We start from the raw sequence: 72,089 nt of genomic DNA on the forward strand, positions 1-72,089 counted from the left end.
ACAAGAAAGAAATAAGTGAAGCAGTAAATGACTACTAGAAGAAATCACGGTCAATATTCCCCAATATTTCAACCAATCTTTTCCTTAAAGCGATAACCATCAAACCACGGTAGTAAATCCAGCTTTCATAGTGTATGAGATGAATTCAAGCTATCAAACCAAATGGCATAGCAATATCCTTCATGCATTTGTCTAATTCTCACCAAATATACGTATAACAGTACCAATCAGGTAAAAGAAATGCCAATAAGCGTAACGACAAAGTGGAAATTACACAGGTAACAAATAGCAAATAAGGCAGTACATATGGACAGCGGTAACAGACTACGGAGAAGGCATATGAGTAATGACAACAATTAAGATAGAAGAACATAAATTTCACTATATAACATGGTAGAAGGCTTAGATGTATATATAGCAAACAAGAGGAAAAACATGATCTTTATGAGCTAAATAAATAGAACGCATGAATAACTAACATGATAGAAGGCTTAGATGTAAATATAACAAACAAGAGGGAAAGTATGATCTTTATAAGCTAAAGAAATAGAATGCATGAATAACTGACATGGTAGAAGGCTTATACGAAAGTGCAACAAATGAGAAGTGTCATAGATGTAGATACGACAAACAAGACGAAAGCATGATATTTACAAGTTAAACAAATAGAAGGCATGGATAATACAACAACGATTGAGGTAGAGGACAAAGACAGAACAACATTGACAAGTCACATAAAAAAACATAGTACAACAGTAATAGTTCAAGATAAATGCATGAATGTATACACAAGGAAAAGACATCACAATATAATGCATGTATCTCGTCCGCACCTGTATGGAAACACCCTATGTGCCACGAACACACGATAACATAAAGATAATGGCACAGCATCACCCTTCGTGTTTTTACTCTCATCCTCACATGGCACGATAACACTTTTCGTGCTTAACTCACATGCACGACATCACCCTTTGTGCTTTTACACTCTTCCTCTTATAATAATGTATATGAAATGGCACGGTATCACCCTTCGTGCTTTACACTCTTCCTTACCAAGCATATGTGCATCAATAACAAGCAAGGTAGCAAGCATGAAAAATATCAAGGAGAGTGTTTAAGCGTGTTAGATAGTCATATAGTTAATATGTAATTAGTCCGAGTCCCATATTGAGCAGGAGTAGGATCTGTATTATGTATAGATATAAATAGGGCTCATTATATTATAATTAATTGATCAATATATATTCATTTCCCATTTATTCTCACATGGTAACAGAGCATCACTGAGAAAAGACCGTTGTGTGCCATTCCAGCGACATCCAAGAAGAAAGAACTCATTCACCGTGCGGTTTTTCGGTGACCTAAGTGACTGTTTGCGTCAAAGTCACTAATTATCAGTGTTGTGCAAAATCCAACACCACCACAAGGTTCCCAAGAGAGAGGAGACCAAAACCCAGAAAGATTCTCCTGAAAAATCCCATTCATGCACCCCCACACGCCTGTCGGAGATCTGCCGCCGGTAGCGCGTCTGTCCCACGTGACGGTGCGTGAGGACTATTCTGGCCAGAATTTGAAAAGGTTTCTATTGGACAGTGTCATCGTCTTCCAATTTCAAGCCTACCCATCTAATTTAAACCAAATTCCGACCACTTTTATATTTTTTTGGCGTGAACATTGATTTCCAAAAAACAAAATTAATTTTTCTGGCATGAATAGTTATATCCAGAGGGTTTCCGATGTTTTCGGCATGAACAATATAATGTCATTCGTATCAGAAGCCTTTGACTCACAATTTGTTGGATCCAATGCATAATACAAATAGTTTCTTTATCAGATTATAGTGAGTTCCTTCAGTACAAAACATGTAAACAAACATCTTCAGAGATAGCTTACATTGTTCAAACAAGAAATAACATGACTTGTGTCTCCCAATCTTCAACCTCGGAGTCTTGGGTCATTGATTCAAGTGCATCTGATCACATTTCTGGTGATAAATCTCTTTTCACTACTATTTCATGTTCTCGATCTCTTCCAACAGTCACGATGGCCAATGGGTCTCAAACTGTGAAAACTGGAATAGGCCAAGAAAGTCCACTACCTTCCTTACCTTTAGATTCAGTTCTTTATGTTCCCGGTAGTACTTTTAATCTCATAGTCGTTAGTCACTTAGCCAAATCACTTAAATGATATGTTTTATTTCTTGATGACCTTGTTTTTATACAAGAACGTAGTATGGGACGGACCATTAGTACCAGACGCGAATCAGATGGACTTTACTACCTTATCCTTACAAAATCACATGGACTTACATTTTGTCTTCCTTCAACAACTTGTTCTGTTACTGATTCACCATATTGATTACATAAACGGTTAGGACATCCCAGTTTGTCAAAACTTTAGAAAGTGCCATCTGGTTTATCTCACTTGTCCACTCTAGAGTGTGAGTCATGTCAACTCGGTAAGCATACTCGCTCCTATTCCCATCGGTGTCTTGATAATCGAGCAAAGTCACATTTTACTTTAGTCCATTCAGATATTTGGGGTCCTAGTCGGGTCAGTTCTACCTTGATTTCGCTACTTTGTCAGTTTCATTGATGATTATTCGAGGTGCACTTGGATATTTTTGATGAAAAATCGATTTGAGTATTTTTCTATTTATAAACCTTCCACGCTGAAATTTAAAATCAATTTGGGGTTTCTATCCGCACATTTCATAGTGATAATGCCCTAGAGTATTTGTCTTCCCTATTTCAGCAGTTTATGAACTCTCATGGGATTATTTATCAGACATATTGTCTGTATACATATTAACAAAATGGGGTAGCTGAAAGAAAAAATAGATATCTTATTGAAACTGCTTGTACCCTACTCATATAATCTCATGTTCCTTTGCATTTTTGGGGGGCTGTAGTTCTTACATCTTGCTATTTTATTAATCGTATGCCATCTTCAGACATCCAAAATCAAGTTCCATTCTCTATCATATTTTCCCACTTACCTTTATTCTCTCTTCCGCTACGTGTCTTTGGGAGCACATGTTTTTTTCATAACCTTACTCTAGGAAAAGATAAGTTAGCTCCTCATGCTCTTAAGTGCATAATTTTGGGTTACTCAAGAACGCAAAAGGGATATCGATACTATTCTCCTAACCACCAATGGTATCTTATGTCTGCTTATGTTACCTTTTTTAAAACCCAATCATACTTTACAGGTCCAGATAATCACTTAGATATTTCTGAGGTGCTACCAGTTCCATCTTTTGGAGATTCAGTCACTAACTCCCATTCATCTTCCTCTATAACTCCAGCTTCACCATCTACAGCTCTAATTGCAACTCCACCACTTGTAGCTCCAGTTTCACCACCTAGTCTAGTTCAACCTTCTATAACTCTACCACTCTTGACTTATCATCATCGTCCGCGCCATGCATCAGGCTCAGCTGATTTACATCTTGCACCTGACCCTGCTAATACTGTGGACTTGTCTCCTCTTAGTCGACCGATTGCACTACGGAAATGTATATGGTCCACACTTAATCCTAATCCCCATTATGTCAGTTTAAGTTACCATCGCCTGTCATCACCCCCGTTGTGCATTTGTATCATCTTTGTCCTCTATTTTAATCTCTAAGTTTACAGGTGAATCATTGTCTCATCCAGGGTGGTGACAGGCTATGATTGACAAGATATATGCTTTACATATGAGTGGTAATTGGGATCTTGTTCCTCTTCTTTTGGGTAAATCGACTATTGGTTGTCGTTGGGTGTATGCAGTCAAAGTTGGTCCAGATGGCCAAGTTGATTGACTAAAGGCTCGTTTTGTTGCCAAAGGATATACTCAGATATTTGGGCTCGATTACAGTGATACTTTATCTCCCTGGCTAAAATAGCATCAGTCCGCCTTTTTTTATCCATGGTTGTTGTTCGCCATTGGCCTCTCTATCAGTTGGACATTAAGAATGCTTTTCTTCATGGTGACCTTGAGAATGAGGTTTATATGGAGAAACCACCTAGTTTTGTTGCTCGGGGGAAGTTTAGTGGCCTTGTATGTCGATTGTTCCAGTCCCTCTATGGTCTAAAGCAGTGTCCTCGAGCCTGGTTTGGTAAGTTCATCACAATTATTCAGGAGTTTGGCATGACTCGTAGTGAAGCTAATCACTCTGTGTTTTATCGACATTCTGCTTCAAATCTCAGTATTTATCTGGTGGTTTATGTTGATGATATTGTTATTACCGGCAATAATCAGGATGGTATTACTAAGTTGAAGCAACATCTCTTTCAACATTTTTAGACTAAGGATATGGGCAGATTAAAGTATTTTCTAGGTATTGAGGTCGCTCAGTCTAGCTCAGGTATTGTAATCTCACAATGGAAGTATGCCTTAGACATTCTTGAGGAGACAGGAATTGCCGCACCCCGTTTTCTTGCGAAAGTGGGTTTCGACATGTGACAACTCTTTTAAATGGGTATTAAAAGAGAAGAGTCGTCACCTAACGGTTTTTAAGGTGCGTTAGGGAACCTATTTACGAATAACTCTATTTGACAAGTCCGTATCACCAAAGATCGGGTAAGGGCTCAAATTACCTCAAAGAGAAGGTGTTAGGCACTCTTCGAGGTCCACAACTGTGGGTCCCGACCGAACTTTAAACTATGTGGATTATGTAATTAGACTAGGTGAGCAAATAAAAGGAAATTTAGAAGTCGGAAAGTCTTATTATAAGTCATGAGAATCGATACAAAATCTTAATGACTACAAGGATACAACTACATTGATCTATGTTAAATGACTAAGTGTAAATAATGAGTTCATAAAGAAAGGAGGGACGAGTCCTAAGTTTTTTAGCCTAAAGGATCACCCTGTGCAACATAAATAATACTTCGCAACTCCCTTGAGGTAGGGGTTGCTTATATTATTCAGCGGGCACAGACTATCATCTTCTGCTACCCGATTACTATGTTAAAGTTGTTTACCTAAAGGCGCTCTAATTCAATTCTAGGTCGTACCCAATGCGTGCACTACTCGTCCCATACCTATGGTCCAGGAGGCTTTGGACCTCTATTTGGGTGGTTCTAGACTTCACTTAGGATGCTCAAAATGATAAAACTAGCGCACATTCAAAAACACATAGGACTACACATAAGTATAATTAAAGGCTTAAATTAACCTCCACACATAAACAACAAATGCACGCGGGCAGTTAGGCAGTAGACAATTTCAGACGCAGTAGAGTCATTAAGTCCTATAGGCATAGTTTCTATGTGATTCTGATTTCCAGCGTTGTACAGGAAGTGTTGCAGCTTTAAACTAACAAATTTGCAGATTAAAGGCGTTGCAAGTCCTATAGGCATGATTTCTAATCGATGTTCAGAATTCTGAATTACCAGTGTTGATTTTATAGACATACTTCTTAGGCAGGTGACGGCATCCTATAGGAAGGATTTCTAGTAGTTAAGAAGTATTCTTGATTTTATAACACTTTACTCCTATAGGCATGTTATCTAGGCGGGGCTGTGTAATGAAAACAATAGAAGTAGTTGATTAAAAGATTAGGGTCCTATAGTCATGATGTCTAGATAGGCATTACACTAAAAGTAATAGAAGCAATAGACCAATATATTATTTGAAGTCCTATAGGCATGGTTTCTAGGTTGACAAAGCAAAACATGCATTATTGTATCCTATAGGCATGGTTTCTAGGTTGACAAAGCAAAACATGTGTTATTGTATCCTATAGGCATGCTATCTAAAGCGTTTAGTAGTACACATGGAAACAAGTGTAGCAATTACTTGAGCCAACATGTTTTGACAAGTTAAGTGAAGTGTGTGCGTGATTCTTATAGGCATGATTTCTATTAGTGTACAACGCACTAAACGAAATCATATAAGGCATGCTGAACGAAACAACAAATAGAACACATAGACCCTATAGGCATGTTTTCTACCTTTTTATGCAAACATTAGAATATACCCGTCTCCCCGACTTCATTAGCATCCTAATTATTTATTTACAAATTATTACAGGCCTAGATAATGAATATAAGTGTAAATATTATACAAGGAACAATAGCAGGCCCAACAGTAGGCCCAAAAGAAGATAACACAGTACTGCCTGGGCCTTCAACAAACTCATTCTTCGCACCATCAGCAAACTCGGACCCAGACTCAACTAAAGTATTAGAGTATGCCCATTACAAGCTTCAAACTCATATATAGACCCATACTAGGAAGAAGTGGAGGATTCACTCACCCAGTAGTGGTAGATGAACAACTTAGCCAAACAACTACTCATTGAATTAGTTAAGAAAACTATATGTCCACATACTCAGTTCTTAAGACTATAGCTATCAGTAGCTATAAGGCAAAGGCACATAGACAAGATAACATTAAATTGGAAGGCGTATGGGACATATATGAGGTAGGTTCATGTTTGTATTTCCAAAAATATTTGAAGTGACAATATTGAGCAACATGAGCTAGCAAGGCACTCCACATAGAGTTTCAAAGTAAAGCATGATTCAGGACCCACCTAAAGAACTTCAAATGAAAATCCAGCATAATTATAGGCAGGAAGAAAGTAGAGTACAAATTTCACATGAAGGTTTTAACATGATGGTCTAATAAGGATATGGTTACAAACAACATAACAACAGACTAGTGGCATAGTTTGCCCAACATATCATTTGGTTGAACATGAAACTTAACATGATGAGCATTGATCATAACACAAAGATTCCAAGAAACTTATAGTAGGTAAAAGAACAGATTAGTTATACATTAACAAGACAAATAGACATCAAGACTCCTGTCAGTCGATCACACATAAGAGGAGAGGTAGAATATTTATCCAAGAAGTCTTAGGCAATGCTAAAGACTACATGATTGACATGTTAAGGAATAAAATCATCAGAGTTACAGATAGTAGAGAAACATATTTAGGCTAGATATTAAGACAGTGTTGTAACATGGGATGGGCAGGGATTAATTGGCAAGGTAACCATAAATTACACATAAACAGTTCAGCAGAAAGAGACTTATTAAGGCAAATTTTAGGCAGGTATTAATTCCATAAGAGTTTCAGTACAAATGTTCAAAGTGAGGTATGAGAAAGGTTTCGACATTAAATGGTCAATGTAGGAATTTAAGTATACATAAACACGACAACATCAAACAAGCATAACAACCCAGACCTCTCCCAAATTGACTAAACATAAATGAACATATGAAAACTTATACAAGTTCTGATGAAGGATAGCAGAAGAAATTCAAAACAAGTTCGCCCCAGTATCATATTGGCTTAGAAAGGTCCACAAAACACAGATGTTTAGAAGCATTGAACACAAACAGGGAAGAAATATAGTTGCGAGGGTTTGAACACTTACCATTTTGCAAACTTAACAACAAATAGAGGAGAATCACCAAGTTCCAGCAACAAAGTAAGAACAACAGCAAAAACTCCAAACCCTAGTGCGTCAGAGTTCACAGGAGCTTCGAACGAGCCCCGAGCAGTGCTCGCACTAGGGAGGTAGATAGAGAGGATTCTTGTGGCCTTGGATTTTGCCGGCCAAGCGCCCAAGTTTCAAAATAATATAGAATAAGAGAGAGTGAGAATAACAGTGATTAAGGATCCTCCCAAGGGAATTAGGGGAGGGGGTTTATATAGTAGTTAAAATTGAACGAACAACATGGAAAATAGTCAATCAAGCACAAATAAGGAAAGAAAATATCACATGCAATCACTAATAGAACTAGTGAAGGAGAAATCGGAGTTTAAACCCTATTCGAAATCGGACTCAGGGCAAATTGTTTGCAGACCCTAATCATGTCGGAATCAACGGAGATATTCCCCAAACAAGAAGAAATTTACTCTTTATAAGTGTATGGAACCACAATCACATCCAGAACCATAGAATCGGAGCCAAATCTGTGAGAATCGAGATTGCCATAAGTATAAAAGTAACAAAAGTTACCATAAGTGAATAAAAATAGCAGAAAAGGTAAGTAGGATCCACGTCTAACGTGTATGAGAAGGGAAAAGGGGGTCTTTTGTATTAGTTAGGGTCTGGTTTCTGAAGGAGAAGAGAGCAGGTGATGGCGACTATGGAAACATAAGTGAGGGCTTAGGGTTTGGGTGAGTGTAATTAAAAATGGGGGAAGGGTTGTGGGTCGTTGATCATTTAAGTTCAACGGCAAGGATTAGAGGAGAAGCGGGGCAGGTCAAATAAATGGGTACCGACCGGGTTAAGATTAAAGGGTCATTTGGTTTGGGCTAAGGGATTGGGCCATGAATTTGGGTCTGTTTGGTCCGAAAATTAGCCCTTCATTGGGCTATAAAAAATTATATATACAAAATTTATAAAACAATAATTTATAAAAGTGATTAATAAAAAATAAAAAATACTATTTATGCAGTAAAATGCTAAAAAATAATAGCTTAAAATTATAAAAATATTATTCTAATATAAATAATATAATAAATATAATTATGTATAGAATTTAGGCTATTCTTGCAAAAATTGTGTAAATAGGTAAAATGCAAATGTAATCATATGCAATTAAGTAAAAATATTGTAAAATATATATGTGTGTGTAAATGATAAATTTGGATGATAAAATAATTTAAGGGGTAATTAATGCATATTCAAGTAATTAAAATGCAAGAAAACCGATTTTAAAGCTTTAAAAATTATAGAAAATACTTATATAACTCTTGTAAATTAAGTAATGATGCAAAATGATATTTTGAAAATACATATACTATTAAAAATAATATGAGGACAAAATTGGGTATCAACAGGAATGACAGGCTGTAGACGTGTTGACACCCCTATGGATCCGAATTCTAAACTTTTACCATGACGGGGGGAGCCTCTTAGCGATCCTACAAGATATAGGCGGTTGGTTGGTAAATTAAATTACCTCATAGTGACTAGACCTGACATTTCCTTTCCTGTGAGTGTGATATGTCAGTTCCTGGATTCTCCATGTAATAGTCATTGGGATGCAGTTGTCCGCATTCTTCGATATATAAAATCAGCTCCAGGCAAAGGATTATTGTTTGAAGATCGAGGTCATGAGCGGATTATTGGGTACTCAGATGCGGACTGGGGAAGATCACCTTTTGATAGACGTTCTACGTCTGGATATTGTATTTTAGTAGGAGGTAATTTGGTATCTTGGAAGTGCAAGAAACAAAATGTGGTTGCTCGGTCTAGTGCAGAAGCAGAATATCGAGCAATGACAGTGGCAACATATGAGCTAGTTTGGATCAAACATGTGCTTAATGAGTTGAAATTTGGTGATATTGGCAAGATGGAACTTATGTGTGATAATCAAGTTTCCCTTCATATTGCATCAAATCCGGTGTTCCATGAGAGAACTAAACACATTGAGATTGACTGTCATTCTGTTAGAGAAAAGATACTCTGAGGAGATATTGCTACAAAGTTTGTGAAGTCAAATAATCAACTTGCAGACATTTTCACCAAGTCCCTCACTGGTCCTCGTATTAGTTACATATGTAACAAGGCCGGTATATATAATTTGTATGCACCAGCTTCAGGGGGAGTGTTAGATAGTTAATATGTAATTAGTCTGAGTCCCATATTGAACATGAGTAGGATCTGTATTATGTGTAGTTACAAATAGGGGTCATTATATTATAACTAATTGATCAATATAGATTTTCTCCTGTGCATTCTCACAAAGAGAATATTCCAAATGAACATAAATCACATATTTCAAACCAATAACAATTCAATAAACCTCAAGAACCTTAATGTACAAGTATGTCAACAAACCTCAAAATGATATTCAATATCTCAAGAATAACGGTCGTATCGATGTATTTATGATTAAGTATAGTAACGACCAAATTTAGCACATCAATAATTTTACAAAAAGTTCGTCAAATTTTAATCAGGTTATTATAAGCTAGATCACGGTTTCTAGCATTTAACTTCATATTTATATTAATCTAGAAGTCAAGTAATACACGGAACAAGAAGGTCACATAATCTTACAAGTCACAAATAATCGTATAATCTAGCCCCAAGCATGATTAATCCTGGCACATGCATATACGCTTGTCACCTCATATATGTATCACCCCGATATGTAGCAAATAATGCCAATTAGTAGGAAAAAATCTCCCAACAAAGTTAAGCAAGACACTTACCTCAAACAAGCCAAATCGATACACTAGAAGCGTCATCCTGCTCAAATCGACCTCCGAACGACTATCTTTAATCAAATACTCAAAGTCAACTAAAAAGTCAAACCCGAGCTCGTACCTCAGAACTCGACAAAACTCATAAAAATCCGACAATACATTCAATTACGAGTACAACCATAATCCGACTCTGAATCGATGTTCAAAACCCAAAAATCACTTCAGGAAAGTTTAGACAAAACACCCCAATTTCTCTTTAAAATTCATAATCCAAATGCCAAAATCAAAGATAGATTCATGAAATATAATCAAAACCAAGTAGAAAACACTTACCCCAATCTATGTGGTGAAAATCGCCTCCAAAATCGCCCAAATTCGAGCTCCCCAACTCAAAATGTAATAATATAACTCAAGGGTCCGAATTAGAATACTTATATACACTGCTTAGGGGTACCCTTCACGAACGTGGAACAAGCCTCGCGTTCGTGAAGCAAAAACTCACACTGCCACACTTTACTATACGCGTTCGCGGAAACACTCTCGCGAACGTGATAAAGCAAACTACTAGACTTCCGTGATCGCGGTCAAACAATCGCGAACGCGATGAAGAACCCATCAAGACTGACTAGCACCACTCAACACTACGCGAACACGTAGTCATGGTCGCGAATGCGAAGACTTAAAACCTCAACCAGTGCGAACGCAATCTCTGAAGCGCTAACGCGAAGAACAAACATCAAACAACCCCTCATTGCACTACGCGATCACGACTCAACCTTCGCGAACGCGAAGAAGACCAGAACCAGCATTACTAACATGACCCAAAATGATTTGAAACCCGTCCAAAACACACCCAATCCCCTCAAGACCCCGTCAGAACATATCAACTAGTCTCAAAATATGACACGAACCTACTCGAGGCCTCAAATCATACATAACCCCATCAAAACCAGGAATCGAACCTCAAATCGAACTTAATGAACTTTTAAATTTTCAACTTCCAAAACTCGTGTCGAACCATATTAAATCAACTCTGAATGACCTCAAATTTTGCACATAAGTTTCAAATGACGTAATGAATCTATTCTAACTCCCGGAACAACAATCCGAACCAGATATCATCAAAGTCAACTCCCGGTCAAACCTATGAACATTCCAAAACTCCAAACGGAAAAAGGCCAAATATACCTATGTACTTTTAGAAAAGGTTTAAATGTATCCCTCGTTATACTTTGAGTCCAAATATATCTCTGTCGTTATACCATTAGTTCAAATATACCTCTTTCCGTTATGTTTGTCCAAAGTGGACATTCAATCCTATGTGGCACTGACATTTGATGAGGTGGAAGCCACATGGCTTGCCACCTCAGCGCCCCTAACCCATTTTACCCCTCATATTTGTTTTCACTACTAAAATTTCCTTTCCCTCCACCACTATGGCCACCATTACCGCTACCATAAAAAATATTATATTTTAAATTTTAGTCTTTTATATATAGATTAAGGGCGTTGAGGTGGCATGCCATGTGGCATCCACCTTATCAAATATTAGTGCCACGTATGATTGGATGTCCACCTTGGACAAACTTAATAGAAGAGGGGTATATTTGAACCAATCCAAGTATATTTGGACCCAAAGTATATATGAAGGGTGTATTTAAACCTTTTCTCATAGTACAGGGGTATATTTGGCCTTTTTCGAACTCTAAATTGCCGACTTTCGCCAAATTTTGCCGAAATCTTCTAGAAACATCCAAATGCAAATTCGGGCATACGCCCAAGTCCAAAATCACTATCCAGACCTAACGGAACCATCAAAACTCCGATCTGAGGTCAAATACATGAAAGTCAAAGTTGATCAACTCTTCAAACCTAAGACTTTTAACATGAGATTCATTCTTCCAAATCCATCTCGAGGCACCTGAAACCAAAACCGATGATTCTCACAAGTTATAATATATCATCTGAAGCTACTCAAGATTTCAAACCAGTGGCGAAGCTAGAACCTTTCCCAAGAGTATTCAAATTTGAAAGAAGTGAAAAAATATCCCGACAAATGGTGTTCAATATGTGTTATATACATCTAAAATATAATATTTTACATATATACACAATGTAATTTTTTGATGAAGGGTGGTCAGTTGACCACCCTTGTGACCATATGGCTTCGCCACTGTTTTAAACAGCCGAACGAAATGCAAATACTCAAAACGACCGATCGGATCGTTACGGATCAAAAACTAGAATATGAGAGAGTCATTGCCTTCTGCAAGACATGTAAACTATAAGGACATAACTTGTTAAAAGTGTAATTTCTTATTTCGGGTGTGTAACTTCGTGACTTATAGAGATCTAGAATGATCCTATTTGCGCAAATCACCTAAGTTTAAGTGTGTAGTCGAAAGTTCAGAACAAAATAAGAGGTATCTATGTATTATATCAAAATTATAAAATATTTAAGGGATGAAGTTAGTTTTCAAGTAAAACATTTGTAGTATATTATTTCCATCAAAAACTCCTTATACATTAGAACGTACTCAACTGGCAAATTTTAAAAAATAATGGGGAAGAGGTGGATAAAAGAATAAAAGAAATGGGGCCTTGTGATTGTTTGCATTCGCAGCAACGTTGCGCAACCATCGCCCAATCCCATTGATGGTGACGTTGTAACGAAACACCTAATTCAATCTTCATAAACCTATGATCATTATATGACTACGACATTATAATTGTAAAAAAAACAAATATTCCTCATGTACATCATATACAATACACGCACATAAATGAATTGTAAAGTTTTGTATTCATATTAGGGGGTCGTTCTCACTGTTGTGCCCTATATATTGGATTTGGGGGGACCCAATTTTTCTTGTTCATTGATATGAGCTTCCCAGGTTTACAAAAAGATGCCTCCTTTTTTATTCTTTACGTTGAGCATTAGCTGCAAAATTGCAATTCACCAGCTTTTGATCATGCATGTTGCATGGAAATAAATAGGTAATGCTTTGTGGATATTCTCACAATTGATTCACTTTTATGGTCCTATTTTGTTGTGGGGTTTCCTTAGAAAGTGTTAATTCTATATTTTACTTGCTTTAAATGGGTAAAATTCTACATTGCAAGGACAAAATCTTGGATTTTCTCTACCTTTTCTTGATTTGGGTGTCTGGTTGTGGATATTATTTTCTGGCTGCCTTCTTTAGAAAATTTGATTTTTTCTTAACTCTGATATAAGGGTCTGTGCAGTGTGTGAGGGATTGTTCTTGTGAATTAGCTAAAGGAGAAAACTTGTCAGCTGGATTCTGCTTTAGACCTGAAACTGAATTCTAGGTAGTGGGGAAGATTTGATTTCATGCGAAAGCTTGAACGTTTTGTTGGGAGTGGAGTGGAAATGCTGTCTGTATAGTATGAGCGAATTGGTTGGCGAATTTGGATACTGTAGATAAATTTTGGATTAAGAGGAAGCAGTTTATTGCATATTAGAATGTTGGTTTTATGAAATAAGTTAGCAAGTCTGCAGTTTTCTTGGAATTCTTGGTGGACTGCTCTTTCATTGATGTTTACAAATATTGAAAATTGTATAGGAATTTTAGTAAATGTAACCAGCTTAGATGGTGGTGAGATGTTAAACCATTTCTCCACCTCCAAGTTATAGACTTTGGAATTCCACTAACTGCCTTCAGTTCACTGCATTGTTTGTGACCTCTCCTCCATCCTTACCCGCAAAATCCCCTCCAACAAATGCAACATCTTCATGCCGGAAGTCACTGTCCTCCAACAAATGTAACATAGCCTCTTCTAGCCTTATCACCAACATTAATCACTAATGGCTTCTCCACCACCTCCTGAAGCGTCTACTCCTCCAATCGATGTCTCACCTCCAACCTTTAGTCCTCCACCTACACCTTCTGGCCCACCGGCTAGCTCATCACCACCTCCATCTTCTACTCCGCCGGCTAGTTCACCACCACCTCCATCTTCTACTCCGCCTCCTAGTTCACCACCACCTCCACCTTCTAGTCCGCCACCTAGTTCACCACCACCTCCAGAACCTGATCCACCACCTGTCTCACCTCCACCTGTACCAACTCCTTCTCCTCCTGCAAGTTCACCTCCATCACCGTCATCACCTCCCCCTACATTGTCACCTCCGCCACCCGTACAGAATCCAGAACCTCCTCCAGCTCCAAAATCACTCACAAATTCATCTCCACCACAATCTCCGGAACCTCCGAAAGGTTCATCACCTTCACCACCTTCACCACCTTCCCCCCCTTCACCGCCTTCACCATCTTCATCCAACTCACCTTCAAATTCACCTCCATCCCCAACATCTAAGCCATCAGAAAATCCACCTCCTTCCCCAGCCTAAGGCCCTCCTAAAGATTCACCACCTTCACCAGCTACATTAACTCCCAGTACCTCACCATCTTCTGATTCCCCTTCAGACTCATCACCGCCAACATTTGTGATACAAGTATCACCACCTCCATCCTTTAACGGTACACAACCTTCTCTTGCTCTTCCTTCATCACCAGTTCCTTCAGGTGATGTTAGTAACCATAGTTCCGGAAACCATCCAGCAGAAAGCTCAAAGTCTGCTGGTGGTAGTGGCAATGGTACTGCAGGGACAGTTTCCATCGGCATCGTACTTGTTCTTCTATTGGTTGGTCTCATCGCAGCAGCTGGATGGTGTATACGGAAGCGAAAGAAGAAGAATTCTGGCTATAATATTGGTAATGTCAAGACAATCTCTGTGTGCTCCACTCCAAAATCAGGTAAATTTTCAGAAACTATCAAATAATTCCTTTCAGTTTGTTATTCAGTGTTGCAAGAAAGATCAATGTACTATTGGTAGTTGAGACCTTTCAAGTGAATTCTTAGAAGATGTGAAAGTTGTGTACAGAGTCTGCTTTATTGAAGGTCGAGGAATCAACACCTGAGATAAATGGAACTGGCTCCAATTTCCTCGGTTCTCCAGGGGACCCTTGTGGATTCAGCAGTTCAAAGACCTGGTTTACGTATCAAGAACTAATTGAGGCCACGAACGATTCTTCAGCACAGAATCTACTAGGGAAGGGTGGATTTGGTTCTGTATACAAAGGATGTCTAGCAGATGGAAGATATGTAGCAGTAAAGCAGCTAAATATTGGTGGGAGCCAGGGGGAACGAGAATTCAGAGCTGAAGTTGAAATCATTAGTCGGATACACCATCGTCATTTGGTTTCACTTGTAGGTTATTGCATTTCAGAGAAGAATCGCCTCCTTGTTTATGACTATGTTCCCAATAATACCCTTTACTTCCATCTTCATGGTAAACTTAACATTTGTAGATTTAATTATTTCAATTATTATGTGTGGTCACTAAAGCTAGCTGTTGATACTTGCAATTTACAGCACAAGGGAGGCCTGTCATGAATTGGACAACACGTGTTAAAATTGCTGTTGGCGCAGCTCGTGGAATAGCTTATCTGCATGAAGATTGTAATAGTGTTCTCTTCCCTTTATCCTTATGAGTTATCCATGTTTTATTCACTTCATTTCTCCATTTTGAACAGACCTCCCCCTACTTAAAAAAAAAAAGAGAAAGTAAAGTTAAAACATTTACCACAACAGGAAAGCTGATTGCAGTTGATATTTTCTACACCTATTTGTATGCTTATTATTTTTTAATGATCCCTAAAGCTGTCGCAGAATCATGGAGAGCAATTTAATCTCCCCAATCACCTTCCTCTTATTCCCCCTAAAAGCGGACTTTAGTAAAAGGAAAATAGAAAGAGAGAGAAAAGGAAGCATGTAATTATTTTCAGCTCAATAGAAGTAGAAGGCCTTGCAGTTACCATTTCCTTTTTGTGATGTAATTGTTGAAGACATAATTAAGTAACTAAAAGTGTGTTCTCTCTAACTGCTTAAGCTTTTAGATGAGACGGCCACACACTTCAACATGGTATCAGAGTAGACATAGGTCCTGAGTTCGAGTTTCACCGCCAATTATCAAAAAAATTCCACGTGCTTGGCTCATCACAAAAGAATCAAGTCCGCACGTGAAGGGGTGTGTTGAAGACATAATTAAGTAACTAAAAGTATGCTCTCTCTAACCGCTTAAGTTTTTAAATAAGACGGTTACACACAGTAGTGATATTACTTATGCACTTTAAAATTTAGGTCTGAGGTCATTATGTAATTGTTGGTATGATTGTGGAATAGCATATCTGCACGAAGATTGTAATTAGTGATCTGTTCCTTAATCCTTTTGAGTTATCCGTGTTTATCTTAACTTCATGTCGTTTCTGGTTGAACAAAATATGTCTCCTTTTACCTTCCCCCGAAAGTTAAAGAGAGAAAGACAGGTTGAAAACATTACCATATGGGGGAATCTGATTGCAATATGAGATTGTGTGTTCCTATTTGTCATCACTTACGGTTTATTTTATTGATCCCTACTCCACTAGTTGAACAACTGTGATAGGTTAATGGAAGCAACCTAAGCTACTCCAAAGCCAAGATTCTCCTATTATCCTTATAAGAGGACTTGAAGTAAAAAGAGAAAACGGAACATATAAATAGTGTAAGCTCAATGGAAGTAGCAAGATCTTTTTGTTGGAATTTTCCTTTTTGTAATGTAATGCTATAACTTATGCAATTTGCAATTGTGTCCTCAAGGTTTTATTCATCTCGTATATTACCTCGATTATATAAACATTTTGCACCATGAAATAACATTCCTGAGTAGGAATATTTTAATCCACGAGCACACAGTCTCCTTGAACATGCTGAGTATATCTTTCACGCTAAAGTGACATCATCAGGCTTTGCGGTAGTAGTGCGTAATATGCTTCTGGATTTGCCAATAGTCCCATGACAAGCATCTGAGTAAAACTTCACTGGTCGAGTTCTTATGTTATACTGTTAAATTGAAGAGTTAAAGAAACTCAACTGGACGAAGTTACTATATTTTTGTGATCATGAATGCTCATTTCCTTCATTCTAGTTACTTGAGCTACTGCAGGCACACTTTAACGATGTCATAATGCGAGTGCGGTGCTCCAATTCGTCTTTAATTATAGTTCAAGTATGATACTCTGTTTTTTGGTTTTAACTTATTCTTTGGTGTGGGTGACAGGCTGTCCTCGTATTATTCACAGAGACATTAAGTCATCGAACATTCTTTTGGATAATAACTTTGAGGCTCGGGTATGTCTAAGTCTTTCTTTTTTCCTTTTTTTTTCCAGGGGTATGTCTAAGTCCTCAAACTCCTATATTTACATTCTTTGTCTTGCGAGCTGGCCCTTTACAATTAATTTATTTTCTCTAGGTTTCTGATTTTGGACTGGCTAAATTAGCTCAGGATGCAGAAAGTCATATCACAACACGTGTCGTGGGAACATTTGGGTATGTTTCAGTGCCAACATTTGCATTAAGTTGGAAGCATACGAATTACTATATTATATTGAACTCCATCTTTTTCAATTGCCCATATTTATTCTAATTCCTTAGATTGAACTCAGATACATGGCTCCTGAATATGCATCGACCGGAAAGCTGACTGAAAAATCTGATGTATATTCCTTTGGGGTTGTGCTTCTGGAGCTAATTACTGGAAGGAAGCCAGTGGATACATCTCAGCCTTCAGGGCAGGAGAATCTGGTTGAGTGGGTATGTTTCTAGCCAACCTGTCCTTATTTTCATGAGGCCTCTTTTATTACCGTTTGTTAGAAATATTTATATTGGTCATTTATCCAACCTAAAGGCTATAAACTTGCATATCCGCATGCAGGCAGTATGTCGTACTATTTTAGTCCCATTTAGCTCGGGGATAACCTCTACATTTTATTTGAGTCAGGATTTGGTTGTTCCTCCTGTCATTTCCCCACACTGCACAAGAACTTGGTAGCTAATGTTTGAAGAAACCACCATTTGCTACTGTACAGTAGGTCTCTTGTATGTCTTCTAGTGAAGTTCCTTTTCTTTATTTTACCCTTTTCTACCACACGGCTTGGCCTTCCTGAGAAGAATGTGATTGTGATGCTGTAAGCCTAGATAAAGATTATCAATTGATGAGAAACATGGAAATATTAGGTACTAGAGAGCACAGGAGCCTTTTATTTGTCATGAAAAGATTATACCTATAATATCCTATTGGTTGATCATTCGAACTACCTGAATGACTTCTCAATTTTGATACTAAAGTATCCTAAAGCTTTTTTGGTGGAGTCAAAAGCTTTTCATCTTTGGATGGGTTCTGAATTATGTCAGGTATTCTCGTTGTAAGAGCTCTGTATTTTCATGGCAGATAGTGATCTTGTCTTTCTTAATGTTTATACGATAGAAAAACTCATATGGCAATTTCGAAGGAGACACACCTTAGAGTTTAAACATAATGATTCCACTCTGAACTGTGTTTTTTTTAGGGGAATAATCTTGTGCAATAGTCGGCATCTTATGTTTACCATATTTCTCTTAGAAAGAGTGTATTGGGGCTTACCAGGGGAACTTGGATTTCATATAATGGACTTGTTAAGTGATTGATAAGGGAAACATGAGATATGATGGAGTCGAAATAGACCAAGAAGACTTTTGGTATCCAGAGTCTAAAGAGGTGAGAGACTGGCTGTTGTAGGATATTGGCACTGGAACTTTGTACCAGCTTATGTGGAACTTGCACAATGGTTAGTTTGGTTGGATGCTAACTGAGACATGTTAGGTGCTTGCATGGTTTTTTAAGGATTCATTTGTATCCTTGGATCTAAATGCATGATTATTCTTGTGCACACCAAAGTTTATCTCACATATCAAGCTTGTTACCTAGAAGGCTAGAACACTGAAATCCACTATTGATTATCCATTTCATTAGGTATAGCCTTGAAATAGTTTATGCATTCCAGAGTCTTGTATGATATACCTTTTACCCAGCATAAGAGTTCAAGTTTTATACATCTTAGTTGAAAAGAATTAAGAATCCACATTAATGGATGTCATCTATAGTTTTATCTGATTTTATGGATTTATTTCGTAGTTTAATGTGGGTTTTAGGAAACTGTTATTTAGTCATCCATTAGTTATTGTTCTAATCAATTGTATGCCATGCTTTATTTTGATAAGCATGATGACTAATCAAAAAGCATATCTTTTAGTAGCATCTTGAAAAATATTATGATATGGGGCACCAAAAGCGCATTTACCGTCTTGATAATAGAAAATTTCCAAATGATTACATTTCATTTGCTGAACCAACTATTCCTCAACGTAATTCATTAGAAAATTAAATTCAAGAGTTGAGAGTTGTTCTTGGTGAGATTCAGCCAAACTTTTGCCGAATGTTAAACCAGCTTAAACGATCATTTATGTCTCATGTCATGGACTTCTAGAAAGAATAAAACCTCGAGCTTTAATGTGAACAGTCCCAGAAATTCAACTTCTCCTCAAATGGAATTTCACTGCTACTTCATTTTCTTTTTCTTTTTCTTTTTCATTTTCCTTTTTTTTTCGTTAAGATTTGACAGTCATATATTTTGAAGGAGAAGTCTCTTGTGCCAAGATTAATTATCTTGGAGCAATTTAGCAGCAAGGTTGAATCTGACCAAAAGACGGTATCTAAACCCAACATGATTATCTTCGTTAGTTAAATCATTTTGTTGTCAAGTATTTCATACACAATGAGGGCTGTCTGCACTGATATCTGAAAAGCAGATTTTCTGCTCTTATGTGTCTCATAGAGGATATGGTCTTCATTTTTATGTTTTGTGATGCATTTGTTTACCCGAAAAATCGGATAACGTTGAATTTATGTATGGTTCTAAGGGTAAGTAGATTCCTTTGATCTGAATATAACAATACACCTATTTATGAGGTAAAATAGGAAATGATGAACAAAGATACTTAGTGAGCTTTAGAAAGGTAAACACCATGAATTCTTTATCCCACAGAAGATGTCTTCTATTACAATCTATTTTTCCTTTTATAGCCAAGGATCACTACTTTATCATTAGCAGCGTAATGGAAAAATATTACTAGTGGAGGACCCATGATGGTGTGTCTCCTCCTTAATTCCCGCCAAGATTCTCTCCTTTAGTGCGGTTGTAACAACTTTTGTCTGTGAGCTCGATACAGACTCGAGCTCGGTGTCGGATCGGAACCTTGGTCTTGGTTTCGAGCTTGGTGATCGATGTTCGGGACCAGTACCGGTCGACATTACCTTGGTCGATTCGGACGCCCCAAGCTCGACGCCCCCGTCTCAGAATTCGATCGGGTTCTCCATGAAGATACCCCTTGACTGAGATGCCATCCTCGATCGATTTTCATGATCGAGGACCGGTTTTAACCGTATACAGATAGCCCCCTCGTTTCTTGGAAAGGAGATGACGAGAAACGATATGATTTCCCTATGGTTCGTGAAGAAAGGGTTGAGCTCGATCAGCAGGTGAGCCTCGTTCTGTTAAAGTATGGATTCGACTCGACTGTGGAAGTTAACCCTTCGTTGTCTCAGTTGCAGCAAAAAATCGAGAAGATCGGGCTACTCCGAGAGGAGGCCGATCAAATTCGGGCCGAATGCAACCGGTGGAAGGAGACTATTGACCGTCTGGCAGCGGAGAAAGAAACCATCTTAACAAAGTTATTATCAGCCGACGTTCAGCTTCGAAACGTCAAGCAAAAAGTGTCGGTTCAGGCTAAGAAAATTGATGAGCTTGAGATACGATTTGCTGAGGCTAAGGCGGAGGTTGAGTCGTCGAAAGTTTTGGCGGATAAGTCTATTGCTGTATATCGAGCTGATGCTGAGGCCGCTCAGGTGGAGGCCCGGGAAGCTGCGAAGATTGCCGATGCTCGAGCTCATTGTGTTGCCGAACTTGTTAAGTGTAGATCTCGGAGGCAGACCCTCGAGGAGATACATGCTCGAGGTTTCGACCTTATCGATGAGGTAAGAAAGGCAAAAGAGCTTGAAGCAGAGGCTGAAGCCTTGGCTTCTGATGATGATGACGATGACGGTAGCAAAAGCGGGTCCGAGGGTGGGGAAGACCCCGACCCAGAATCTTAGAGTCTAACTCTCCATATCTGTAAATTAATTACGTAGGCAATTTTATATATATAACAAGGTCGATTTTGATCGATCAGATTTGGAGTGACGTTTTGCTTGTTGAGTTGATGATAGTGTGGTGGTTAACGTAAACCCTGAGTAAACGCAGCTTTTTCAATGTTTCAAACTTGATTGGGCCCTCGTTCAAACTCGGTAGCCCGTAGGTTTTAACATTCGAACTCGATATAGAAGTAGCCCGTGGGCTTTAATATTCGAGGGTTTATTTCGAACTCGAGATAATGTGGTAGCCCGTAAGCTTAATATTCGAGTGATTATTTCGAACTTGAGAAAATGCGGAAGCTCGTAGGCTTAATATTCGAGTGATTATTTCAAACTCGATGTTGAAGTAGCCCGTAGGCTCAACGGTCGACTGAGTATTTCGAACTCGATATAAGAGTAGCCCGTGGGCTTTAATATTCGAGTGTTTATTTCGAACTCGAGATAATGTGGTAGCCCGTAGGCTTAATATTCGAGTGATTATTTCGAACTCGATGTTGAAGTAGCCCGTAGGCTCAACGGTCGACTCAGTATTTCGAACTCGATATAGAAGTAGCCCGTGGGCTTAATATTCGAGTGTTTATTTCGAACTCGATATGCCCGCAGGTTGGTTGCATAATAAATCTCAAGTCATTGTACATCTGTATTAGCATGGTTTATTTTGACCATTTTGGCTCTTACAATTTTTCCTCTAAGGGTCGAAAGCCTCGGATACTGTTTTAAAAGCGCAGCACAATCGATGGTTGCCTCATTAAAAACCTTACCGCAAATACCCATTTGGGAAAAAACCGGTCTAAGAAAAAAAGAGTGCAACACGTGCTTTTGAGTAATAGAATACTTCTGTTCTTTGTTCGAACTTCTGTGCGGGATAGTTGAATGAATATGGGAAAGGTCGGACTTTAGCAGTAGTACCGTTTTAGATGTGATACATTCCAACTGCTTGATAGCTGTTTGCCGTTTATGATGCCGAGCCTGTACGATCCTTTCCCAAAGTTTTCGAGCACCTGGTATGGTCCTTCCCAATTTGGTCCTAGTTTTCCTTCGTTTGGATTGCGAGTATTGATGGTGACTTTCCTTAACACCAAGTCCCCTGGCTTGAAGTGGCGAAGTTTAGTTCTTCGATTGTAATACCTTTCGATTCGTTGCTTTTGTGCGGCCAACCTGATGAGGGCAGCTTCCCGTCCTTCATCCGATAATTCAAGGCTGGTATTCATGGCCTCGTTATTTGATTCTTCCGTCGTGAATCAAAATCTGGGACTAGGCTCTCCGACTTCGACTGGTATCAATGCCTCAGAGCTATATACTAAGGAGAATGGGGTCGCCCCTGTACTGGATTTCGATGTTGTTCGGTATGCCCAAAGGACTTCGGGCAGGATTTCTCTCCATTTTCCCTTAGCGTCATTCAATCTCTTCTTCAGGTTTTGAAGAATAGTTTTGTTTGTTGATTCGGCTTGTCCGTTTCCGCTTGGGTGGTATGGGGTTGCTAGTATCCTTCTTATTTTGTGGTCTTTGAAGAATTTTGTGATTTTGTTGCCAATGAATTGCTTCCCATTATCACATACTATTTCGGATGGTATCCCGAATCGGCAGATGATATGATCCCACAAAAAGTCGATAACCTCTTTTTCTCTTACTTTCTCGAACGCCTGCGCTTCAACCCATTTAGAAAAATAGTTAGTCATAAACAAAATAAATCTGGCTTTACCTGGGGTCGATGGTAGGGGGCCGGCGATGTCCATTCCCCACTTCATGAATGGCCATGGGGATAGGACCGAGTGAAGTTGTTCTCCGGGCTGATGGATCATTGGAGCAAACCTTTGACATTTATCGCATTTTCGAACAAATTCTTTTGCGTCTTTACCCATATCGATCCAATAATACCCTGCTCTGATCACTTTTAGAACTAACATATCGGCACCGGGGTGATTGCCACAAGTGCCCTCGTGTACTTCCCGGAGGATGTAATTGGTATCTCCCGGACCTATGCATACCGCCATCGGTCCATCGAATGTTCTTCGATATAACGCTCCGTCCGCAGTCAAACTAAATCGAGCAGCTTTAGTTCGAAGGGTCCTGGATTCTTTGTGGTCTGAAGGGAGCTTTCTGTTTTTTAAGTATTCAATATACTTGTTTCTCCAATACCAGGTTAAGCTAGTAGAATTTATTTCGGCGTGCCCTTCTTCGATTACAGATCTTGAAAGTTGAACGACAGTTTCCGAGTTCAAATCATTCACCTCTACCGATGATCCCAAATTAGCAAGCGCATCGGCCTCGTTATTCTGTTCTCGTGGAACATGTCGTAGACTCCATTGTTTGAAATGGTTCAAAGTAATAAGCAGTTTGTCCAAATACCTTTGCATTCTGCCTTCTCGGACTTCGAAGGTTTTGTTTACTTGACTCACCACCAGTAAAGAGTCGCAATTGGCCTCAACGACCTCCGCTCCCAAATTTCTAACTAGCTCGAGACCTGTAATTATGGCTTCATACTCGGCCTCGTTGTTAGTTAACCTGATAGTTTTAATAGCTTGCCTAATAATGTTACCCGTGGGAGATTTTAAAACTATGCCTAGCCCGGACCCCTTTACGTTCGAAGCTCCGTCCGTAAAGAGGATCCATGCCCTCGTCGATAAATTTGATTTTAACAGTAATTCTTTTTCGACTTCGGGTACGAGGGTCGGTGTGAAATCGGCCACGAAATCTGCTAAAATTTGGGACTTGATGGCCGTTCGAGGTCGATATTCGATATCATACCCACTGAGTTCGATGGCCCATTTGGCCAATCGGCCCGATAGTTCAGGCCTATGTAAAATACTACGAAGTGGGCAGGTTGTTAATACGCTTATGGGGTGGCATTGGAAGTACAGTCGTAACTTCCTAGAGGCACTAATCAACGCAAGCGCTAATTTTTCCAAGTGCAGATATCTAGTTTCCGCTTCCCCCAAGGTCCGACTTACGTAGTAAACAGGAAATTGCGTACCTTCCTCTTCTCGAACAAGGACACTGCTTATGGCGACTTCTGATACCGCCAAGTATAGGTAAAGTCTTTCGTCGGTTTTTGGAGTGTGCAGTAGTGGTGGGTTCGATAGATATCTTTTCAGTTCTTGTAACGCTAGTTGGCATTCCGGTGTCCAAGCGAAGTCGTTCTTCTTTTTTAGGAGAGAGAAAAATTTGTGGCTCCGATCTTATGATCTCGAAATGAATCGGCCTAAGGCTGCTATTCTTCCTGTTAACCTTTGCACAGCTTTCACGCTGTTCACGATGGTGATGTCTTCAATGGCCTTGATTTTGTCTGGGTTAATCTCGATTCCCCGATTTGACACCATGAAGCCGAGGAACTTACCCGAGCCGACTCCGAAAGCACATTTTTCGAGGTTGAGCCTCATGTTGTATTTCCTCAGAATATCGAATGTTTCCTGCAAATGGGTCAAATGGTCCTCTACGCGCAGGGACTTGACTAGCATGTCATCAATATATACTTCCATTGATTTACCTATTTGTTCTTCGAACATTCTATTTACTAGACGTTGATAGGTAGCTCCTGCATGTTTTAGCCCGAAGGGCATTACGTTATAACAATATGTTCCATATCTGGTTACAAACGAAGTCTTTTTCTGGTCTTCCGGGTTCATCTGGATTTGGTTATACCCGGAATAGGCATCGATAAAAGTGAGGATCTCGTGGCCGGCTGTGGCATCGATCAAGTGATCGATGTTGGGCAGTGGATAAGAATCTTTGGGGCATGCTTTGTTCAAGTCCTTGTAGTCTATACACATTCTAAGTTTGTTTCCTTTTTTAGGTACTACGACCACATTGGACAACCATTCAGGGTATTTTACCTCTCTAATGGATCCTATTTTGAGCAGTTTAGTTACCTCATCTTTTATGAATGCGTACTTCACCTCCGATTGGGGTCTTCTTTTTTGCTTCACCGGTCTGAATCTAGGGGACACACTTAGTCGATGTGTCGTTATGTCCGGCGGGATTCCTGTTATATCTAAATGGGACCAAGCAAAGCAATCGATGTTATCGATAAGAAATTGAATGATTTTCTTCCTGAGTTCGGGGCTCAAACCTCTTCCCAGGTATACCTTACGTTCGGGCCAATGTTCGATCAAAATGATTTGCTCCAATTCCTCAATAGTTGATTTGGTGGCATCGGAGTCATCGGGGGTCACGAGGGATCGAGGGATCCACTGATCATTATCTTCTTCGATGCCCTGCTTATCTGGCTGGGTCGAGTCCGATGTCTTTGGTTGCTATTTGGCGTTCCGGTCTTCGACTGTGCCTCCTTTTGAACCCGATCCATTCACCGGCGAAGACGAAGATGTTGGTTTCACCTCCTCGACGGAGAACATTTCCTTTGCGGCTGGTTGTTCTCCGTACACTATTTTGACACCTGTCGGTGTTAGGAATTTGAGGACCCAGTGTAGGGTCGAAGGTACCGCTTTCATGTTGTGGATCCACGGCCTTCCGAAAAGGGCGTTATATCTCATATCGCCTTCGATCACGTGAAACTTTGTTTCCTGAATTGTTCCGGCGACGTTTATCGGTAGGGTTATCTCGCCTTTGGTGGTTTCGCATGCCATATTGAATCCATTTAAAACCAAAGTTGCGGACACGACCCGGTTTTGTAGGCTGAGCTGTTGTACGACCTTCGATCTGATGATATTGGCCGAGCTACCTGGATCAATTAACACACGCTTAATTTTAATTTTATTCACGAGTATGGATATTACTAGTGCATCGTTATGGGGTTGGATGATTCCCTCTGCGTCTTCATCATTGAACGATAAAGTCCCTGAGGGAGTGTAATCTTGAATTCGAGATCGCTTTTCCCTCACAATCGACGTTTTAACGCGTTTGAGCATAGGTTCCTGAGGGGTATCGACGCCGCCGATGATTATGTGAATGATGTGTTGTGGTTCTTCTTCCTTGTTTTGCTTGCCGAAGTTCTTGTTTTTAAAATGGTTCTTTGCCCTATCACTCAAAAATTCCCTAAGGTGCCCTTTGTTGAACAAGCGGGCTACTTCCTCTCTTAATTGTCTGCATTCTTCTGTTTTGTGACCATGGGTGCCATGATACTCGCATATTTGATTGGGATTTCTTTGGGCCGTATCGGTCTGCATTGGTCGAGGCCATCTGGTATCTTTGATGCGTCCGATAGCCGATACGATGGCGGATACATCGATGTTGAAGTTATATTCCGATAATCGAGGAACTTCTATAGGATCTGCATATTTATCAAAGCCTCTCTTGCTCATAAGTCCCCGAGAATTTTTCCCTTGTTCGAGCCTGCGGTTATTCCTAACTGTCTCATGTGCCAAACCGTGGTTCACCCGATCTGTGAAGTACGGCTGGTATCGATCTCTGTTTGACCTTTGTTCTCTGTTGGTTTCCTTCAGAATTTTAGTGGTTGCGCGGTTCTGACGCGTGGGTTCATACGGAAATCCCAATTGATCATCTTCGACCCTGATTTTCGATTGATACCGATTGTGTATATCCGCCCAAGTTATTGCAGGGTATTCGATCAAGCTTTGTTTCAGTCGACGTGACGCTGTCCAACTCAGTCCGTTCAACCCTTGGGTGAAAGTTTGTACGGCCCAGTCGTCTGTGACTCGTGGAAAATCCATGCGTTCCATTTAAAACCGGGATACGAATTCCCTCAGTATTTTGTCACCCCTTTGTTTTACTTTGAATAGATCCGATTTCCTCGTTGCGACCTTTATGGCACCAGCATGCGCTTTTACGAACGAATCTGCTAACATGGCAAAAGAATCGATAGAATTTGGTGGCAGGTTGTGATACCAGATCATTGCTCCTTTTGCGAGGGTCTCTCCGAATTTTTTCAATAATACGGACTCGATCTCATCGTCTTCCAATCGTTGCCTTTGATGGCACATGTATAGGAGGTGAGATGTTCGTTAGGATCGGTCGTACCGTTATATTTGGGAATTGCGGGCATGCGGAACTTTTTTGGGATCGGTTTCGGGACCGCGCTTGATGGAAAAGGCTTTTGTATGAACTTCTTCGAATCAAGCCCTTTCATCATGGGCGGAGCCCCCGGGATCTGATCAATCCTAGCATCATACGTTTCGAATTTTTTGTCGTTGGCTTCGACTCGTTTTGTGAGTTCCTCGAGCAGTTTAGCAATTTCAGGAGCGGCTCCTCATTCTCGCTCGTTCGATTTCATTGTGTCGGGCTCCGCTCTGGGGATTACTTATCGAAGAAGTGGATTGGAGTTTGGATTACTTTGCATATGAGTTTGGCTCTGCAACTGAGCTATCGCTACTTGTTGGGCTTGTAGCATTTCGAAAATCATACGCAAGCTGACCCCGATTTTTCCCGTGCTGTGGGTGTCTCGGGCTATGGGTCGAGCACCACCCTGAACGCTTATTTCCTGCTCGGAACGCTGATTCGCTTCTAGAGCTATTCGCGAATTGATATCTACTGGTACTTCGGCTTGAATTTTGGGTTCCTCGATTCGAGCCTCGTTGCCGTTGTTGGGTAGCCTCTCGGCCATGGGCACCAAGTTGTTGGTTTCATCCTGAAGGCCAGCTTCGAGGTCGATTGGCAGAGCCATTGCTGGTATGAAGTTGCAAGCTGGAGTGTACTGTATATTTGTATCAAATTATCATTTGTTATCCTTAGCCCCACGGTGGGCGCCAAACTGTTTACCCGAAAAATCGGATAACGTTGAATTTATGTATGGTTCTAAGGGTAAGTAAATTCCTTTGATCTGAATATAACAATACACCTATTTATGAGGTAAAATAGGAAATGATGAACAAAAATACTTAGTGAGCTTTAGAAAGGTAAACACCATGAATTCTTTATCCCACAGAAGATGTCTTCTATTACAATCTATTTTTCCTTTTATAGCCAAGGATCACTACTTTATCATTAGCAGCGTAATGGAAAAATATTACTAGTGGAGGACCCATGATGGTGTGTCTCCTCCTTAATTCCCGCCAAGATTCTCTCCTTTAGTGCGGTTGTAACAACTTTTGTCTGTGAGCTCGATACAGACTCGAGCTCGGTGTCGGATCGGAACCTTGGTCTTGGTTTCGAGCTTGGTGATCGATGTTCGGGACCAGTACCGGTCGACGTTACCTTGGTCGATTTGGACGCCCCAAGCTCGACGCCCCCGTCTCCGAATTCGATCGGGTTCTCCATGAAGATACCCCTTGACTGAGATGCCATCATCGATCGATTTTCATGATCGAGGACCGATTTTAACCGTATACAGCATTTAATTTCAGTTTGCCCTGAGTATCAGTTCACTAATACTACTTTCCTCTGATTTTATATGACAGTATTTGAATAGACATAGAGTTTAAGTTGTTCATTTAACTTGTATATTATATTGGTGGTAGTGGAAGAAAATATTGAAGTAACAAGTGAAAAGTTAATTTGATAGAGAAAACATCTCATCAAATTAAGTTTAAAATTTTAATAGCTGAGTTAATTTGAATTCTCGAGAGCTGTAGAAGCATTACTCCCTCTGTCTTATTTTACGTGGCAACTTTTCTTTTTAGCGTATCCTAAACAGAATGACATATTTTCATATTCAGAAAAAATTTAATTTTAAAGTTCTCACTTTATCCTTAATGAGCGGATTTATAGTCATACAGATGTCTATGGCTTATTTTAGACTATAAGTTTCAAAAGACTTTTCTTTTCCTTGTTAAACTCCACGCCTGATCAAACAGTCTTATAAAATGGGACGGAGGGAGTATAGAATATATGTATTAATAAAATAATGTCAAACATTTTAGAATGCCCCAAGATGAAGACCCAAAATGAAGAGAGACTCTCATATAATTGAGATGGAGGGTGTATCAATCTTTTTCTGCACCCAAAACATTGAGTCTATAGTTGCTTTTGTTTTTTTGCAACAATAAAACAGCTCGCCAAGTTATGCTTTGATTTCATTGATCCTCTAATGTTAGAAAACGGAAAAACCAATAGCAATAGCAAAGGGAAACTAGTATCTTTTACGATAATGTTGAGCGTGTGACTTCCATTTACTCTGCTTTTTTTTTTCTTTGATCTCTTTAGTTTCTTTTCTCATCAGTCTACTTCCAATAGCCAGTTAAAAAAGCTTTTAGGGCCATAACAAATATATTTATCTTTTCTAAGGAAGCATGGCAATATTCTTCTGATGTGTCAGAAGAAGATTTTCATTCTTTTGATTAGAACTGAAAACCGGTACTAATTACCTCTGCTAAACTTGAATTCGGCATAAAATGATTTTGTAATTGAATCACTCACAAAAAAGTTATATAATACGGTGACTTGATCTTCTTGTCTTCCAGGCTCGACCTTTGCTTAGTCAGGCACTTGAAAAAGAGGAATTTGATCAGTTGGCAGATCCGCGCCTTGAGAAGAACTACGTTGGCAGTGAGATTTTTCGAATGATTGAGGCTGCTGCATCTTGTGTGCGCCACTCAGCTTCAAAGAGACCAGCAATGGGACAGGTAACACTTGTTCCATTTTATTGAATGAAAACCTATGCCAGAAACGCCCTTAAGACATCTCGTGATTGGCATTTATATTCCGATCATACTTATGCTTCGCAGATCATGAGAGCTTTTGATGGTATGGCTATACATGATCTTTCAAACGGGATGAAAGTTGGTGAAAGTGCAATACATGGCTCTGCACTACAATCTGCAGAAATAAGTTGGTTTAGGAAGGTGGCATTCGGTAATCAAGATTTTAGTACAAACTTTTTCAGTCAAAGTAATCAAAATAGTAGAGAGTCGGGTGAACATAGTTAGAGGATCTATACAATAAAAGGTCTTATTTGGAAGCCGCGTTTGCATCTGCTGATACATCAGAGGTACCTTAACGTAGCAGTTAATGTTTTCTGCTGTAAGTAGCTACAAAGAAAATGCAGACAGAATGCTGCCTAATGTGGAGGTCTATGGCATAAGCTTTAGATCACTTACAATGTCGTGTTGTAAGACAAAAAGGTCACTCGCAGAAGCTTAGAACTAATATAGAAGTATAGAGGATCTACAGAACAAAATGGCTCATTGAAGCTGTTGTATGTATCTGTTTACATATCAAAGGTACCTTAGCTTAGAGATACCTTACCTTTCATACTAGTACTAGTCCCGTTTGGCTGGCATACATGAGTGTTAATTTTTCGTTTGTAAGTAGCTCGTAATTTGTTTTTTGTGATCACTAATAGTATTTCTTTCAAAGTTTGTACAATTTTCTTTTTTCTTCAAAATGGCTGGAATAGAAGTAATGAAAGTTTTTAAAAATAAAGTTGGACAATTTCTCGATTTATGCATGTCATCTTTTCGCAGGTGTGTGCTAATCTTCTCTGTATCATTCTAATTTTATCGGATGTGCCCGATGGGATGAGTGGAAGTTTTTCGGTTTTGCAAAAACTGAAATACTCTCTCTTATGGTGTTTGGTTGAAAAACAATTTCCAAAAAGCTTTTCAAGACTTAAAAGTAAAATGGCAGACTTCTTACAACTTTAGCACCCCCAATCCCCATATAAGCTATCTCCAGGAAACAAAATAGAACCAAGAAAATAAAACCAGCAATAAATTACACTACTAGAAAATGGCTATTTTCCGACTGTCAAAACGGTTGGAAATCGGTCAGAAAAAGTTAATTTCCGACTACATTGCGATTGAATTATCGTGGTCGTAAAATAGCTGGTCTGAAATAATTTGCGACTGAATCGGTCCGTAATTTGCGACTACCGCAGTCGGAAAGACAAAAAGGAAAACTACTAATAAATGTCAACTGTCCGACTGACGCGGTCGTAAATAATTTAAATTAAATATTTATTTTATATTAAATTCCCACTACGTCAGTCGCAAAAGGTATTATAATTGTTACTTTATTTAACTTTTCTCACCAGAATGGTCTCAAATAATATAAAGTATTTTTATTATATTTAACTTTTCCCACTATTGTGGTCACAAATATAATTTAATATTATTTATTAATTTATATTTTCCACCACTGCGGTCGCAATTTGAATTTAATATAATTTATTTATTTATCTTTCCACTACTGCGGTCGCAAAACTAATTTTATATTATTTAATTTATTTAATTTTTCCACTACAGCAGTCGCAAATGTTCCTGAATCTGAAAAATTACTAAGCACTTTGCGACTACCGTAGTCGAAAATCTGGAAATATTTTGCGAGATTTCAGCTGTTTTAAAGCAGCACCACCTGCCAATTCAGATATACAGTAACTAAACAATCAATCCATCATTCCAACCAGTCAATCCACCATTCCAACCAATCAATCCACCATTTCAACTAATCAAACTCATAAAATGCAAACAATTATAAAAAACATAAACATTTTGTAACTAAAACATCCAAACACAAGTTAAACATTCATGCACCATTCACTCTAGTCTAGAACATTACAATCATAGTCAAGTGCAAATATTACTAAGTTTAAACATCCAACCCCAACATATAATATCTCAAACATCACAATCACAACAAACTAAAACTCACGATCCCTGTCATCCTCGCCATTCAAAGGATCAAATTGACGTGTGCTCATAAGTTTCTCCACTAGATTCTGCAATTTATTAAAATTTATACGATCTTCTTTCCGTTCCTCCTTCAACTCATCAACTTCTTTTCGTAATGCTTATACCTCTTCTTGATTCTAACATAGAAAGCACATAAATATTTTGCCTTTCTCAAAAAATTAGAATTATCAAATTCAAAAAAAAAAACTCCAAATAAAAATCAAAGAGAAAACACAGAAAAGAACCATGGATTCCAACACAAACACATATTAAAAAGACATAAAAATTGTGCCTTTTAATGAAATTAAAGTTACCCATTTCCTGAAGAAAGCTCAAATCTTTTAGAATTGAAGATGAAAAAAATAAACAGAAAAAGAAAAAAAGACTTACCGCCAGTCAGAGAGAGAGCCGTCAGTCGCACAGGTGTATTGGAAGAGAGATCCAAGAACAATCAGCCTCACACTTGAAATGGAAGAGAAATGGAACAAGAAAAAAAATATCGAGAGTGAGAGAAAGATATAGAGAAAATTGGGAAAAGAGGTCCGAAATTGGTGAAATAGAATTTTGGCCTGAAATATTAGATTTAGGCTTATGACTACGATAGTTGCAAAACCACTTAAATATTATTTTATCATTTTAATCTTAATTTTGCGACTGAAGCGATCGCTTGATTGGTCAACCAATATTTTTGACTTTTTATTGTCCGACTGAATCAGTCGCAAACGTAAAAACGAAAGATTGGCGAGCTATTTTCCCACTACTTTTGTCAGAATAATAGTCGGTTTTCTTTTTTTTTTTAAAAGTAATAAAAATTCAATCTTTTTGTGACTACTGCGGTTGCAATAAGTAGTCCCATTAGCGACCGTTTTATTTTCAGTAGGAAATTTCGATCACAAATTGATATTTTTCTAGTAGTGTTATTGAACATATTAAACGAAAAGATCTAAGGTCAACAAAAAGATTATTTTTTTCTTTTTCTTTTCACGGTAAAAATCATTTAGAATAATGTTGAAAGTGGAGTAAATAGAACAAAAACAAAAAAAAAGCAAAGATCTTGGATTGCAGTATATGCCACAATGCTGACCATATCAAACATTACAGAGACAAATTCAACTACTCTCTCCGTTTCAATTTGTGTGTCTTACTTTCCTTTTTAATCCATTTAAGAAAGAATGCCCTTTTCTATATTTAGTAACTCTTTAACTCCAACTTTCCACATGGTATATTTAAGAGCACAAGATTCAAGAAGATTTTAGTACATTAAATACATCTTTAGTTTAAAATATAAAATTTAAAAGTTTTTCTTACTTTTTTAAATTTCATGCCCAGACAAATTAAGACACATAAGCTGAAACGGAAGGAGTACATACTACTGAATTTAGAAAAACAACATATAAACTTCTTTATGGCAATTGCAAGAAATCAGCCTTCAACTAGCCAACTTGTATTCTACAAGCTAAACACTAGGTACAAAAGCAAAAGAAACCAAAGCATATTCTATGTAGCGATGAAGTTACACAAATTTCTCCAAATTCTTTTTTCTTTCTATTTCAACTTCTATTTTGGTAAATTGTCATCTTGTTCAAATTCCCAATTGAAGCTTTTCTTCATAGAACATGCAAGTTAGGGTTCTTTGATTTGGGTGGAATTGTGGGAATTCATTTGGTTTGGGAAGATACGACCGTAATCTCCATCATTTTATTATGCTAGTTTTTGGGATATTCATTAGGCTGGACCAAATGTACACATAATTAGTAAACTTTAAGGACAATCTATGACCATTGTGACGTATATATATAGGGGTGTAATTAGACCAAAACCCCAAATTTAAAGGATACATTTTGATTATAAAAAAAGTAAAAAGAAACTATTACATTTAGGTACCGCTTTGGTATCCTGAATTCACATTGTGTATGGTCTATTAAAAGGAAAAATGCTCACTACCTGATTTTTTTCACCTTCCAAAGCTTAAATATGAAGATAGTGGAATCTTATATCCATCCCACAACCCTTGGCGATGAAACTATTACATTTCTTCTAACATAAAATATGTCAAAAACAAATAAGAAGAATAACAAGTACTCAAAAAGCAGGCGTTATTGAATTTCTTTTCATTTGTTTTCTGTTTGTTTACCGCTTCGCCAACCAAATTATGAAACCCATAAACTAACATTTTTGCCCATTGTCTATAGCTTTTTAACACGATATGTTAATTGAGTTTCTATATTTTATAAATGCATTTTATGTTGGACAAAATTTTGATTATAATTAAATTTTAAATATTTCATATTTTTTAATTAATTATTCGACATTTTTAATTAATGAAAGAATACTATTATTTCCGTTTACCCTCAAAATCGGATAACAATTGAATTTATAAGTGGTTTTAAGATACACAGACTAACTTGATACAAAGTGATAAATTAAGTTGCAATTTAAATAAACAATGATAAAGTAAATTCAAACCACACGAATTGGACATTTTCAATCTCGGAAGGTTAGCCACCCTCGAGCCAGATGCACTTTGATCGGTATCACGATACATAAGAACAAGAGCTTAAAGAGAAAAATAATAATATATTTCTTTGGAATGCGTGTTACAATGTGCCAAATGAATTATCAGACCCCATTTATATAGTAGAAGAGTCCTACTTTAGATACAATTCTATAAAAGGTAAAAAATCTCTTGATTTGCCGATTGCCAGTTCCTCATTGATACGTGCCAATTCTTCGGTGACTAATGGTCGGAATCCGCAGGTCCAACAGAAAATCGATCGGATCGACCAACTTCGAGATGAGATGGATGTTGTCAAGGTGGAGACCGATAAATGGAGAGGCAGGATGGACCGTCTGGCCTCGAAAAAGGAGACTGCTCGAGCACAACTGACTTCGGTTGAGACCCATCTTCGAGTGGCAAAGGAAAAGGCCGATGTGCAGGCCAAAAAGGTTGAGGAGCTCCAGTCCCAGCTAAGTGCGGTCGTCTCTGATCGAGAAAATCTTGCCAAGGAGCTTGAGACGGCCAAGTCAGTGGTCTTGGTGGTTAAAGTCGATACCGACAAGATGGTGGCCCAATATAAGGCCAATACCGAGGCGGCCCAGGATCGAACAAAGGATATCGTCGACCTTGCGAAGCGGCAATCCCGAAGGGAGGCCCTCGAGGAGATTCATACTCGGGATTTCAACTTGTCGGCCGAAATTGAGAGTGCTAAGGTGCTCGAAGCCGAGGCCAAGAAGTTGGCTTATCCCGAGGATGAAGAAGGCTCCGAGGGTTCGAGTGGATCCGAGGGTGGAGGAGACTCCGAAGAACCTGGCGACGAGGTGGGCTCCGGTGAAGACCATGCCATTTAAGTGTCTTGTACATTTTTCTTTGTTTTTTATATTTTTGTACTTTTGTACTTTTTTGTCAAGGCCGTTTGGCTTTTGTAAAGACTATATATATATATATATATATATATATATATATATATATATATATATATATATATATATATATATATATAAAATACAAGGCTTCCTTTTCCCTTCGATAATTTCTGAGTTTTGTTTTCCTTTGCTTTATTCTTTATGTTTGCAAAGATCGAAATGCCTTAGCATGAAATAGTTAGGTCATGTTCGGAGGTTCGAAAAGGCCTTGCCTTCAACATTATTTTGTTTAAGTAATCGTGGGGGTTCGGTATGACCAGAACCTTTCCCTAAAGTACTTATAATTTTTTAGATTATAATTTGCCGAGGGTAGCCTTTAGAACCGGTTAAGAATATTTTCAAGGCCTTATTTTTTGTTACGGGTCTCGGACGTCTCCCAGCCGTTTTAGTATGGCCGTAGCCTTTTAGTTCGGGTGTTGCCCGGTGGACTTGTCACCTCGAGTTATCCGTACTTGCCTAAGATAATAGTCCCCGAATGGGGATGGTTGTAGCCTTTAAGGTTCGGGCGCTGCCTAATAGGTCTTGTGCCCCCGGGCTCTCTGATAGCCCGAGCCGTCCGAGTTTGTTTCTGGACAACAGTCCTTGAGTGGGAGTGATTTTTTGAACCCAGATAAATGTTGACCTTGGGATCGATACCTTTAGGGGATCGAATGTAGGAAATTCAGAAAGAAAAGAAAATATTTAAGGGACAAGATGTTTATCCGCAAGGTAGAGACTTCCTTTTATTTTTATGCGTAATATATACGATTACACATGCGTACAAGCTTTATGTCAGGGCTCGAGCAGTCTATGTGGGCACGGTTAATTCAACCGTTTGGCCCTTACAGTAAATCATATCAATCGAGCTGAGACCATTCAATCGCAAAGTTTCTTTCCTTGCGAAAGTCGTTATCCGAGGGTAATGCCCCAGTGTTCGGGGCCGATCGTAGAGAGGCCTCGAATACTGTTGTCGTGATCTTCGATATTGGTTCGTAACCGGCCTTCGATTCTAAGTTAGCACGATTTACTGTTGCCTCATTAAAAACCTTGACGGAAAACCCATTTGGGACAAAACCGGTTCAAGGAAAAAAGAGTGCAACACTTGCTTTCAGGCCTAAAAATTGTATCGTTCTTTGACGGTTGCCTGCAAGTGTTAGTTCGAAATACAAATAAGTAAAAGAAATGAATGAGGTCGTACCTTAGCAGTAGTATCGCTTCAAGTGAGTTATGTTCCAGTAGTTGTTCACCGTTCATTGCTCCGAGTTTGTATGATCCATTTTTGGTGATCTCGATAATTTGGTATGGCCCTTCCCAGTTAGGCCCCAACTTCCTTTCGTTTGGGTTCCAGGTGCGTACTGTGACCTTCCTTAACACCAAGTCCCCGACATTGAAGTGTTAAAGGTTGGCCCTTCGATTATAATATCTCTCGATCTGCTGTTTTTGGGTGGCTAATCAGACAAGGGAGGCTTCACGCCTTTCATCTAATAGCTCCAGGTTCATGTTCATGGCCTCATCGTTTGATTGCATATTGGAACATGAGACTTGATTCTCTGACTTTGACCGGTATTAGAGCTCTGGTGCCGTAAACCAGTAATAACGGGGTAGCCCTGGTACTGGACTTCGAGGTTGTATGATATGCCTATAGGACTTCGGGCAGGATTTCCTTCCATTTTCCTTTGGCGTTAGTTAACCTCTTTTTGAGGTTTTGGAGTGTGATTTTGTTGGTCGATTCTGCTTGTCCGTTCCCACTAGGGTGGTAGGGTGTTGATAGGATCCTTTTCATCTTATGGTCTTCGAGAAACTTGCTTACTTTGTTGTCGATGAATTGGTTCTCATTGTCGCACACGATCTCGGCCGGCATTTCAAATCGACATATGATGTGGTCCCAGATGAAATCGATGACTTCCTTTTCCCTGACCTTCTCGTATGCCTGGGCTTCCACCCACTTAGAAAAATACTCAGTCATGAACAATATAAATTGAGCCTTACCGGGTGCCCATAGAAGGGGGCCAACAATGTCCATTCCACACTTCATGAACGGCCATGGTGACAAAACCGAATGCAGCAACTCCCCGGGTTGATGAATCATCAGAGCATGTATTTGACATTCATAATATTTTCGTACGAAGTCCTTCACGTCTTTTTCCATGTCAATCTAGTAGTAGCCGGCTTTGATTACCTTTCGAACCAATGATTCAGTACCTGAATGATTTCCGCAGGTGCCTTCGTAAATTTCCCTCAGAATGTACTCTACATATCCTAGTCCTAGATATATCGCGAGTGGGCCATCGCATGTTCATCTGAATAGGGTTCCGTCTTCGGACAAGATAAATCGGGTTGCCTTCGTACGTAGGGCTCTCGATTCTTTTGGATCCGAGGGCAGTTTTTCGGTCTTCAGATAATCTATATATTTGTTTCTCCAGTCCCAAGTCAGGCTCGTTGAGTTTATCTTGGCGTGGCCTTTTTCCACTACCGATCTCATGAGTTGTACGACCGCCCTCGAGTTGAACTCACCGTCCTCGACCGCCGACCCCAGGTTAGCAAGGGCATTGACCTCACTGTTTTGATCCTGAGGTACGTGTTGTAGAGTCCACTCCCTGAATCGATGTAATGTTACCTACAACTTATCCAGGTACCTTTGCATTCGTTCCTCTCTGACCTCGAACGTCCCATTAACTTGGTTCACACCAAAGAGGGAGTCGCACTTAGCTTCGATTACCTCCACCCCTAAGCTTTTGGCAAGTTCGAGACCTGCAATTATGGTCTCATATTCGGCCTCATTGTTAGTCAATTTTATAGTCCTAATAGATTATCTAACTACATTTTTTGTTGGTAGATTCAATACAATGCCAATTACGGACCATTTTGCGTTCGAGACATCTTCCGTAAAGAGGTTGTAGATCCCCGAAGAAGTCCCCCATGTTCAACAACAACTCTCTTTCGACCTCGGGTATTAGGGCCGGCGTAAAGTCGGCCACAAAGTCTTCCAAATTTATAGATTTAATGGCGGTCCGGTGCCGATATTCAATATCGTACCTACTGATTTCCACGGACCATTTGGCCAACCATCCCGAGAGCTCGAGCTTATGCATTACATTCCTCAATGGGTAAGTAGTCACAACACATATGGGGTGACATTGGAAGTATGGTTTTAGGTTTCTAGAGGCACTTTGAAAAGCGAGCGCCAGCTTTTCTAGGTGAGGGTACCTAGTTTTGGCCTCGCCAAGGGTCCTGCTAACATAGTAGGCTGGAAATCGCGTACCTTTCTCTTCTCGGACCAGGACTCCACTTGCTGCTATCTCCAATACTGCCAAGTACAGGTATAATTATTCGTCTGTCTTCTGTGTGTGAATTAGCGGTGGGATCGATAGATATCGCTTGAGTTCCTCCAAGGCCCGTTGGCACTCCGGGGTCCATAAGAAGCTATTCTTCTTCTTCAACAGTGAGAAGAATCAGTGGCTCTTATCGGAGGACCCCAAGATGAATTGCCCCAGGGCGGCTATACGTCCGGTTAATCTTTGCACAGCCTTCACGTTGTCCACAACCATGATATCTTCGATGGCTTTGATCTTGTTGGGGTTGATCTCGATTCCCCGGTTGGATACCATGAATCTGAGGAATTTACCTGATCCAACTCCAAATACACACTTCTCCGGCTTTAACTTCATATTGTATTTCTTCAATATGCTGAAAGTTTCCTGCAAATGTTTCAAATGGTCCTATGCTCGCAGGGACTTGACCAACATATCGTCAATGTAAACCTCCATTGATTTTCCTATTTGTTCCTCGAACATCCGGTTTACTAGGCATTGGTAAGTGGCACCGATATTTTTTAATCTGAATGGCATCACGTTATAGCAGTATGTGCCGTACTTAGTGATGAAGAAGGTTTTTTCCTGATCGCCCGGGTTCATCCGTATTTGGTTGTACCCGGAGTAGGCATCGAGAAAACTGAGTATCTCGTGGTCGGTCGTGGCATCGATCATGCTATCGATGTTGGGCAAAGGGAAGGAGTCCTTGGGACATGCCTTATTCAAATCCTTATAATCTACACACATTCTTAATTTATTCTCTTTTTTAGGAACTACCACTATGTTTGCTAACCAATACGAGTATTTAACCTCCTGAATGGACCCTATTTTAAGGAGTTTAGATACCTCGTCCTTGATGAAAGCATGCTTGACCTCGGATTGGGGTCTCCTCTTCTGCTTGACCGGGTGGAACTTCAGGTCCAGGCTTAGCTTGTGAGTGGTTATCTCCGGCGGGATACCTGTCATATCAAGGTGGGACCAAGCAAAATAATCTTCGTTAGTTATAAGAAATTGAATGAGTTTTTTCTTGAACTCGGGGCTTAACCCCGTGCCCAGGTATACCTTTTGATCAAGAAAGTATTCGGTTAGTACGACTTATTCCTCGTCAAGAACTCGGGGACTATGAAAGATCTAGGGACTTCGTAGTTGTCGTCCTCGTCTACCCCTCGTTCCTCCAATCTTGTCGAGGCCGGTGTCGGTGATTGCTATTTGGCCTCGTCTTTGACCATCCGATTCAGGTCCTCCGATGTTGAGAGTGTGGATGCCGGGATCACTTTATTAACCGCGAACATCTCCTTGGCGGCCGGTTGTTTCCCATAAACCGTTTTTGACTCCTCCGAGTGTTCGGAATTTTAGCACCTAGTGCAGAGTGGAGGGTATTGCCCTCATATTGTGAATCCATGGTCTCCCGCACAGAGCGTTGTATCTCATATCCCCTTCGATTACATAGAACTTGGCTTCCTGTACTGTTCCGGCGACATTCACCGGTAATATTATCTCCCCTTTAGTGGTCTCGCATGCCATGTTGAACTCGTTCAGGACTCGGATCGCAGGTACGATCTAGTCTTATAGGCCGAGTTGTTCCAAGACTCTTGATCTGATGATGTTGGCTGAGCTACCTGGTTCAATTAACACACGCTTAATTCGAGATTTATTTACGAGTACTGATATTACCGGTGCATCGTTGTGGGGATGCATGATCCCCTCAGCGTCTTCGTCGTTGAAAGACAAGGTTCCTTCCAGTACGTAATCTTGAGTCCATTTTTCCCTTGTGATTGATACTTTGGTGCGCTTCAGCATCGGACCCTGGGGAATGTCGACTACACCGATGATCATGTTAATGAATTGTTGATGCTCTTCCTACTCGGTATGCTTATTATAATCCCTATTCCTAAAGTGGTTCTTGGCCCGATCACTCAGGAATTCTCGGAGATGTCTGTTGTTGAACAGTTGGGCCACCTCTTCCCTTAATTACCGGCAATCTTCTTTTCCTTGGCCATGAGTGCCATGATATTTGCACATTAGGTTGGGATCCCTTTGGGCTGGATTGGACTGTAAACGTCTAGGCCACTTGGTATCTTTGATGCGTTCGATGGCAGATACGATAGCGGCGACATCGGCGTTAAAGTTGTACTCCGATAATCTTGGCGCTTCTTTAGGCCCGACGGGCCTGTCGAAGCTGTTTTTTCTCATGAGTCCTCGGTTGCTCTAACCTCGATCACTTCTCCTTTCATTTCTCATAGAGCTTCGTTTGGACCCACTGCTTCTTTGATCCCTATTGTACGGCTGATACCGATCCTTGTTTGATCTTGGTTCATGATCGATATCTCTATTGACTTTGTCGATGGTTCTGATGGGATACACGGACCCGGAAGGGGCCCCAAGTTGATCATCTTCGACCCTGATTTTCGATTGATACCAGTTATGGACATCGGCCCAAGTGATAGCCGAATATTCCACCAAGTTTTATTTCGACTGCTGTAAAGCCAACGAGCTCTGAATGTTGATTCTTGGGTGAAAGCTTGAACGGCCCAATCATCAGCGACCGGTGGCAGGTCCATCCGTTCCATTTGAAACCGGGACACGAACTCTCTGAGCATCTCATTATCCTTCTATTTTACTTTGAAAAGGTCCGACTTCCTGGTCTCGACCTTGATAGCCCCTGCGTGTGCTTTCACGAAAAACTCTGCAAGCATAGCAAATTAGTCAATAGAATTAGGAGGTAAGTTGTGATACCATATCATAGATCCTTTTGACAGGGTCTCTCCGAACTTTTTCAACAAGACAGACTCGATCTCATCATCCTCCAAGTCGTTCCCTTTGATGGAACATGTGTAGGAGGTAACATGCTTGTTTGGGTCGGTCGTTCCATTGTACTTAGGAAACACGGGCATGCAGAACTTCTTAGGGATCGACTTTGAAGCCGCGCTTGGAGGAAAAGGTTTTTGCATGAACTTTTTGGAATCCAGGCCTTTCAATATTGGCGGTGCGCCTGGGATTTGGTCGACCATGGAATTGTAGGTTTCTACCTTTTTGTCATTAGCTTCGATTTTCTTCTCCCCTAATTCTACCTGTTTTGTCAATTCCTCGAGCATCTTTATGACCTCGGGGTTAGTCCCCGATTCATTTTCATTTGACGTCTCTCCGACCGGTTCATCCCTGCAGGTGACTTCCCGAGATAGATCGGGTTCAATTCTGTTCGGTGCGCGGTTTTGGTTTTATAACCGAGCTATCGCCGCCTGTTGAGCCTGTAACATTTCAAAGATCATCCATATATTGATCCCATCTCCTCCAATGTTTTGTGTATTTTGAGCTGCCGATCGGGCTCCACCACGGACGCTATTCTCGGGGATCTGTAGGCAGGTTTGCATTGATAGCCACATGTGAATTAGCGTCAATCGGGTCCGCGATCGAAATTCTGATGGGATCAACGGGCGGTACCTTATCAGTGGGAACTATGTTGTTATTTTCACCGTGATGGCCGGACTCATTGTCAACATATAGGGGTGTTGATTGAGAGTTTGATATTTTGAGTTTTAATCTGAAATTAGAAACACTTCAAAGAACAGGTGTAAAGTAGTGTGTGTTATGAAGATTTGTATCAAATAACCACTATTATCCTTAGCCCCACGGTAGGCGCTAAACTGTTTACCCTCAAAATCGGATAACAATTGAATTTATAAGTGGTTTTAAGGATACGCGGACTAACTTGATACAAAGTGATAAATTAAGTTGCAATTGAAATAAACAAGGTTAAAGTAAATTCAAACCACACGAATTGGACAGTTTCAGTCTCGGAAGGTTAGCCACCCTCGAGCCAGATGCACTTTTATCGGTATCACGATACAGAAGAACAAGAGCTTAAAGAGAAAAATAATAATGTATTGCTTTGGAATACGTGTTACAATGTACTAAATGAATTATCAGACCCCCTTTATATAGTAGAGGAGTCCTACTTTATGTACAATTCTATAAAAGATAAAAAATCTCTTGATTTGCTGATTGCCAGTTCCTCATTGATACGTGCCAAGATTCCCGCCGTAATATCCGACCGGACACAAATATTTCGATCTTCTGTTATGCTAACAATGTTTCTTCGAGCTCATTCGGGGTTAGGATCGATTCTGGGATCACGGCCTCGATATTCTCGAAGGCAGGCGTTCCAACCCCGGGTTCTAGCCCGGTGAAACTTGGGGTCGATCTTCAGTACTTTATTGCCATGTTCCGAACCTGACTTACCATGTCGTAGACGAGCTCGATTTCGACCGTATACAATTTTACATTAAAATGCATAATTTACTATTTTTTTAATCCTTATATTAATTTTTATACGATAAACATTTAGAATATTGTTGATTTGCATACAAATTTTGTACTATTCCGCCCGTCCCATTTATGCGTTGCACTCTGAGTGAGTATAAAGTGTTGTATTGGAAATAAATATATACTGGGATAAAGATTCTTCGACTGGACACATTACTAGCATTAAAAAACTCATAGTCAACCTTGATTCATCTCGTGCCAACTTGGCCGAAAATCAAAGAAGGCTTAACCATCCGAAAAACTAGGTCCTCGCTCTGCTTTGCCAACACCGATGGCAAGGTTCCGGAACCTTCCATCAGGAAGATCCAAGACACCCGAACGCAAGCAAACTGCGAAGTGTTTGGAATTCTACCTGATCACGTCCAACAACCATGATCTAATCTAGGGGTGGCAAAAAGTAGCGCAAACTCATTTTACCCGTCCGACCCGCCCAGATTTTAATGAGTTGGGCGTAAACTATTTTAATAATGTGCTAAGTTTGGACACAACCTAACTAAATTTATTTATTTTTAGTAACCTAAATCAGCCCATGATTTCAGCCCAAACTAACCCATGAATAGCAATTGCCCTTTAAAGCTTCTTAGACAATTTTTTCGTGAAAATGAATGATTTTATCATTTATTTTTTCATATTTGGTTGGTGAGTGGAAATTTTTAGGAAATTTTTTTCTAGTGTTTGGTTAGAGAGTCGAAAATAATTTTATATGCTACTCTCCTTAACCCCTCCACCCATATTTTTTGTGCCCCTTGTGCCCCTTCCCCTCCCCCAAATTTTCAAGACTCTATTTTTTTCAAGAATTCAATTATTCTTTTAAAAATTCACACAAACCCAAATAAACTAATGTGTTGCTTTACTTTTTCAAACAAGAAAAAAGTTGAAATTTGAGATTCATAACTGAAAGGAAAATATTCTTTTCTTGTTGAAACAAAATAAATGTACACTTTTTTGATAAGTACCATAATTTTATCAATCACCAATGAAGCAATTACAAATCTATAGCTAATCCCACAAAGCAGCTATCTAAAAGAAAAACCTCTGGACCGACACAAAATCCTACTATCCTATCAGTTCACTCAAAATTAAAAAACTATGTAAGACAGACATGATTCCAGATGACGCACGAACGCTACAAATATATGCTATCTCCTTTACAATATTCTCCCATTGTCTGCTCCTTTGCTCAAAACTCAATCCAGATGTGGTACACTGTCACTGCATACACCAACTTAAAAATTTGTGCCTGTTGAGATTTTCCTCTAGAGCATTTGATAATCCATTGAACATATTGAGACCAGTTTAAGATTCATGGACACTATATATGTAGCCATTGCAACAATTTGTTCCATATAGCTCTGGTATACTCTCACTGCAGAAATAGATGTTCCTTTGTTTCCTCCTGTAGTTGGCATAGTACACAGTGTGTGTCCACATTTAGTCCCCACTTGCATAACCTTTTTACAACATGAAAAAAAATAGGGTACTCATTTTATTGAAATGAAAGAAAATATTTTTTCTTCAACGTAAAAAGAAAGTACTCTTTTTGTTGAAATAAAAGACTTTTTCTATAACATGAAAAGAAAGTACTCATATTTAAAAAAAAAAATACTTTTTCTACATAATGAAAAGAAAGTACTTATTTTGTTGAAATAAAATAAAATACTTTTTCTATAACATAAAAAAATATTTATTTTGTTGAAATGAAAAATAAAATACTCTATCTACAACATGAAAAGTGTGAAAAGGTTTTGGCTTGGCTAGGTTCGCATTTGCGATGGTTTTCGTCGCTTTTGCGAGGGCATCAGGGTTTGCAATTGCGAACCTATCTTCGCATTTGCAAAGAGCTTCCGAGTCTTGTCAGTGCCGCAATTGCAAATCTATGTCGTAATTGCGATAACTGCAGCTGAACATAAGGGCTAGAAGTCCGAATTTCATATCTCATTCTCTCATATTTGAATCCTAGACTCGGTAAGAGGCGATTTGGAGAGGAAGTTTTACCTATAAACCTTGGATAAGTGATTCTAATATATTTCTAATCATATTCCATCAACATATCTTAGATTTTAACATCAAAATCATATATATATATTAGAATTTAACATAAAAATTATGTAAATCAAAGTGAAAATTTGTGGAACTTTATCAATTTTTTGAAAAAAAGAAATTGAGTTTTGAGAGTTGATTTGGACTCGGATGTTGAAACTAATCACATCTATGAACTCGTGGGGTCACAGGTAGTCGGAATCTAACATTGGACCCGACTTTTGACCGGACGGGACCCGGGTTCACTTTTGTTGACTTTTTGGGATAGGTGTAAAAATCTTAGCTTTATCTATTGTAATTGAATTCCTTTGCATTGGTTGATGATATTAAGTCGATTTTGATTAGATTTGAGCCGGATGGAGGTGAGATTTAGGGAAAAAACTATTTTCGCGAGTTAAATTGGCCTAGTTGAGGTAAGTATCTTGCCTAACTTTGTGTGGGGGAACTACCCATTAGGATTGGTACTGATTGATTCATTCTGCTATGTGAAAGCCGTGTGCGCAAGGTGACGAATGGGTAGACGGGTTGTACGTGAAATTTGACCGGTTTAGGATACTTAGACTATTTCCATGCTTAAATTGAAATGCCATATCGTGTTCTAAATTCTTATAGTCAATCTATTCTTGTTTGTGATAGCCTATCCTTACATGCCTTAATTGACTTGTTTAACACTTGTTCTACATCCTACTTGATAAATTGCTCTCATGACTTAGTTGGACTTGTTGCCTTTATTTGATACATGTCATCTCTTTCATTGTTGATTATCATTTCTTGAAGTCATTGTATGTGTTATCTCTTTCATTGTTAATTCTCATTAGTCATTGTTACTAGTTATCTTTTTCATTGCTATTATTCTCATTTGAAGTCATGTTATTCCTTCCATTGTGAGTTATTTGTATTTAGTTCATAGTTGCACGTTATCTTTCTTATTGTTGAGTTATTAGTGTTGAAGTTGTGGAAGCCGTATCATTTTGAAGCCAAGTTGATAATTATTAAGATATCTTTCTTGTTGAGAGTTTTACATTCATTGTTATTGTTGATATTGGAATATAGTTGTTGGAACATTGATATTGTTGATTGTTGGCAAGTTGTGATATATGGGCACTTGTGGTACGAGTTGTCATTGTGATATGATATTGGCGTGCATGCGGCGGTATAAGGCTTTGGGATTAATGTGCATGCGACGGTATAAGGTAGGACTTATGTACGTGTTGCTTGTAAGGGAACTACGTGAAGCCACATGGAGTCATAAGGTAGGATAAAGTGCGTATGACTATTTTGGAAAAACTGTTTTCAAAATCTATTTCAATGTAAGGCTCACGCGGCAGCATAAGGAATGATTGTGATTGAGATTGTGATTGTGATTGTGAATACGAAGCGGTACCTCGGTTGTGATTCTTGATATATATACACGAGGTGATATGTCGGTGGTGATTTTTATTGTACACAAGGTGGTACCTCGTTATGATTTTTGTTGTTTGTTCTTCCTTGTTTTTGTCAGTTATTATCCGTATATGATCATTGTGTTTATCCTTAACCAATTTCCTTATGTCATTTCTGTGCTTACAATTCTGATATTAGTTCATTCTGTTAACTGTTTCACATCAGTTATTTCTCCGTTTTTCATTATTTATCCTTATTATGTTTTTATACTGTTTATTTATATCCTAGTATATGTCTTGATCTGGCCTCGTCACTACTCTACCGAGGTTAGACTTGATACTTATTGGGTACCGTTGTGGTGTACTCATTCTATGCTTCTGCACATTAGCAGATCTAGGTACGCCTGCTCGTGCCGGTCGTTAGAGAACATCTGCTAGCTACTTTTCGGAGACTTCAAGATGCAGGCCTCAAATTCACCTTCCTTATTCTTATTTCCTGTTGTATTTTTTCTCAGACAGTGATGTAGTAGATATTCTAGTTTTTACTCTGTAGAGCTTATGACTCAGTTCCACCGATCTTGAAGAGTGTATTATTGTTGATTCATTTTTGAAAGTTTACATCAGTTATTTAGCTTTATTTTAGTAGTTTGTAAATTATTTCTGTAAGGTTATTATTAAATTTTAGGCTTAGCTAATCGTAGACACTAGGTTCCATCACGACATCCTTCAGAGAAAAATTGGGGTCATGACAACTTGGTCGGGATAGGGCCCCACCGTACCCAAAATGATAGAGACATGTACTTTAATACCTATTGACTTATGTATAGCTACTCCGGAGAAGTAGAGTGCGACAATCAATCGCTGGAATGTACACCCTACAAGAGAAGGGCATCACTGGATCTATCTGTACCTGTATTCATGGACATATCACCCAAAAGAAAAAAGCGTCAGTACGATGTAATGAGTATATAAGACGGATAATATATGTGAACCAAGGGCGTAACATATGAGATACAAAATACAGAAGTTTAACATGAATAATGAAGATAATCCACCGGGAGCTCGGTAACCTCACATCACACATCACTCCATACCTGGCCTCGTAGAGGACTCAGTCGTATCCGGCCTCAGGAGGTTTCGGCTGTACCCGATCTCAGCAGAAATTGCCGTAATCGGCCTTAAGAGGACTCGATAACCTCACATCATACATCATCGTACCCGGCCACACAAGGGCTCGGTAATATCTCATATAACATCACTCCGTACCCGGCCTCATAGAGGTTCGTATCTGGCCTCAGGAGGACTCGACTGTACCCGACCTCAATACTAATAGGCATAGTCGGTCTCAAGAGAACTCGATAGCCTCACATCACACATAATCATACCCGGCCACCCAATATCTCGGTAAACACTTCTCATCATGTCTCATCATACCCAACTGATTAGTGGTTGCACAATAGGTGTCGTACCCGACAGAATGAACTATATTTCCCTACCTCAAGACACCATCCGGAAACACCTCAAACTTAAGAAAAATTTCATATGTAAGAATGAATATAAACATGAACATCTTTGTCAAGAGAAACTTAGAACAATTCAGTCTTACCACATGGATTACTTAGAAGAAGTACTTACACAAAGACATGGCAAGAAAGAAAAATACCTTACATACCTTTTTGAAAAGATTATTTACACTTTATGGGTTCCTACACTTCTATGGTGATTATCTTCACTTTTAAGGAATCTCCAAAATCAGTATAAAAAGAAGACAGTTGAGACACTGATCATAAGATTCTTTTACGCTAAATCCTGCAAGGTTAATTTTTTATTTAACCTTGAATCGTTTAAGGGCTCTTGAAGAGGATTGAGAGCATTTTGGATGAGCTAAAGTTGGCAATGACTTCTAGAATGAAGGGGAGAAAGCTATATTGCCCTTTTTATTCCAAATCTGAAAGTTTCTACCGCTCCAAGTGCCAAACGGGTCACCCAGCACTACTGCACCCGGTGGGACAACTGGTGCAAATCTGATGAAATATAATCACCTTTTTCTCCCTTTTTGATGGTACCGACTGATTGGCTGCGCTAAAGGCTAAACTTATCAATCTTTCAACCTCATGGGTGGATAAGGGTACGAGGTGTAACAAAAAGAAAGTACTCAAAATAATATTTCTATTTAGAATGGGGGTGTGGGCTTTGAGGGTAGGGTGGGGGTTGGGTTGTTTTTCTAATCTGTGTTAGTATTATAAGATAAATAATTATCAAATAAAGTTCTAAATATAAATTGAGGAAAGAAATCATTAGGCATGAATTGATATTTATTCTAAAACAAAAGACAAGAAGCAACAGAAAAAAAGGAAAAACATATTTCATCATCATAAATCATTGTAGAATGATACTTACGAAAAATAAAAATGAAAATCATTGTTATATGTGAGAATATTTTATATGTGCTTGTTTAAAAGTTGAGAATATTGCAAAGATTTTGGTCAATTTAGATGGGTTGGGTTATAATCCATTGTTTAGCACATCTTGACTCAACCCCTCTTAACCTAAGGGGTCGTTTGGTACGCGGGATAAGGTAGAATAAGATGGGATAAAGTATGATACTATATTTATACCATGTTTGTTTGATGGTATAAATTTATTCCGGGATAAAATTATACCGTCAACCAAATATGGTATAAACTTAGTCCCGGACTTAATCTTGGATATCTCATCTTATCCACTTTATTCCATCAAACTTGGTATTATTTTATCCCACCTTCCAGGTGGGATAAATCAGTCTAGGGATTATTACTCCGGGATAACTTAGTCTGCGTACCAAACGACCCCTAAGTGAACTTTGGGCAGAATTGAGTAATGACCCATTTAATGAGTCGCGCCATTTTGACCAGCCCAAATAACCCATTTGCCACCCCTAATCTAATCCCCAAAACATATGCAGAGTGCTTTGTAGTTAGTTAGTGTTAGGTTATCTCATAAATACCCCTATTCTTTCCCATTGTAACATACATTAGTATAGAAAAATGCTGTCAAAATCTCTACTCATTTAGCATTCAACACTACTGTTGGCTATCAATTCAGTCGGATCGATCAATAAGAGTCATTCTCTCTCTTTATCCCTCTTTATTATTATTGTTTAGTTACTTACTTTGTCATTATTATTACGTTACTCTCATCATTTTTATAGTGTCAAAGGATAAAATAACTTTGGTTTAATCATATTGCTTGTGGTCTTAGTCATATAAATTCAATTGTTTCACCTAATAATTAAATTTTAGGTTAAACAAGTATAAGAAAGAACAAAAAAAGACTTTTAAAAGCTAGTGATTTAAAATAAGTAATAGATATTTGTGTGGTATAAAGAATTGTCTCATTAAAGATAAAGACAAATTTAAAATTAAATTATTTCTTAATATAAAAAAATATAATTTTTTTTATACAAACTAAAAAGAATAGTACATCAAATCATCAATTGGAACATAAGTAGTAATTATCATGGGATAGGATTAGGCACGTAAATAAAGAGTAGTTAGTATCTTTAAAATGAAAAGACGTTATGCAGCAACTTGAGTGGCATAGTTGAGAGTGGTTTTCTCTGCAAGAGAACGTTACGCAGGGAATCGCTAACGTACAATTCCCTGATGACCCGCTGGAAACGACGCAACTATCCAGTTGCAGACACGAATACGATGACAAGTGAAGGACAAAGGCTGATTACACCGGAATCGGGGATTCCTCAAAACCTAGAACCAGCTCAATTGGTTCACTAGATGCAAGGAATGGGAAGTGCCCCAACAATATTACAAGCTCCGGCAAAAGAGTACCTGGTCAGAGAGCATGTGAACCCAAAATCGGTGGATATGGAAGCGACTATAGCAGCACGAAAATTAACATTTTTAGCTGAATCGCGTGAAGTGAAAGCTACTCTAGCAGATGTGGTACGAGGGAATCGATCCTTACAATAAGGGTCGAAACTCGAGTACTTGTTATGCCCTGACCTCGGAGAGCGCAACCGGTGCTCAACAGAGTTACCCCGGTCGAGCAAGCCTACACAGTGTCGTCTACCCAACTCACCCACAAATAAAGAGACAAATGCATTTCACTAATTAGTCAGTAAGAAGTCAAATTAGTTACGTCATTAAATTTTTCATAACAGACACAACCCACACTATGTCTACGGAGCCTCTAACAGGAACAAAATAGTGCTATGACAGTGCCGGCAACAAGGCCCCGACTATACCTCAAAATACTATGTACAAATAAGGGTGGCAAGTAGACTGGTCCAGGACCGGGACCGGCCCGGGACCGCGGACCAAACGGTCTTCTGGGCCTAAACGGGGTGGGCCTGGTCCGGTCTTCCAGGCCGGTTCTTCACTTTAGGACCGCTAGGCCCGGGACCGTTTGGGTCCGGGACCGTAATGGTCCTTGGCGGGCCCAAACGGTCCCAACGGTCAAAATTCAAAAAACAAAACTTGCCCATTGGGCTTTGAAAAATCTGGCCGTTGGCCTTTAAAAAATAGTCGCTGGCTATTTACAAAATAGCCATTTAACCCTCCAACTTTGTTTTAACCCCAAACTTTTTATAATTATACTTTTTCCCTATTTTCAACTATAAATACCCCCTCATTCTTTTATTTTTCTCACAAAATCGTAAATCTCTCTCTAATTTTCTTCTATAATTGCTACTATTGCTTACTTTATTGTTACAATTTGTGAAATAAATATGAAGTTGGTGAATTAAAGTTTTCAAGTCTTCAACGATAATTAATTTTTAACAAGTTGTTCGTCAATCAGTGGCCAAGAGTGGCAAATCTAGTGGCCAATCAGTTCCTCCTCCACTGCCTCCGGCTCCCCAACCCAAACCCCATATTCATCCTACACCTGCTATTCTTGATAGCGATAATAGTTTATTACAATTTACTGAGAGTCAATTTTGCCATAATGTTGGATCTGGTGAACAATTAGACCATGAATTAATGAATGCTCTTTATTCTAATCCAACTATTGATGAAAATAATGAGGTGCAAATAGATTTTGATGAAACTCAACCGAATGACGATGTACTCACTAGTCCTGCTCCTGAAGTTAACCCAACTTGTAATAATCCAAATGATGCCCCGTCTGATACTTCTGTTAATATCCCTACTTTTTCTAGATAACGTACCAAACGGACAAAAACATCTCTTGTTTGGCCATTTTTTACTCAACTAATTCCACAAAATAAGGCTAAGTATAAAACTTGTGGCAAGGAGTTAGCTTTTAAATATTTGGATCGCGGGGAAGGGGGAGGGCGAGAACTTTGGCTAGACACATATTGATACACCCTCAAGATAAAGTCAAATATCTTCGTTCCAAAGCTTTGGCCGAGGGGACAAGTGTAACTACTCCTAGTCAGGCTGACCCTAGTACCAGGTCAAATCAATTCCAACCGGGAATTAATACTGTTACAGGTGGTATTTTATATTATGATCCAAAAAACGATCGAGAAATTTTGGCAAAAATGGTTGCTGTTATGTGCTTACCCTATAGTTTTTCTTCTGACCCTAACTTTGTGCATTATATTAGAAAATTTTTTAATCCTACTTATAAAGGTTTTCCTCGTACAACCGTAAAGAGCGATATTTATAAATATAAACATGAATATGAACAATATTTGCGCTATTTATTTACTCATATAAATTGTCATGTTGCTATTACAACTGATATTGGTAGAAGTGGTAACGACTGTGATTACCTTACTGTTACCAGTCATTGGATTGATGAGGATTGGATAATGCAAAAGTGCATTATTGCTTATAGAATAATTAATTCACGTCACACAGGGCAGTTTATTTCTAGCACGATTACGGATATTTGTAGATATTTTTGCATTAGTGATAAAATAATATCAGTTTCAATGGATAATGCTACTAGTAACACAAATGATGTAGCCTTGCTTACCACTACACTAAGTCCTGTATTTAGTAACATTTTTCATGTTAGATGTATGTCACGACCCAAAATCCGACTAGTCGTGATGGCACCTAACCCAACCCGCTAGGTAAGCCAATTATCAACTATCCAATTTCAATTTAATAAATTAATTAATTAAAAGAAAATATATGAAACCAATACATTTCCCTAAGAACTGGTAGTACAAATCATAAGCTTCCAAGAATAGAGTTTACAAAGTTGGTATGAACTAAACACATCATCTGTTTGAAAAGTATATAAACAGAGTTTTATGAATCTAAGGCTACCATGAACAAGAGGCAGCTACAACCGAAATGTAGGTACACCTTCAGATCTAGCTCCCGACGAACGCAGCAACATCAACAGCCAACATCGGCGCGCAAGGTGCAGAAGTGTAGTATGAGTACAACCGACCTCATGTACTCAATAAGTAACAAGCCTAACCTTAGGTTGAAAGTAGTGACGAGCTTGTACCAAGGTCAGAAGCCAACTCCAATAACCAACAACAGTTCATAACCACATAAAGCAAGTAATGAAAGAAGTAACCTAAGGATAAAATGCTCAGCTAAATCATGATTTTCAAAAATAGTTCTGCCTTTCAAGTGTATCAGTGAATGTCCCAAGTCGTTTACCGAAGTTGCCAAAAATACGAATAAGTTTGAAAACAGTAATATTTCCCAAAAGTCCTTTCAACAATGATAAGATGTTTTATTTTCTTTCCAGATAGCCAGTGAAAAAATGCATCACTATGCCCGTAGGCCAATATGTGTGAGAAGTCATGAATGACGTGATACCGTACAACGTGAGGAAAATACATCTCTATGTCTATATGTCATGGGTGCATGTCAATGCAATATATCTTAGTGATAAAACCATATGCATACTTCTCAGAGTATCAATTCACTCAACCCTCCCCATCACTCAGTCCTCATAGTCACTCAGTACTCACAATCGCTCAATCCTCCCAATCGCTCGACACTCGCACTCAGTATGTACCTGCGCTCACTGGGGTGTGTACAGACTCCGGAGGGGCTCCTTCATCCCAAGCATAATAATCTTCACGGACAACTCACGTACTGCACAGACAACTCACGTGCTATAGTATCAATATCTGGATCCGCACGGACAACTCACATGCTATAATAAGCCAATCTGGCCTGCTGCGGCGTGCAGCCCGATCCCATAATAATAAAGTATATAAAGCCAATATGGCCTGCTGCGGCATGTAGCCCGATCCTATAATTATCCTCACAATCAGGCCCTCGGCCTCACTCACTCATCAATCTCTCCAGTCTCTCGGGCTCACAATGTCATGAAACTAGACCAAAATGATGATATGATGAATCAATAATTAGCAACAGAGACTGAGAGATGATATAAAATGAATGAACATGACTGAGTATGAAATTTTATTTTAAACAAATAATTCAGCAGCAATATGACCTCTGTGGGTCTCAATATTACTAGCAAATAGCCTCAACATGATTTTTAATATGATTCTCAGCTCAATTTCTTTAAGACATAAAACTACATAGAAAATGTCAAGATTATTTGACTACAAAATTTTACGGAACCAATTACCTCACAATTTCTATAGTGCACGCCCACACGCCCGTCACCTAGCATGTGCGTCACCTCCAAACAATTCACATAATACGTATATTCAGGATTCATACCTTCAGTTCCAAGATTAGAAGAGTTACTTACCTCAAGCCGTGTAATTCTTTATTCTACAATGTCTTTTCCTCGTGAATTGGCCTCCAAACGCCTCGAATCTAGCCACAAATAATTCGATTCAGTCAATAAAATTTATTGGAATTAATTCCATAAGAAAATACTAATTTTCCAAAAAAATCCGAAATTTAGCCCAAAAATCTCTCGTGGGGCCCATGTCTTGGAACCCTACAAACGTTACAAAACCCGAAAGCCCATTCACTCACGAGTCTAACCATACCAATTTTACTCAAATCCGATAACAAAATTCCATTCAAAACCTCAAAATTCTAGTCCAAGAACTCTTTCTCATTTTCCCCAAATTTTCATCTCAAAACACTAATTAAATGATGAAAACAATGATATATTCGTGTATATTGACCAAATCCGAATTAAAATCACTTAACCCGATGTTTTTCTTGAGAATCTCTCAAAAATCGCCTATCCCCAAGCTCCAATTTGTCAAAAATGGAAAAAATGAGACGAAAACCCCCCTATTTTATAACTTAAAGTTTCTGTCGAGGCCTAGCTTCATTTTTCATGACCTCGATTTTTCTCCAGCCTCGATTTTTATGACGTCGATTTTCATGACCTCAATTTTCTCCACCCTCAATTTTTATGACCTCGATTTTCTCCAGCCTCGATTTTCATGACCTCGATTTTTCCAGCAGCAGAAATTTTCAGCAGCTGTTTAAGTCCAAATTTTGATCTGTTAACCATATGAAACTCACTCGAAACCTCCCGGACACAAACCATATATGAATTACAATCATAAAATACGCTACAGACCTGATCGCGCACTCAAAACACTGAAAAAATGTCGTCTTGACCCGATATTGACCATGGTCAAACTCCTAAATTTCTTAACTTTACTAGTCTCTCAACCAATGTTCCAAAAATACACCCAAGCCCCTCGGGACCCGTCAAATTATACCAAAAAGTCCTAAAATATCATACGAACATAGTCAAAACTTCAAATCACGCCAAACAACGCTAGAACCACGAATCATACATCAATTCAAGCCTAATGAACTTTGAAATTTCAAGTTTTTCACAAACGACGCCGGAACCTATCATATCAAGTCCGATTGACCTCAAATTTTGCACATAAGTCATAAATGACATAACAGACCTATTAAAATTTTCAGAATTGGATTTCTACCCCGATATCAAAAAGTCAATCCCCTGGTCAAACTTCTTAAAAATTCGACTTTCTCAATTTCAAGCCAAATTCCACTACGGACCTCCAAATAATTTTTCGGACACGCTCCTAAATCCAAAATCATCATACAAAGCTACTGGAAATATGATAATTCAAATCCGAGGTCGTTTACACATAGATCAATATTCGGTCGACTTTTCCAACTTAAGCTTTCCATTTAAGAGACTAAGTGTCTCATTTCACTCTATATTCTCTTCGGACCCGAACTAACTAACCCGATAAGTCATACAACAACTACAAAGCACAAACGGAGCAGTAAATAGGGGAACGAGGTTGTAATACTCAAAACGACCGGCCGAGTCGTTACATTCTCCCCCACTTAAACATACGTTCATCCTCGAACGTGCTAAGAGTTGTTTGCATGCCATCAACTCACTATTCCATCTTACCACGCATGTACCCGGGGGTGATCCCACGTCACCCTATTCCACATAGGCCTGACAACACAATACAAGTGAAAATCCTTAATTTAACCTTAGCACAAAAACCTTGGAATTCAATTCCCAACCTTTAGAATTTCTTTTCAAGACACGAATCTTACATTTACACACTGTATGAGTCTGAACAAGCTGCATCGAGCTATAACTATAATCACGGATATAATCACCCAGCATATTACACAACTCGCCCGCTCGTAGCACCATTCCTGATCACAGTAACTACTCCAAACCAACCAACTACTAGCATTAAATCCCATATCGAACAAACCTCATACCAACACCTTCGTACACTGTTGATAATAAAATAAACACACGGAATCTCATAACCCCTTATCAGATCAACAAGTCATGGAGCTCTCTTGCCCCAACCAGAACCATAATCACTTGCTAAGCCAACTTTCAATATTATCCTTCCGAATATACTGTAATCAAACATGATAGTACTCATTCTAGGTCCGATGACCTTATATTATTAAACACAACTATCCCACAGACACGCCACATCAATATAACTCCAGCCACCACTGCACAATCTATGTACCCAAATATGGGAGATGTCTCAAGGAAGAGAACTATATTGCAAGTTTAACAAGCACCACCACAACCACAATGTTACAACCAACTCCTCAAATTTCATGAAGAGGATAACCGTAGGCACATGTGCACAATTGTAGAGGAAGGAAATTAATGAATCAGATAAATTATCATAGAAATAAAATTCCACACATGACACGGACAACTCACGTGCCAATAATATGAATCGCTCGGCATGGTCACATGCCTCCAGTCCCAACATATCATACAGGAGCAATTAAACAAGTACACTTGTATATGATAATGGAATAAGATTCTCATGCTCCTGGACTGGTATAAATAACATGTCATAGTGTAAGCATGTGCAAAGTCTGCTATCATACTTCAAATCGACAATTTAATGCAGAAATAGTAACTACCCCGTTTATTCAAGGAATTAGCCTCTTTGTAACCTCAAGTGTAGCCCAGATAGGTCTCAACAAAGGTAAGAACATGAGAAATGTTATAACTTTACGCTTAACAGTCAACTCTAGGCATATCATAGCCTAAGCATTCTTTCGAGTATAAATACCTGCCCCAATGCCCGCACATTGGCTCAAATTTCACATATATGCACACTTATAGCGCGTAGCTATCACAAATAATTAACGCAACTAGTGCCTCCACTGAGTTAAAATAAAATACTCACCTCAAATAGGCCGCAACCCGAAACAATATACTTCTGAGAACTCCCAGTCTCCAAATTCATTGAACACATGAATCACCGTAACTGATCCCAACTCCAGCACTACAATGACTAACACATCTTCTATTCACGATAATCCCATGAGGAATACTTTCATAATTCTTTCGTGCCACATAGCAATGATTTGAATATCAGTAGTCTATCAACCAGGTGAGTACTGTAATACCGATGAACATCCGTAAGTCAAAACACAATGCGCCTTCTGAAATGCGCACCCTTTTCAGGAATTACTGAGCAGTTATAACATTCATCGAAATATCTAAAACTGACCATGCTGTCCAACATTCGTTACCTTCTCAGAAAGATAGAAAATTATCCTAAATGTCCTGTAGCCTCTCGACGATAAGTATGGACGTCATCATACTGATCCGCAAGACTCTACTAGAATCTTGCTCATGACTCGTAGAACCTATGAACCTAGGGCTCTGATACCACCTTGTCACGACCCAAACTCCAACTAGTCGTGATGGAACCTAACCCAACCCGCTAGGTAAGCCAATGATCAACTATCCAATTCCAATGAATTTAATAAGTCAATTAATTAAAAGAAAATATATGAAACCAATACATTTCCCCAAGAACTGGTAGTACAAATCATGAGTTTCTAAGAATAGAGTTTACAAAGCTAGTATGAAATAAATACATCATCTGTTTGAAAAGTACATAAATAGAGTTTTATGAATCTAAGGCTACCATTAACAAGAGGCAGCTACAACCGGAATGCAGGTACACCTTCAAATCCAGCTCCCGGCGAACGCAGCAACATCAACAGCCAACATCTGCACGCAAGGTACAGAAGTGTAGTATGAGTACAACCGACCCCATGTACTCAATAAGTAACAAACCTAACCTTAGGTTGAAAGTAGTGACGAGCTTGTACCAAGGTCAGAGTCCAACTCCAATAACCAACAACAGTTCATAACCACATAAAGCAAGTAATGAAAGAACTAACCCAAGGAATAAATGCTCAGCTAAATCATGTTTTTTAAAAATAGTTGTGCCTTTCAAGTGTATCAGTGAAAGTCCCAAATCGTTTACCAAAGTTGCCAAAAATACGAATAAGTTTGGAAACAATAATTTTCCCAAAAATCCTTTCAGCAATGATAAGATGTTTTATTTACTTTCCAGATAGCCAGTGGAAAAATGCATCTCTATGCCCGTAGGCCAATATGTATGAGAAGTCATGAATGATGTGATACCGTACAACGTGAGGAAAATATATCTCTATGTCTGTATGTCAATGTAATGTATCTCAGTGATAAAACCATATGCATACTTCTCAGAGTATCAATTCACTCAGTCCTCTCCATCACTCAGTCCTCACAGTCACTCAATCATCATGGTCACTCAATCCTCCCAATCGCTCGGCACTCGCACTCATTAGGTACCTGTGCTCACTGGGGGTGTGTACAGACTCCGAAGGGGCTCCTTCAGCCTAAGCGCTATAATCTGCACGGACAACCCACGTGTTGCACGGACAATTCACGTGCTATAGTATCAATATCTGGATCCGCACGGACAACTCACGTGCTATAATAAGCCAATCTGGCCTGCTGCGGCGTGCAGCCCGATCCCATAATAATAAAGTTTATAAAGCCAATATGGCCTGCTGCGGCATGCAACCTGATCTCATAATTATCCGCACAATCAGGCCCTCGGCCTCATTTAGTCATCAATCTCTCCAGTCTCTCGGGCTCACAATGTCATGAAACTAGCCCAAAATGATGATATGATGAATCAATAAATAGCAACAGAGACTGAGAGATGATTTGAAATGAATGAACATGACTGAGTATGAAATTTCATTTTAAACAAATAAAGCCTCAGCATTTTTTTTAATATGATTCTCTGCTCAATTTCTTTAACACATAAAACTACATAGAAAATGCCAAGATTATTTGACTACAAAATTTCACGGAACCAATTAAGTCACCTCTAAACAATTTGCATAATACGTATATTCAGGATTCATACCCTCAACTCCAAGATTAGAAGAGTTACTTACCTCAAGCCGTGTAATTCTTTATTCTGCTATGTCTTTTCCTAGTGAATTGGCCTCCAAACGCCTCGAATCTAGCCCCAAATAATTCGATTCAGTCAATAAAATTTATTAAAATTAATTCCATAAGAAAATACTAGTTTTCCAATAAAATCCGAAATTTAGCCCAAATATCGCCCGTGGGGCCCACGTCTCGGAACCCGACAAAAGTTACAAAACCTGAAAGTCCATTCATTCACGAGTCTAACCATACCAATTTTATTCAAATCCGATAACAAAATCCCATTCAAAACCTCAAATTTCTAGTCCAAGAACTCTTTCTCATTTTTCCCAAATTTCCATCTCAAAATACTAATTAAATGATGAAAACAATGATATATTCGTATATATTGACCAAATCCGAGTTAAAATCATTTACCCCGATGTTTTTCCTTGAGAATCTCTCAAAAATCGCCTCTCCCCAAGCTCCAATTTGTCAAAAATGAAAAAATGGGACGAAACCCCCCTATCCCCCCTCCATTTTATAACTTAAAGTTTCTGTCGAGGCCTGGCCTCGATTTTTCCAGCAGCAGAAATTTCTAGCAGTTGTTTAAGTCCAAATTTTGATCTGTTAACCATCTGAAACTCACCCGAAACCTCCCGGACACAAACCATATATGAATTACAATCATAAAACACGCTACGGACCTGATCGCGCACTCAAAAATAATGAAAAGAGGTCGTCTTAACCCGATATTGACCATGGTCAAACTCCCAAATTTCTTAACTTTACCAGTCTCTCAACCAATGATCCAAAAATACACCCAAGCCCCTCGGGACCCGTCAAATCATATCAACAAGTCCTAAAATATCATACGAACTTAGTCGAAACTTTAAATCACACCAAACAACGCAAGAACCACGAATCATACATCAATTCAAGCCTAATGAACTTTGAAATTTTAAGTTTTCCATAAACGACGCCGGAACCTATCAAATCAAGTCCGATTGACCTCAAATTTTGCACACAAGTCATAAATAATATAACTGACCTATTAAAATTTTTAGAATCAGATTTTGACCCCGATATCAAAAAGTCAACCCCCCAGCCAAACTTCCCAAAAATTCGACTTTCACCATTTCAAGCCAAATTCCACTATGGACCTCCAAATAATTTTCCGGACACACTCCTAAGTCCAAAATCACCATACAGAGCTATTGGAAATATTAGAATTCAAATCCGAGGTCATTTACACATAGATCAATATTCGGTCGACTTTTCCAACTTAAGCTTTCCATTTAAGAGACTAAGTGTCTCATTTCACTCTAAATTCTCTACGGACCAGAACTAACTAACCCAATAAGTCATATAACAACTATAAAGCACAAACGGAGTAGTAAATGGGGGAACGGGACTGTAATACTCAAAATGACCGGTCAGATTGTTACAATATATTTGTCATATTTACCATTTAATTGTGGGTAACGGTATGAGAATTTTAAATATTAAAATTGAAAAGGTCAAAATAGCTCTTAACTGGATTTTTTTATTCAAATCGTAAAAGTAGACTTAGAGAATATTTTAAAAGATGTGATGAATTTGGCCTAAGAGAAAGAAAGGTTCCTAAACCTTTTCCAACTAGATAGAATTACATGTATGAAAGTTTAGTTGTTGCATATGAATATAGAAACCACATAAACTCAACGTTTAATGCTCATGTAAGTGATGATGATGAGCACCTTACAAATGCGGATTGGGCTAATGTTAAAATGCTTGTAGATTTTTTAGAAAAATTTCATATTGCTACAAATGAATTTTCTAGGCAATATTATCCTACTATTTCTAACTGTTTAGTTTATATTGCAGAACTTGCAAATTTATTTTCTCATTTTTCAGAGGGTGGAGAAATTTATAAACTTGCTATTTATTCTATGAGAAAAAAGTTTAAAAAATAGTTTTTCCCTATTCCCCCTATTTATGATGTTGTTGCTTTTTTAAATCCTTGTATAAAATTAGGAGGTCCTCAATTTTGGTATGAAACTGTTTATAAAGATTTAACACTTGAAGATGAGGAGTTGTCTAAACTTCCGGAAGCAATAGCCTCAATAAAAATAAATGCAATTTGGTGTCATTTGGAGTTGATTTGATAGGATTCAGACGTTTAGTTGTAATTCTAGAAGTTCTTAAAAATTTCTTTGAATTTCACGCATTTTAGAGTTCAATTCGTAGTTTTAGATGTTTTTTTTTATCTTTTGATCACGCGAGTGAGTTCGTATGATATTTTTAGACTTGTGTGGATGTTTGATTTGGAGCCCCGAGACTCGGGTAAGCTTCAGACACTTAGCGGAGAGTTGTTAGAGTTTACGTTGTTGGTTATTTGCACAGGTGCCTCTGATCTTGCATTTACAAGTTTTTGGATCTCAGTTGCGATATTAGGCCAAGTCTGTTGGGTTTGCATTTGCGAACCTAGTGTTGGAATTTGCGATAGGTACCCGGGAGAGAGCTGGTTCGCATTTGCGATCTTCATGGTCGCATCTGCGGAGGTCCAAAGTTCGCAATTGTGAACTTTTCATCGCAATTGCGATGACTGCAGAAATGAAAGGTCTTCGCTTTTGTGAGTGATTCTTCGTATTTTCCACATCTGCGACTAGACAAATAGCCGAGGGACGGGATTTTTGAACTCATTCTTTCATTTTTGAACCCTAGACTCGATACAAGATAATTTGGATAGGGATTTTCACCTACAAACCTTGGGTAAGTGATTCTAATCTGTTTCTAATCATATGTCATCAAAATATATTAGATTTTAACATCAAAATCATGATAATCAAAGTGAAAATTGGTGAAACTGTGTCAGGTTTTTAAAAAAATAAGAAATTGAGTTTAGAGAGTCGATATGGACTAAGTTTTTGAAACTAATCACATATATGAACTCGTGGGGTCATGGGTAGACAGAATCTACTACAATTGAATTGCCTAGCATTGTTTGATGATATTGAGTTGATTTTGGTTAGATTTGAGCCGTGTGGAGGCGGATTTTAAGGGAAAAGCTATTTTTGAGTGTTTAATTGGCCTAGTTCAGGTAAGTGTCTTGCCTAACTTCGTATGGGGGAACTACCCCTTAGGATTGGTATTGCTTGATTCAATTGTGCTAAGTGAAATCAGTGTATGCAAGGTGACGAGTGGGTACACGGGTTGTATGTGACATTTGACCGGTTTAGGCTACTTAGACTATTTCATGCTTTAATTGAACTGCCAAACTATGTTCTAAATTATCATAGTCAATTTATCCCTAATTGTGTTAGACTATCCTTAAATGCATTAGTTAACTTGTTTATTATTTGTTCTACATCCTACTTGCTAAATTGCGCCCATGCTTTAGTTGGACTTGTTGCCTCCCTTATTGTTACATGCTATCTCTTCATTATTAAATATCATTGTTTGAAGTTATTGTTCGAGTTAACTCTTTCCTTATTGATTTTCGTTACTTGAATTAATTATTCATGTTATCCCTTTACTTGTTGATTTCCATTATTTGAGACTCATTGTTGCATATTATCTCTTTTATTATGATTTAGTCTTATCTAATATTGTGGTTATACATTATTTCTCTCATTGTTGACTTATTTGGTATTGAAGATGTGAAAGTCGTTAATACGTTGAAACATCTATCTTATTGAGCATTTTTCATCCATTGTTGTTGTTGATATTCTTGTATACGTTGTGGTGGATCCATGGGCTATTGTTGTGGAAGTATTGATATTGTTGTTGTTTGCAAGTTGTTATATATGGGCATTTGTGGTACAAATTGTTATTGTGATATGATATTGACACGCATGCGGCGATATAAGGCTTGGTATTGATGTGCATGCGGCGGTATAAGGTGGGACTTATGTGCGTGTTGCTTGTAGGGGAAATACGTGAAGCCACGCGGCGTCATAAGGTGGGCTAAAGTGCATGCAGCTATTTTGGAAAAACTATTTTCAAAACCTATTTTCAAATATAAGGCTCACGCGGCGGTATAAGGAAAGATTATGATTGAAATTGAGAAATATGAATACAAGGCGGTACCTCAGTTGTGACTCATGATTATACGAGGCAGTACCTCGGTTTGATTTCATTATACACAAGGCGGTACCTCGTTATGTGTCACGCCCCGAACTTGGGACCGACACCCGGTGCCTCACCTATCCTTGTATACCAACTTGCGACTAAGGGACTCTGAACATATAATGTCATACTTTGGACATGGGCCACATTGCAAGATAATTGCGAACACTGACAAAACATCAATATAAAGCTAAACCGACAAGGCCGACATAACTACTACAGTTGGCAAACCAACAAAATATATACAAGGCTTACAAGCCCAACATACTGCACTAACTGACGTGATATGTCTACAATCCTCTAGTGATGGATGTACTGTGATCGGAGCAGGTCCCCGACTTATCCATAACATATATACACAAGATGTACATAAAACTCTAGACCCGACAACTCCGAAGGATGCAGAGCTTACCGATCAAGCTGAACTCAGGCAACATCTACTGAGAAGGCCTACTCATCTGTCTGTTTGAACCTGCACGTATGAAATGCAGCGTCCCTGACAAAAGGGACGTCAGGACGAAATAATATACCGAGTATGTAAGGTAACAGATTAACTGAAAGCTAAAACTAAACTGATAATATAATAACTGAAAGTAACTGGGAGTCAAAGATAATCTGAAGATATGCTTACCTGCTAATACTGACTCAATTCTCTCAAAGTGTAAGTAAAATTGATGTCCGACCCTATAAGGCTCGGTATATATATAACTGCTCTGCCGTAGTAGGCTCGATCATAGGCGCTCGACCATACTAGGCTCTGTATCTCGGACAACTGGGCTCGCTCATAGGCGCTCGGCCATAGTAGGCTTGGTATATAACTTACTATCTGATCAGAGGTTGCCCAATAGGGGCCTGCCCATCGATTATAGCTCGATAGTAATGAAAATACTGTAATATTGTATATATAGGCTCTTTGATCTCTTGACTAGAAGAAGACAATACTCAATTAAATATGAAGTCCCGATAAGGAGAATACTGTAATTTATGAGACTAGGATAATGTATATAAATTCGGGAGTATGAACTTCTCTTTATGCCTCGTTATCAAACATATGTAATTACGAGATCATGCCAAAATGAAGGAAGGGCTTAGCCTTAACATACCTGAGTCGATTCTCTTGATAATCCCTTTAACACCCATTGATTGCGACAACACGTAACATCGGATCGAAGTAGGGGAAAATCCGTATGATGTTCTTGAGAAAGATTATACTGGGCTCCCTTAGAATTGTAATTTCCGTTGCTATTACATAGTATAACTTCATATGAAATTTTGTTGTAGCAAATCACGTTGCTATCATCTAATCTTGTATGAATTTTGTGGCTTCTTGTTGATTGTCTTGGGCATTAGTTTGCTGAAGAAAGATTTGCCATAAGTATTGTAAAGGATTCATATGAATTCCTTCTTTGAGGCTTCTTGTAGTAAGCATCTCAATGTAATTTAGAGAAGCTTTGTATATTAGTGGGTGTGGCCCCACTTATGTATGACTTGGCCACCAATAATTCCTCTAATTTTGCCACTTTTCAATGTGACTTAAGAGTCATTAATCTTGGGGAGGCTTGCTGCCACATGAGGCTCTTTAGGACTTATCCGATATCTTAATTAATCACCCACTAATCCTTAATTAACTTGTTAATTTCTCCCATTAACCAATTATCCACATAATTAAGAATTATCTCAAATTACTTAAAATACTACTCACTTTTAACATACTTTATACACCTTACTATCATGGTCATGTGGTACCTTGTATGGTACTAGTCCATAAATACGAGGTATTATAGCTTGGACCTTATTTTATTCCAAATTGCCAAACTTCGACGAAACACATTTCCTTTGATTTGCTTACCCTTTCTCCTTCACGAATTTACTCATCACGTGTTTGAAATGGCATAATGCTTATAATCTCCAAATTATCTTGTCCTTGAACTGAGATCAATTATCTTATGACAATTTTACGTATAATACTATAGGGTGTAACATCGTCGTAATATAATATTGCGGAGCGTAACATCATCGTAATGTAATACTGCATGGCGTAATATCGACGTAATACTGCGGGGCGTATCATCATTCGCCCCTTTGGAACATCTGTCCTCGAATGTTGACTGATTCACTTATCATTCTCATAACCCATAGCCCTTGAGAATACTTTAATATTCCCCTTTTCATTTAGGCAACTGTTCTTTGAATAACTCCAAAGGCCAGGGCATTCCCCCTTTAAGCCTCTTTATCATACCACGACTTATAGTCAGAATCCTTCTAATCTCGTAACTATTGGTACCTTCTATCATGCTGCCTGTACGACTCTAACTTTGTATGTGCACCTATGCGATGCTTCTCTCCTCTTTCCTCCAACTCTTAGCCAATCTCTAGGCCTCACTTGTGAACATATACAAAATTATGTCAAGCTGTCCCTTTGGGAGTCATTAGCTTTACTACATCTAAGTAGGTCATACTATACCATAACTCTTACTTCAATTTGTAGTTACTGAGGTCTGCGACCAAACTCCAGGTTACTCCCGTTGGCTAAGTCTTTTGACGCTTCTTCATTACTGTTCATTTTAAGACTGATGGCCTAATCTCATCTCGTACTTTGTATCTTTTATCCATCCATTATCGATTCACCTCAATGTTGATCTACAATCTTCCATTGATAACTTGAAATTTCTTACGTAATACATTGCCACTAGGGCTTATGTTGCATCGAGAAATATTTGAAGTGATTTTCCTGATCCACTTAGGGGCGATATTGTACTTCAATAACCGTATTTCATAGCATCCCAATGTGATTCACTTATGTGGGTATTTTAATCCTGTACAATTCTTCAAATCCCTTTTTGTTTCTTCTTCAAATCATTACTCAATCGAAGGCCCAAATGTGATCATTTATTTGTCACAATTACACCCTCATTCTATTACCAGGGCAGCATTCCATCTCTTCTAAATGCTACAAGTCTTAGACTCCTTTGAGTTCATTCAGGCTATGCTGAGCTTCCTACAACTTAGAGAAACCATCATCTCTCTTGTTTTCATGGACTTAATCCCGAGGACTTATTCATTCTCATCACCTTCTCACTCGCCCTTTCTTATCCTTACTCATGTCTTCCTAAAACCTTGTCGCTTTACCATACTTTAGCTTGCGACCAATTTCCTTGTGTTTTTCTAGAACATCAAGCGAGACATCACATCGTCTCTACTCTTCTTTTACTCTCTTAACTAGACCTCTCGATACCTAGAAACCATAGGCTGGAAGATATGCCACTGACGATGCCGCTATCATTCCTGGATATTGAATCCCCGCACTTCTAGTCTTCTATTCGAAGCATGAACTATTCACAACCTTTTGCATTTGAGTATCTCGTACGTTGTTTACCTTTACCTTACTTACCTTAAAGTCTCGTATCACATCTTCTATCTCTTTCATGACCTCCCTTCCACATAGGTATAATTCACATCCACAACTTGAATTTCTATTATAATATTTGCACCTCTTTACATGATTTGGTGAGAGCCTCATACTGACTTTTTATGAGGCTGATACTTTTCTAACTGGCTTTATCGTAGAGCTATTATAAAATATGGCTACTTTATTGTCTCTCTTGTATCTCTAATATTAAGAGTGATTCTGCAATGTTCTCAGTCACGATGTCCCTATTTTTCTGGGACCAATAATCAAACTCCTGATTTAGTTAGTTGATGTAACTCTTTAGGGTCCTCTGATCAACCTTTATGTAGGCTTAAGCTATCTTTTGACCTGCGGCTCATGGTATTAGTTATTACTTCAGCCTTTCATGTATGCTATGGAATATCCATGATACAATCTTCTAACAATTCAATCCTTTGTCTATGACCTGGACTCAATTCTTTCTTTTAACTTATACCGGATTCTTCTATGGCTGTATGATTGTCAACATACATGCCGTATGGATAATACTCCTAACTCTTAAGTGCGTTCATAACGTAACTAACTCTGGATCATTAATCAAATAATTCCTTTCGTCCCTTCTCAGCTTTCTTTAAACCTAAGCTATTACTTTTTCCTGGTCTTTCTGCCCCTTTTTTGCGTGCATACTTAGCTTATCTTAGTGCTCACGCATATTGGAATTCCATACAACTCATATGATCTTGAATATCACTTCTGATTTTATTTCTCGTTCATTAGCCACGATAGGTGCCATCTTCTCATGGAGTGCATAAAATGTTATTGTAAGACTGTTGTTACATGACCATTTCCTCTTTAGGTCATTATGCTTAGGTTGAAGCCTTCTTCCTTATTTCCTCAGCTAGTCTTTCATTGTAGTACTTAGGGAGGACCCTCTGATTCTTGCAAGGCTGCGAGCTTATTACATCGTTTATCCGGCGGAATTTTTGATGTTCTTTCTTACTTGTAATTAACCTTACTTACTTACCTTCATGCCCATGTGCTCGTAGGATTGCTTCTGAGCTGATATTTTGATTGTCTTCCCAGTGGCACTCTCTTTATCTCCGTAACACTCATACGGTACCTTTACTACCCCAACTCCTATCTTAATATTTCTCAAGGTTACGATGTCATATCTGTGAGACTGAATGTCTCATGTTGGGGTTCACTATGTTTATCTTGCACGATCTGTTGATTTGTCTGTATTCTCTTGTCTAGCCATAACTAGGCTTTTCCTGAATCAACTATTGACTACTCGTTGGCCCATTCTCATATTAGTATTTCACGTAATCATTCTTGGGTTATTTCTTTTTTCTTAACTTACCTCTCTCGCTGGCTCCTTATTTATCAAAAACATCCCGGGCCGGAACCCTTACTTCCTCTCCTTAACGTCGTGCTTGCATAATGTTCTGAAGTCATAGTATATCCGTAGGATTTGAATAATTGCAATCTTATTCCTTTTTGTTTTTCGCATTCTTCCTTTACCATTCCATAGTTACTAGAATCACTTAATTCTGACTTAATATCACATCACTCCATATTCCCTCTTTTAGGGTAGTACTAAGAGTTGGAGCTTTGATGATCTACCCATAGATATTTTACCTCTTCATCTTTGGCATCTTCACACATCATCGATGACCCTTACTCGCCTTGCGATAATCCTTCTGTGCAAAGGATAACAAAATTCCTTACTCACGAGGGTGACACTTAGTGTAGCTGGCACATATAGTCCCTTAAGCTTAACTTTGCTCACATTGCTTGCTTTAGGGAAGCATCTTCCTAAATGACCATTCTCTAAATTTCTCATGACTCTTCTTCTGTTGTCCATTCTATTATCGCCATAACAAAATCTGAAATTCTCACGATACCGACTATTATAAAATCACTCAGTCTGGTTAATGAGTTTGGACTCAGAAAGATTAAGTGATTTCACAGATTTTGTGACTGCGAAAGGGTATAACAAGATGCCAATTTGAGACTAAGCAGGTGGGTTATCTCCTGCGGAGTAATCTACGTAGGTGTGTTCCTTATGATGTGAATAGAAAGTTTCTTTTCTGCCAATGGGGCGTATATGTTGAGACTTGGAATTTGAATCTGGTTGAGAAAGTTGACTTGAGTGTTAAGAGAATGAATGCGAGATTAGCGGATGATTGAGTATTTTATGGTTGGTATTGCATGGGCCTGAGAAGAATTTCCGTTGAACTGACTGCGGTATTAAGGCAGTAATAGAGTATGGGTACTGCGAATTATAGAGTGTTTTAATTAATGGCTTTGAGCCAAGCAGGGGAGCCTGCTATTGACAATTCAATTTATGGTTATGTGTCAAATGTTTTGTTTTGGTCTGAAGTATACTTGGGAATCAGTGATGACTTGCAGAGGTGGAGTTCGAGAATGACTCGAGTAAGGAAATTTCTGGATACGGGTTATATTGCGCTTTATGAGTATATGAAAATCGTGGGATGAGTGAGTTGTTATTTGTGAATGATGTAGTGTGCACGGAGTATGAATTTGATAGGTGGTATTAAAGTAGAGTTACTTCTTTGAGTGTTGTTGTGTTAATGGGGCACATGTCTTTTGGCCTATTTGGGCGGTGTAATGTGGATTTGAACAAAGGGGGTGACTCTCGAGAAAGTTCTAATGGATTTGTGATTAATATGTAACAATTGAGAATTTTTTGCGGATTTGTTTATGGCTAAAATCTGAGATTTAAGTTGGATGGTGTCGAGACTTGTGACATTTTTGTATATCATTATGGATTTTATATTTCGGTATCAGGAAGGTAAATGAAACGTCCTTAGACTCAAAGATTCTTATCAAGTTGCATTAGATCATGCTATACCAAATGTTCCAACTCCCTCTTCTTCTGATTCTTAATCATCTAAAAGAACTGCGAGAGTAAGAGCACTTAGTGATTGGGCAGGGTTTAGGGATTCTCAAGGTTCTAGTAGTAGTAATTTTTCACAACTAAATGAGCTTGAAGTTTATTTGTCACAGGGAATTGAGGAAGTGAATCCCGATGACTCCTTTAATCTTTTGGAATGGTAGAAGGACAAAAAAAATACTTTTCGGTTCTTTCAAGGATGGCCCGAGATATTTTAACTATTCAAGCTTTAACAGTGGCATCGGAGAGTACTTTCAGTTAAGCAAGACTTTAACTCGGTGATTATAGAGTGTCTATGAGGGAGAGCTTGAAAAAATTAGTACTTTTCAGAGATTGGATCTGTTCGGAAAGAAGGAATTTTGGACTTTCTGAATCACAACCAGAGGTAGACGAAGCTTACGAAAAAATGCTAGCTGAACTTGCGGAGGATGTTGCTTCGCCCGAAAGCGGTGATGGCCAAGATTCTTTTCCGCCACCACCAACGGAAATTCCTCCGGACCATGATAGATTTATGAAGTTTGTAAGAGATACCATGTAACTTGTATGAATAAAAATTAGTATGTATTATGTAACCTGTATTTTGGCACATCTTGATTAGTTTCGTTTTCTTCTCAATGGTGGTATCAACACCTTTTTGTGCTCATTCCATAGGGGGGAGGAAGACTAAGAAAGATATTGCCATATTTTTTAATGCTATAATAAATTATAATGCATTGCTTTGAATCACTTTACAATATTTTTGTCTTTAAATTTGAATTCAAAAATTTAGGTCACAATTATATAATAAAATTTACAAGGAATTGCCTTAGATATTTTTATTAACATCGTTTTTTCTCTAATTTATATAAAAATTTTAAAAAATAAAGTATCTGTTCGGCCCACTTGGTCCCACTTAGCCAGCGGGCCGGGACCATTTAGCCCGAGACCATTAGTTCGTAGGCCCGGTCACGGGCCAGTTCCTACAAAAAGATCACCAGGACCGGGACCGTTTAGACCGGCCCACTTAGCCCACTTAGGCTCGGGACCGGCCCATTTTCCACCCTTATGTACAAAGGATAGAAGATACAGGACCCCGAAATAAAGTGGGGATCACCAAATCAACTGAGGAAAGGGTGAGCTGCTATCACTGATCAATACCACCTGCTATGGAACCAACTGCATCCATTAAAGATGCAGCGCCCCCGGCAAAAGGGACGTTAGTACATATGAAATAGTACTAGTATGTAAAACTAAACACCCTCTCAATAGAACGAGAAACAGAAAACGGAGAATAAAACATGATATCAAATAGAGACTCAAACGGTATCAAAGTGTCACATTAGGGGAAACGTAAATTTCAGGTAGGTTTCGGTAATTTAAGTTGGGAGATCTTTAACACCGATATACTACCGTGTTTTAGCACGGAGTCCGATCTCAGCCCGACCGACTAAGCCGTCTCACCCTGAGACATACACTCATAATACCACCATGTGCACGGCATGGCATCCGATCTCTTCCCGATCGACTAAGTCGTCTCACCACAATGCCGTATGGGTCGACATTACATCACATCTAGCTAGCAATAATCTCATCCCATTTAAGGGGAAAACATCTCAACATACCAATCCCATCCCATATAAGGGAAAACTGTCTCATCACATTGACACGGGAATTTACCCCTCAATCACTCCTACACCGGCACATGTAGTTTCAGGGTTAGGTTGTTCCGACCTACCCTTCCTCGGTGGCTAATCGATACTCCTAAACCATTTTTATTAAAGTATTTACCACTCAATTCATATTCTTTTACATGTCATTCATTTTATTGACATCATTGTCCATAATGCAATATCATTCTTGGTACATTGGCCGTACTTCATAATTCAAGCTCACTATTCCATTTTCAATCATTATCATGGATAATCAACAACAAGGCCTTTCAAATTAAGACTTTAAACACATAATTGAGAAAATTAGGGTCTTAGGCACATATGATCTCTTATACAATTTGATGTGATCACTTTCATTTGGACTTGACTTGAAGTCACAACATTTTAATACATACTCGTACTTCAAATACTCTCCCGAAGAATAGCACAATATGATAAGAACATTCCGGAACACATTTGAACATATTCATATATATACATCATCTGACGTCAAATTTATTCAGAAAAGTCAATTCATAATGGACAACTCGGGACTTACAAGATCATCATGGGAATTCAATTCTAAGAGAGAAGTTTAGCCAACATACCTTGCCTCGAGCCCTTTTAATTTACTAAAATGTTCCGGAGATCCTAGCCACTTCGATCTATTTAGAGATATTGTTAAACACAAATTAGGAAGGAGTTCATAATTCTAGCTCACCTGAGCATTTTATCAAATACTAGGTGTGTATTAAGGTTCCAAGGTCCTCCTATGGTGGATTCTATCATCCCACTACCCAAAGCTTACCCAAAAGAGCTCAATAATCTTTTCACTACCCTAGATGGTGCATGCATGTAAAATAAACAACTCCCACACCCAAGAATTGCTTGTCTTATTACCTATTTTTAATTAAAATCATGAAAATAAGGGCTATGGGGTAGAACCTTACCTCTAGGATGAAAACCTAGTGAATTCTTCTTGAAATTTCTTCAACTTTGAGCAATAATTTATGAATAATGAGCTTAGTAACTTCCTCTCTCTAGAATAGTTCTCCCCTCTCTCTAAAATGACAAGTGATCCCCCAAAATTGAACCCTTAGGCTAGATAAATGAAATGGGATCGGGTTATAAAATCAGAAAAATAAAACCCCGACACTATTCTGCGACCGCATAATACTTCTGCGGTCCGCAAAATGGGCCGCGAAATGGTCCTCCAGAACTGGGCAACTCTGCCCCAC

General features: G+C 38.8%; 1 long non-coding RNA gene, 1 other non-coding gene and 1 pseudogene across 2 annotated transcripts; 1 reads left to right on the forward strand and 2 right to left on the reverse strand.

The window, feature by feature from the left end:
- The first annotated feature begins 12,912 nt into the window (after positions 1 to 12,912).
- On the forward strand, positions 12,913 to 30,515 carry LOC107802650 (proline-rich receptor-like protein kinase PERK8; annotated as a pseudogene).
- LOC142167621 (U6 spliceosomal RNA) lies at positions 30,511 to 30,612 on the reverse strand. Its single transcript, XR_012697714.1, has one exon. It is a non-coding gene; the product is annotated as a U6 spliceosomal RNA (small nuclear RNA).
- Positions 30,613 to 31,508: 896 nt separating this feature from the next.
- On the reverse strand, positions 31,509 to 32,363 carry LOC107830253 (uncharacterized). The gene is made up of 2 exons (XR_001658111.2): positions 32,153 to 32,363; positions 31,509 to 31,899 (listed from the first exon to the last, which is right to left on the reverse strand). It is a non-coding gene; the product is annotated as an uncharacterized LOC107830253 (long non-coding RNA).
- Between the last annotated feature and the right edge of the window lie 39,726 nt (positions 32,364 to 72,089).

Source organism: Nicotiana tabacum, chromosome 12 (assembly GCF_000715075.1).
Source record: "Nicotiana tabacum cultivar K326 chromosome 12, ASM71507v2, whole genome shotgun sequence".
Lineage (NCBI taxonomy): Eukaryota > Viridiplantae > Streptophyta > Magnoliopsida > Solanales > Solanaceae > Nicotiana > Nicotiana tabacum.